Source organism: Epinephelus fuscoguttatus, linkage group LG1 (assembly GCF_011397635.1).
Source record: "Epinephelus fuscoguttatus linkage group LG1, E.fuscoguttatus.final_Chr_v1".
Classification (NCBI taxonomy): domain Eukaryota; kingdom Metazoa; phylum Chordata; class Actinopteri; order Perciformes; family Serranidae; genus Epinephelus; species Epinephelus fuscoguttatus.
This window is the reverse complement of record NC_064752.1, coordinates 2,679,774-2,751,862: the sequence shown is the minus strand read 5'-3', so window position 1 is coordinate 2,751,862 and position 72,089 is coordinate 2,679,774. Positions and strand designations below refer to the sequence as shown.

Genomic DNA, 72,089 nt, shown 5'->3' with positions numbered 1-72,089 from the left:
TGTGTGTGTGTTACAGTGATTGTAAATGAAAGGGATAGAAGTGGAGGCTAATTACTGTTCACAGGTTTCATTATGTTTTATCTGATTAGATGAGATCACATGATGATAACAGTAATTGGGAGATTATGAAACTTTGATTTATTTTGATTGTGTTGGATATACGCTTTTGTATTTATGTGCAAACCGGCCCCCCCGCCTTCCCCCAAACACACACACACACACACACACACACACACACACACACTGCATGCTCTGTCAGTTGTGCTCGAGGATATAATTTTCCCTTCAGCTCAGTGACAGATTCACTGGAAACAGGCCGGTTCACTACAGCTTCAGTCTTTAACAATGACAGTGGTGTTTCCTTGGATTGTGCACTTGAACGTCACATCTTGACCTCAGGAGCAGACTGAGAAATGAGCTCACTGGCTGCAAGCGCCGGGACTGAAGCATGAAACCAAAAACTGCACTTCGCCTAATGTCCACTTGAGGCTGGCTCCAAGAGTGAATCAATCCCCCCAGACCCCCATGTTAACATGTCCAAGGTTACGGCAGAAAAAAACTGTTAAAACTGCGTTACATGCTGCCATGTAAGGTTGTTTGTGGCGTCAGGTTTCTGACTCCACAATCCTTGCTGAAGTGGTGGTATATGAGGACTTGGGATGAGAACACTGGGAAGGGAGATCATCATCACTGATAAAGCTGTTCTTGTCATGATCTGTTCTGATTTGTTAATGTTATTTTTGTTGTCTGCCCCTTATACCCCGGGGAGGGGTCAAAAGGAATAAATGAAATGAAAATGTTTGCATAAGTTCAGCATATGAATTCAACGCCTGGCTGGTTAACGACCTGTCTCCCCCTCAGAGTCTATATCTGACCCATCGCTACCACAGTCACTGAAGACAACATCTTTTTTATTTTGAGGAACAACTGTAAGGTTGTATGCTTTGTCCGGGCCGTCACAGAGACCCCACATGTCCAAAACTAGAAGGTTTGGTAGAATAAGAACCACGCATGTGTAGAAGTACATGCACATGTGAATACACGGTGCTATCCCACCAGTTAATACACTGATACATCATTCGCTAATATTTTTAGAGCCTTACAACTGAAAACTTTTTTTGCGGTCACTATTGTGACCGGTGGGTTTAAAGGGTTTTAAGGGCGGGGCTGTCAGCTGACAGGCTGTCTGCTGACAGTGTCTTCAGCTTCTCAGTCAGCCCCACCCCTCGTTCCTCCATAACTCCACCCTCATGCCCAAACATGGTCACGTCTGGATCCAAGGTCTTAAGGCTGCTGTGGAACTGCGCCTACTCAGGGCAACAAAAAAGTTGATCTTGGGTGCATCTGTACACTGGACAATCAAGAGAGGATGACAGAAGAAATACCTGCACACCAAATCAACTGAGCTGAACAGACACAAAAAAGATTCACAGGCTGATGTCAGTGCCACAAAATGTCAATTTAGTCAAAACATCCGTGCACAAAAAGAAGAGTGCTCAAAGTGCAAAAAGTAATAATAAAACGTAAAAAAAAAAACCCAGCAGCAAACGTTTAAGTCCTCGACTATCACCAGTGTGACTGACGTGTGCTGCACAGAACAGATACAGACACAGATTACTACCATTACCTATATATATATATATATATATATGTATATGTACACATATTTATGTACACACATGCATATATATAAAATAATTAAATAATGAATAAATAACTTAGAAATTAATATGATGCAAAAGGACTCCCGCACAATGTCTAACTTGCAATAAATAATTTATTTACGACTTGTCGGTGAAGATTCTCAGTCGTCCAGGTCATGGTAATCGTAAGTGCTATATCGTAGGCAACTTCAAGAAACGCAAGCAAGTCCAGTTGCCTACGATATAGCACATACTTTTATTTACGACGTTTCGGTCGGCAAAATCAGGGTTTGCCTGATGAAGGTCTCGTACCAAAACGTCGTAAATGAATTATTTATTGCAAGTTAGACAGTGTGCGGGAGTCCTTTTGCAACTGTTTGGTCTTCTCTCTCCAACGCACCTGTCTTCTTTAATAGATGTGTGAAGTGGTTCCTTTGCCCCAGAAATCAACATGAAAAAAGAGCAAATACAAAATATGACAAAGGATATCCAAGAGTGCTGATACAGGCAGATATCTACATATAAAAAGCAGTACAAGTTAAGTGTTTTAATTCAGGCCTTAGAAGAAAGATCCGTCTGCTTTCACACTGCAGCAGTTTAGTTTCCAGATCTGTGTGTCTGCGGTGAGAGTTAACTGTATCAACGCCTTCAAAGAACCAAGATGGCGACGGCCAAAATGCCAAACTCCAGGCTTCAAAACTGGAGTCCACAACCCAGTGGGTGACGTCACCATATCCACATCCATTACTACACTTACATTACACCCTCTCACTGGCTGCAACAGTCACTGAAATAATGAAGGATTCAGTGCAAAAATAAATGCTAATAAATGTTCAGTTATTCTGGAGTTTAAATGGAATAATTTTTTGACAAGATCTGAACCCACAATCTGCTCTTGAACCACAAGAGGTGTCAGAGGTTTCTGAGACACATCAGCTCTCACACAGACAATAAATACTAAATACAGCGACAACCATGATGTGAAACATGAAGCTAATACATTTAATTTTCTCAGTCATAACTTCGATGAGCATTGATACCACCATGGACTTCTTCTTTGTTGAGTTTTTTCTCCGTCTGCTGTGGAGCATTTAGATGTTGGCCTGACCTGCAGGGCGTCACAGTAACTGTGGTAGTGACACACTGAAATTCTTTAAACATATATCTTCCTCTCTTTCGTATCCCTCACTCCTCTTTCTCTCTCTCTCTCTCTGTGGAAACCTCATTGCTTTCACCGGCAGGCAGATGGTTCATGTTCCCGTAGTTTCTCTTAATACCACACCAATAATCAGCTCTACGGCTCCAACGAGACAATCGCTCCCCGCGTTCTCAGAGGTAAACAACTCTTCCAGGATTATGGACCAGAGTACATGTCACGTCCCAGTGGTTCTCTTGTAAAGGCTTATTTGGATTATTAAAAAAAAAAAGAATAAAAATCCCTGACACAGTTGGCAAACACACAGAGGTAATTAGACGCTGCTAAGCAGTTTAGTGGAGATGCCAACACAAAGACAGTAAATTACAACTTTACTTATCGTGTCAGAGCAGGTGAGGGAGTGGGGGGGGCAGGAACAGGATCAAACACATGTACACTGTCCCAAAACCAGAATACAGTACATACTAATTCTATACAGCACATGCATTGTGCACACACCATGAAAAATATGACTGTGATAATGTTAAAACACATAACATAAACAAAGACATAAACCCAGAAATGATTCAGCATTTTAGCACCGCTGGTTCCATCGTCTTGAAGTCAACAAGTTTTTTGGTGTGTTTTTGGTTCGATGTCTGAAATAATGTGTGTGTTTAACACACTCTGAGGAGACTTTCACGTTTTGTTCTATGACATAAAATATGTCAGTAAGTATCTCACTTTGAATTTAGACGCTTGTATGTATCTTGAAAAAAGACAGTTGCTAACAAATGGCCAAATGAGATGACAGAGCGTCATCACGCCAAACACGACTTTACAGCCTTACTGTGGAGGCAACATGAAGTCATGTTGTGTAATCTGACTATATAATGACAACAACTCTGTGTGTGTGTGTGTGTGTGTGTGTGTGTGTGTGTGTGTGTGTTCCATGTTTTTCTCCTCACTGACTTGGTCAATCCATGTGAAATTTGGCACAGTGGTAGAGGGTCATGGGAGGATGCCAATGAAGCAATATTACATCAATTGGCCAAATGGGGGCGCTATAGCAACCCATTGAAATGTCAAACTTTGAATGGGCATATCTCATGCCCCGTATGTGGTAGAGACATGAAACTTTGCACAGAGATGCCTCTCCTCATGAGGAACACATTTGTCTCAAGAACCCATAACTTCCGCTTATATAGATTTTCCACCATTTTGAATTTTTTGAAAAACACTTCAAATGGATCTCTTCCTAGGAAGTTTGAGTGATCTGCATGAAACTGGGTGAACATAATCTAGGGAGCAATATCTAAAGTTCCCTCTTGGCAAAAGTTGGAAAACTTACTAAAACTGAGCTTCTATAAGGCAATGAATATTGCGGAGGGCGTGGCTCATCACATAAAGGTGTAGAACATCTCAAGGGTTTCACCCATCACCACGCAACTTTGTAGGCATATGACCACACATAATCTGAGGGGACCCCTCCATTATTGAGCCCATCAAACAAAATGGGGGCGCTAGAGAGCTCATTTCTTATCTAGGCCTAACCGCCATATGGATTTTTACTAAACTTGGTAGATATGTAGAACAGGACGCCTCAAGGTGACTGGAGAAATTTAACTCTAATTGGCAACTGGGTGGCACTATAACAACAGAAAAATGCTTCAAAATGGCTAAAATGTGACCAATCGCTGTGGCTCCCCCTGTGGACCAATGTCTAATGTTTGCTATGACTAAGTCATGGTATGGTATGCTGCTGCAACAAGGGCTAGCTGCACCTTTCCCATGTGAACTACCAGTGCGCCCCACTGTTAAGTCAATGCAACATATAAACACTTTAACTATCTGCCTTTCAACGTGCCGCCTCAACTACTAATGTGCAGTTTTAGCCCACTAACTATCCCACTATTGGCAATGGTACTACTGTACTTTCAATAAAGCAATCGTACTATCAACTTCACAAACACTCTGTCTGAATACATTGCTCTTCTTCATGGGTTCAGTTGACTATTTAATCTGCAATTTCCTATGACCTGTATCCCAAACACACACCATGTGAAACTGTACATGGGCAACTGTGCACTCAGTGGGTATGGACTAGTTTTTTAATCGCCTAACGTCACCTTTTCACGTCCAATAGAAAATTCACACTGACTTTCTGTTGAGGGAACCAGGGTGATGTTAAGCTCAAACGTCATCGTGTGAGCAGCTCCTTTGTTTCCTTTGTGCAATGCATTGTGGACATTAGAAACACCCAAATATGCAACATTCATGTGCTCACTATCTCCATTACATGCTGTTGTTTTCATACTCTTTCCTGAGACCAGCCCAATCATCACCCGTCTGTAACTCTGCTCTCCACCTGCTTTCAAAACATCATATTTAACGAGGCAGTCCAGCTCTTGAGCTCTGATTAGCTGCGTTGGTTAATGACTGCTGCCTCACTCTGAGCTCAGGGGAGTTCTGAGGGGTTCACAAAGAATGATCAATGAAGGCACGGCAAGTTATTTTCTCAGGTCATAAGTAAGACTGATAATATTAAGCTTTGTCAAAAGTCTCGGGAGCTCTTACACTCGTGGTTCACTGGAGTTTAAGCAAACAAATCAAATGGATTCACACATCAGAACTCATCAGAGATAAACGGACACTGAAATTTAATTCAGTGAGATCGATCTTTAATCTTTAGCACGAATGAAATCACAGTATAATCATGGTATGTACTGATTTAAAAAAGGAAAGCATTTGACACTATAAGTCAGCACATCACACGTGGCATCAGATCAACAGGTCACAAATGTTTATAGTAGTTATTAACATATTAGACGACAATACATTCAGTCAGCTGGTAAAAATCTGAATGCTTTATGGGTAAATGTGGCGTCCCTCAAGAGTCACTACTGGACTCTAAACTCTTCAATTCATGCTGAGTTCACACTACATGATATCAGCCCGATTAAAGCCTGATGCAGCGTTGTACAGTGTCGGACGGGATCGTGAATGACAATCTCACGTACTGTCATAGTAGACGACAACTGATGCCACAACAGAAAGTCTAGCATGTTTGATTTTCTTTTTGTCCTCCACGACTGCTCCCGTCACAGCCGTCACTTTGACCAATAGGAACACAGAGCGACCTGTTGCCGTGGAAACTGCATGACAACAACAGCCCAGCCTTTTAGATATTTCCTGTAGGGACACAGAGTAAAAAGGAAACAGCAGAGGCACTTTATCAACCCGCTGAGTACTGCCATTAGCATCAAGCTAACAAAGAATGTTCTTTCTTCATAATGGAGGATATAAAGGAATCAGACTCACAGATAGTGTCTGGGCCTTTACTCAGCACAGCTGCAGAGGCTACCAGCTGCATCTCAAACACACCACACTCTGTTGTCACTCTGTTTTTAGTTTGAATCCGCTCCCGTTTGTCTTGTTAAAGTTAATGCATCACGCCATCATTTCAAACTCAACACTTCCTGTTTCAAATTAAAAGCCCCTTTTTCAGCTGAGAGAAACTCTTCACTTTATAAAAAAGGCTTTTATTGTGAAACATTTGCAGGAACGTCCTGTGGAGGATTCAGTGACTGTGCTTCAAATGTAGCTCCGCCCATCTGGTGACACTTTTTACGCTCCTACAATAACAGTTCAGCTGGAATATGAACAGACACAGTGACTGAAAAAAAATAGTTATAATAATAAACATAGGACAAGAATAATTGGATAACATCACGCATGTCGCAAATGACGACCAGCGAAGATCGTGGTCTTGGACCAACATGTAGTGTGTCATGTGTGTCGGCTGAGTCACGGCACGATTTTATGACTCCACAATCACCTGATCTGACGTAGTGACTGTAGGAACAGACAAAAATGTTGTGTAGTCTGAAGCTGGCGTTACACTTTTTGGATTCAGCTCTGTTTCTTCCTCCACAGCCGGTTTAAAGTGCAACAACAATGCCCTCCTCCATTTTATGTTCGTACCTTTCATACAGGCTGTGTCAAAGGGTGAATGAGCTGAAACTCACTGTAAAGCTCCGTAAAGCTGAGAGGAGCTTCACAGTCAGCTGATCATTCTGGTTCATCACCAACACACACACACACACACACACACACACACACACACACACACACACACACTGTCACATTGAATTCACATTGTCACTTCATACACTGTTATAATAAGAATATTGATTATAGCTGCTGTAAGGCAGAGCTTCCTCCCAGGCTGCACGAGATAACTCTATTGTATAGGATTATTCAGGTGTGTGTGCATGTGTGTGTGCGTGTGTGTCTCAATTATGGAGATGCCCTTCAGAGCAGACGACACATTTATTCAGTTTCCATGCCTTTAATCCTGACGATGTCGGAGGGATTTAAAAGGCTGACCCCAGATCAGCGTTCATATGACACCTGAGCTTTTACAAAAATACCCATAATACTCTGAACCTGCAGTCTAATCCGTCTTCACAATGACCTGATCGTGCCTTGACGGAGACGCTGAGACGCTCCTCAGATGCACCACACAGGGCATGGGTTAATGGTATTTTAATGCTAAATTTGAACTGTGTCTCAAAAGCATTAGTTTTCATGTTCATCTCTTTAACATGTCGTTCATGGAAACTCCTGTGATTAGTGTGTGATGCTACTGTACATCATTTCACTGCTGCTTTTGCACAAATGATCATTTGAGCCTGACAGTTCTGCTGTTACACAGATCATTTGAAATATTAGGATTTATGAGAATATTTGCAGAGAATCTGTGAAAATGTTTCACATCCAAAAGTGGTGAAAGAAACAAAGTACAGTACTAAAGTATTTACTCCAGTACTGTACTTCCGTACTAGTTTTAGGTACTTGCACTAGAACCTAACACCAGTACGACCCTGTTCTTGCCTCCCTACGCTGGCTGCCTGTCAGCTACAGGATAGATTTTAGGATTCTGTTGTTTGTCTACGAGGGGTTAAACGGCCTCGCCCCTCTGACATCACAGAACTCCTCTCTCCGTATCACACTGTGAGAGAAGTGGATCTTTAAAACACGTTTTACCTCACTTGTGTTTGTTCCCTTCCTTTTGTTTTTCTCTGCGTGTGCCACAGAGCACTTTGGATCAACTGTGTTTGTGCGCAAAGTGCTATTTAAATAAAGTTGACGAGCCTTTAGTATTTCTGTTCAGTGCAACTTTACCTTCGTACTCCACTACATTTATCAGACAGCTTGAATTACCAGTTACAGATTGATGTTGTACAACAAACATAATGTATACATCCCACTTAAAGGGATAGTGCACCCAAAAATGAAAATTCAGCCATTATCTACTCACCCATATGCCGAGGGAGGCTCAGGTGAAGTTTTAGAGTCCTCACATCACTTGCAGAGATCCAAGGGGAGAGGAGGTAGCAACACAACTCCACCTAATGGAGGCTGACGGCGCCCCAGATTCAAACGTCCAAAAACACATCATTGAAACCACAAAGTATCTGAATAAGAGTTTCATTTGTAAAACATGGAGGAGACAGATTGACCAGCCCTTTGAGTTGGACTGACTTTCACTGCACTGAAGTTGTTTTACGTCATGATACTGGTAGTCTTAAGACACTGCTGACCGAGAGAGTGACCAAAAAACATCATCATCTTCTGGTCCTGTCTCCAGTGTGGCTGCACATTTCATTTACACGTCTTCACTGACTAAAGCTGATAAATGATCAACGCTCTATAGCCTCTTTCACGCTGCATAAAAACCCACTAACATCTGCTAAAATTTGGATTTTGTATGTAATGGGAAAGTTTACAATCTGCATTCACACCAAGTGATTCTGCAGTAGTCACAGGTCATGTGTCAGCTCTGGCTCTGATCAGGGTTGACGGAAACACAGACAGAGTAAGTAAAGAAAACACACCGGCACTGCGCATCACTAGCACACACCGAACACATCACACTGCCGACCTCACAAAGATATTACTACTTCTTCACCTCTGCATTAGCTTAAAATCTTGTGCAAACAGCCTCTAACTACAGAGAGCCTGGAGAGCCGATCTCCAGAGCTGTGACTCACCAGGAAGTATCTTTTAGACATATCAGTGATGGGACAGTGGATCATTTAGCTCGGGACATGTCTCGACCTCAACAGCCAGTCTCTCCTCACCCAGTCTTTGTCACTAATAAGACACAACAACAGCTGCAGAGATCTCTTCATACGTCCATGATGAGGAGAGGAGTCGAGCTGCTGCGGGAGCTGGTCTGTACAAGCAGAGAGCGAGAGGGGGAAAATGCATTTGTCTGGAAACAGGATAGTGCTGCGGGATGCTGCAGGGCGGCACTTCCTGGAGCGCCACTGAGGAGTATTTTTTGACGTGCTGCGTTCACTGCCGGTGTGTTTTGGCCTTCAGAGACATATAAAAAGAAGTAACCAGCGTAATATTTTCACAGGCCTCCATGCTGCTTTCTGCTGTTGACTAACCTGCCTGCTAAAGAGCTGTGTGCACAGCTCTGACCTACTGGCAGTGGGAGAGGAGGCTAAATCCTACTTTTAGCAGGATTTCCTGTGTTTAAAAAAAACCCCTGCATACCTGCGCTAATTGTGGTGGCAAAGGGATACAACACTATAACCACAGCTGTGAGAAATGCATCCGATTCTTTCTCAAATGGTTAAAATGTGAAACTAACGTCATTGCTCTGAAGATGTAATGGTGTTAACAAGTAAAGCATTTCTGTCTCAGGAGCAGGGGAGCGACAGTGAGTCAGCAGCACGGTGCGCTACATGTTGTGGAAACAGTTACACATAATAAGATTTCCGACTCCAGGTTAGGGGCCGAGGCAAAACTAAACTGTGATGTCGGGAGATCTGCAAGTCAAGGTGCTTCATAGCTGCCACGACTAAATGTTTAGTCATGCTGTTTTGTGTACAGGACGGAGAACGCTGTGTCACACTGATGGTTCAAAGCTTCTTGTAACAGATGAAGTTCTGTGAGAGCTCAGTCTGAGAGTCATGGCGTGTTACTGTGGGTCGTTTTACATGACATGCATGAGACGGGCTTGATGTTACTGTTGTTGTTAAGTGTATTGTCTTCCACACACAAATGTATCCACACCCAAACAAGCGTGTGTAGCTGTACAGGGAGGTGCTCAGGGCCTTAAACACACGAACAGTCATGCATGCATATAGACTTATAACATGACACGCACACATATATACATTTGTTCTGAAGAACAGTCCTCTGTAGCATGTTTACATTTTGATGCAATCAGGTTAATGATATTAATCCTGTGTTTCAGTCAATTGCAGGAGCGACCATATGACCCCGAGCAGAGCTCTAACTGAGGCACAAAGCATTATTATTATTATTATTATGGTATACAGTGAGATCCCCTTGTCAGATTACATTGTAATTAAAATGCATGAATCTCCATGTGAGATCCGGATTGCGACTGCAGCATAAAAATGGGGACGAACTGTTCCAAAACATCACGTCTTCTGGGGATGAAAAGCAAATACGTGTCCAACCGAGACACAACTGTGTAAACAAGAACGTTCTTTTTATTATTAAAGTTATAATCCTGCAGATTTGTATGAAATCAAACCCTGTTTCCGAAGCCAAGCCAGTCAAAGCATTTACATTCAGTAATTCTCTCCCTATATAACCAGCCACTGTTTGCTGCAGTATTAAACTGCACTTGATGTTACCATAGTAACCACAGGTGCCACCAAAACAACCAGGACTGAGGTCTGAACTCTGACACTTAGTCAAGGTTTTAACATGTCTAATGGAGTCATGTGTTGGTCAGTCCTGCTCAAGCTGTTGATAACTGAGCTCTTCATCGTATAACAAGAACTACCAACCTGCTCTCATCCCGACTCATCACATATCCTCACGTGGTCTGAGACGCTCACACCTACATATGATATCCTATGAATTAACGCCCATGAATGATTGGCTGGCAGGTTAGAGTGACAAAGAGGCGTGGTGAGTGGTGAGAGGATGAACACTGTGACAAAGCCAAAAGTTGCTTTTTTGACGACTGCATTTGTTGTACTTCAGCCGCAGTGTGCCATTCTGCTGTTATTGTACATAACGTCTAGGCTCCATACCGTGTGATCACGGTCTCCAGTCACATAAATAAGAATAAGAAACTTCAATAAGAAATGTGTTGTACTTGTTGTCTCACTTCTCTTTGTTTCCTTTCTTTCTACTCTGTCTGTCCTTCCACTGACGATGTGAGGAGATGCTCCTCACTCTGCCATCTTTTTAATCTTCTCTCTGGTGTTTCCAGCTAGTTCCTGTCCTCCCAGTTGATGACTGGCTTGTCCCTCTGACTGAATTATTTGTCTGTTCTATTCAGCGACTGCCAAGAACAAGAATTTCACAAAGAAAATCTGGTCTCTCAGTTTGAATAGCAACAAAGGAAACAGGGGGGAAAACAGGAGAGCTCCAGGGGAAACAGACCCGATCTGATTTTAAGAGTTTTCTCAGTTTGAAAGGTGGAGAAACTTCACATGTAGCACTGCGACCTGAGATTACAGCTTACAGTTTCTTGTTTTCAATTCATCACAACACAAAACAAATGCAAATACTGCAGAATGAGATTAAGAAAAACTAAATCTGTCTCACTACACCCGAAAGTGGGAAAAAACACAAATCAAAGGAAGTAAAATAATTGAAGATCGGCTGAAACTAATCGAGGCAGAACACACAGCCCCAACTTATCTTATTTTTGCAAAGAAAACAGGTGTTCTGATTTAACTGTACAGAAGTGTTGATATTGGAATTACAGTGGGATTACAGAGCTGCAAATGGAAACATGACACAAGGAATTACATCCATATTGGGCCAACTTCCTGTGTCCTTTACTCAACAAATTAAAGGTTACGTTTCACCTATCACAATCTGCCCTGTCTCATTCTTCACTGCTGTTCCCTGTGCTCATGCGGTACAATCTAACTTTTTAGACTGGCTTATAATGCACTGTCTTGTTACTTAATCACACAATTGATTAGTGCTCAGAGGGAGAAGTACTGGCAGCGAGTCAGAACCAGTAAATCTGGGACTTTTTAAGTGAAGGGATACATCATCCACAGAGAGCAGCGTTTCCATTATAAACAAGTTTCAGCAGTGTTTGTGCCAGAAGGCAAACAGCATACATTGCCAGAACTGGAGTATTTGCTATACAGTTAATTATTGGATGCCGTGTTGAGTATTGTTGGGATTCAGTCTTCCTGTCCAACAGTGTTGAGGTAAAGTTTTGTGTAGGCGGTGTGGTTGATTTAAATGTAGCTTCAGTAATGAGAGACAGACACGTGTATTTGCTGACACGTTATTGAAGTCTGAAATAAGTTCACGTTTTTAACAAGTAACCTTCATCATCATCATCATCATCATCATAATCATAATTATCATCATCATCATCATCATCATCATCATAATCATCATCCCAGATGTCAAATATTTTTTGGCATCTTTTTGTAATCCTGAATTTTCACCTTTTATAGCTGCCCTAGTGCCATGACAGTGGAAATGTTCATCAGTCCAGACTGAAATATCTCAACAGTTATTTGATGGATTGCTCTGACATACTGTACACATACAGAAAGTTAAAAACTGCGGCCCCCTTTTTATTCTGAATGGCGTCAGTCTGTCGAGTGCAGTAGGAGTGCCGACGCAGGGAGCTCTGGAAAACAAAAAAAGCTGAACCAACTTCTGCAACACATTGTCATCCAGCAAGGTGCCACATCGGCCAATCACATACGTGCAAGCACACATTCCTGGGACGAAACGTACATACATGCACTAACATCCGGCTTTCGCCTTCAGTGGGAAAGGTTAAGATTGGCATTAATTCGTAGGACAAATGTCTCTGCAGTGGTCACAGGTTTTCATCAGCTCAAGCTCTGATTTGCAGTGATGGATACCTGGGTGGACACACAAATGCTGCCCCTTTTCCAGCATAGTGCAACACAAAATTTTTCTGTTTCTGTCGAAGCAGTGTGCAAACATCATTCCAAATTAGTTGGCACCAAGTTTGACAGAGAGATTGAATAAGTAGGAGATATAAAAAAGAAGTAACCATTGTCACATTTTCACTGACCTCCATTGTTACTGTCCAGTGTTTACGAAACACATTCTCACTCCCAACCCGTCAAATATGGTTGCTGTTAACCATCCGGGATGCCATGTTAATTTATCCTTTCATATACATTGTGTCTTTTCAAACTACATGTCTCCTTTCACAGGATATGCACAGTTTCTGCTCATTAGCTGCAGTCTCTTTCATAATGAACTTGCATCGGTAAAACACCTCATGTTTAGATTTATTTTCTTGTGCAACAAAAGCATGTGGTTATATTTTGAAAAAAACATCATGGTTTGGCTCTACATTCATGCAGGAAACAAAGAGCAGGCTCCAGGGTAAGAGTCCAGTGTTTTTTGACCCATCCACCCCCTTTCCCACACGCTTTCAGCTCTTTAAATTACATTGTTATACGGCTGCGTTTCAAACCGATGCCATCTGACGTGTTATACGCTGGCGTTGTATCATACCGCCACGAAAGGATGCCTTTTTGAGTCAGTGTCTGGCGCCAACATCACGGACCAAGCCGAGGTATGTGACAACTTTGGAACCTGTTTTCTGGCCTGTCGGTGACACTGAACGTAACAGACCAGTAAAAACAAACAGAGGCAAACTCGTCCACTGCAGAGTCGTATGCAACCTCCTGAGACCTGAGCTTTTGTTTGATTTGCATTTTTAATTTCTAGTAGGACCTGATAAGTATAAAAAGTCAGCATTGTCTTTGAGGAGTAAGAAACTTTTTTAAAAAATGATGTCCATATGAGGACGATGGGTTTATTTTTAATAGTCACACGTTTTTAATAAAGTGTAAACTGTTTATTTTAATGTCTGAACATTGTCGTGCAAAAACAAAATTACAAACAATGCAACATTTGTTAGAGGTCACTAAAACTGTTCAAAACTGTTCAATGCCTGAACATGGCTGGGCAAAAACTAAATTATAGATAAAGCACCTCCTAATTAACAGCTTCTTAGCTTGTTACTTTTGCTAACATTAGTCAGATATGTCAAACTGTCAAACTACAAACATTATTAAGCACAAATAAACCATGATAATTTAATAGGTTATGCACCTTGTCCACTGCTGTGTGTCAGGATCAGCTGCAGACTGACTTGGCAGAGATGGCCGCCATCTTGTTTTTACAGGGATTAGTGTATTGTGCTTTTACTGCCACTAGATGGCACAAAAAGGATCCATGTACGAGGACAACAGATTAAGCAGAATGAAGTCTAAGTTGCAGCAAACCTAAAAATGTGTCCTCATATGAGGACGCAGGGTAGGAGGCTACTGACAGAGGGAAAGGAGCTTGTCTACTATTTTAGAGTGGCTTTCATTTAAAAAAAGACATTCATGGTCTCAACAATGAACTGATAAGAACTTCATGGCTGAAGTTCAAAGGTCAAGGTCACTTTGACCCTGTGTCTCATTCTTGTGAATGTGATATCTCTAGAACAGTTTGAGGGGATTTTTTGTGATGACACTGTGGTTACATGATCACCAGGACGCCCCTATTGGAGCGATACTCTGTTATTCTGCTCAGCTCATGTGATGTAACCAAATTGCATCAGTGCTGCTCTCTGTGGAGGTAATTGTGCCGCCTTTACAAAGTTTTAGTCTGCATTGTGTTTTGTTATTCTGAGATGATATTGTTTCTGCACACAGTACGGTGCAGTGCTATCATCATGATTATGAATATGCATGATTATCCATGCGTGTACGTCAGTGAGTTCTTTGCCTCTAGTTTCTCGCAGCAGCTCTGCGCTCTCTCTGCCCAGCTGGATTCTCTTGTAAAGACATATGAAATTAATTTCAAGCCTCAATGAATTGCAATGACTTCTCCAACAGGGAATCTGTGTCTCTGTATTGTAGATTTTGGAAGCAGAGTAAGGGATATGCATCTAACGAGGTGCCTGCCGGATCACTGCCTTTACCCCTCTGGCAGGGCAGGAAGTGAGGGAGAGAAAGCAAGAAGCTCCAGAGTCACTACAACAGAGGATGCAAATGTGGATGTGGCACACTGATTACACATTCACTGCTGTCAAAACATCGGTCTCTATCATCATCGTCTCTATCACAGCTAACTGGCTACAGCAAAGTAGCCACTGCAGGAGAGAGGGGAAAGGCGAAGGAAGGAAGGAAGGAAGGAAGGAAGGAAGGAAGGAGACTTTGAGAGAAGATGAAATTTTTAAAAATGATTAGAGTTACTGTGTGGATGAAGGAAAGAAAGATTCAGGCCCAGATTTACACAAAAATGGCATCCTGAAAATGTGCACTGCAGGTTGAAGTGAATTATCAGCAGGAATCTGCATCTATTGAATGGAATTAATCTGCAGATGCTCTGGTTAACAGTGAGCCCAAACTTTTCTAGAGATGTCAGTTTTTGAGCCACAAGGACAGACAATATGTTGCCGGCAACAGATGATAAAGCTCACTGTTTGTAGCTGTGATGAATTCCAAAAAAATTCGCCCCCACCGTCCTGTTAAGAGGAGTGAGGAGTCAGCGATGGTATAATACTGTCAATAAAACAGGTTTTTCAACAACTGTTAATCACCACAACCAAAAAGAAGTCCTGGAGCACACAGTCCTACATGTGCACAGAAAATATTATGCTGATTGGTCCAGTAGTTTGTGAGATTAGATGCGGAAAGACAGATACACTTGACCAAATGCATGATAAGGAGAGACACACCCTTTAAACACATTTACTGCCTCCAGCCTGCTGTGGCTGTTTGATAGATCCACATGTTACAGTAAGTTTCATATGCAATGAATCTGGAGAGTGAGAGGTAAAAAAATGGAGAGCAACAAAATGGTGTAATTCCTGAGAGACATGTTTCCAATCCTGGGAATGAGGCACAGAGGGGGCCGAGAGACAGACAGTAATCTGAGGGCGAGATAAAGGTTGCAAAGAAGGAAGGCAAAGTGATGATATATGTCAGGTTCTGGACTTGTAATGGAAGAGACTACTTGCCTTTGTACCCGAGGGACCCGGTCCTATCTAAAAGCAGGCGAGGTCAGGAGCAGAGTGGGTGGCAGGCAGAGAGAGAAAGAGAAATGAAAAAGCAAAACAATTGAGAAAGTGAGACAGCATGAGGAAGAGGAAGAGGAAGAGGCAGAGAGAGGGGTCATGTGGAAAACAATAGTTTTCCTGGATTACTTTCTGTACTCACAGCTGTCAGCTACAGACCTACGGGTCCCTGACAGTTTCATGTCTGATAAAACATTTCATCTTTATTGACTGCAACGAGATGAGAAAAGTGAGAGCAAAGAGAGTTAAAATGTTATCATAAAACAGATGGGAAGATGGAGGGAAAGGGGAAGTGATAGGAATCTCATAACTCCTTGAGAGAGAAAGAGCACGAGAGCAAAAGAAGACACCAGTGAGCAAGTGAAGGGGAGATCCAGAGAAAGACTGGGGATGAAGTTGAGGGCAGTGGAACTGAAAGGAGTTTCTGAATCCTACAGAGAGACACAAGGCAAAAGAGTTATTGAGAAGCGTTCCAGTACCATGCTTTTAGAATAAAGCTACCAACCACAGACCATTTAAAAAATTTCCCCAATGTTCTTTATTCCGGTCATCATAGACGAATCTGGAGCATCCAACACCTTCTCATCCCAACTCGTTAAATATTGACATATTGTCAGTGGACTTTCACGTCTACATATACACGCTAGGTATCCTCCTACATCTGTTGGTAACATTATGGGACCAGAACATGAACAAAACATGAACAAAAGCATATGACTTGGTTAAGGCAAAAAAGCATGTGGTTAGGTCTAGAGAAAACATCATGGTTTGGCTTTAAGATTAAACAGGAACTGAACAGCGGGATCCCGGCTGAAAGTCCAGAATTTGTAAGACCCATCCACCTCCACTCCCGCCTGCCCTACAGGGAATTACCAGCTACTTATATTACGTTGTTACTGGCAGCATTTCAAGCTGACGCCATCTGGTGGCATTATAAACTGACATTACCTAGCAGCATATCATACAGCTGTTATTACCTGCAGTATTTCTAGCTGACACCACCTGGTGGCGTATTGTACCAACATTGTTACTGGAGGCGTTTCTATCTAATGCCATCCAGCAACGTCATACACTGACACTGTGTGGTGCTGTATTGTTCCGTGGTGTATTATCCTGCCCTGACAAGTGCCCTTGTGCAGCGGTATCTGATGCCAAAACCACTGACAAAACGACAATATCTGATCACTTGGGAATGAGGCTGAAACATCATACCATACACCTTAAACTTATCCTAAATGAGTGTTATCTCATTAAAGTAGAAGCACTCATCCGACAGAAGCTTAGTGGCAAGAATACTCAAACACACGGTCACCTTTAGTGAAAATATATTTGAAGATTTTAGTCCCATCATCTGTCAACAGAGGAAGGACAATCTATCTTGAAGTCCATCTAAACCTGGGTCATGTAATTACAGTCAAAAGGTAATGTTGCTCAATCGTGTAGGCAAGTGTTCATGACTCAATTCCAGTTCTTTAAAGGTGCTGGGATTGCCTGCACATGGCTTTCACTTCTGATATCACAAGCAAACATGGACATGGCTGAGCCAAAATGGCCAAAGGTGCTGACAGCACTTACACCGTCACCAATGGCAGCAGCTGCTGACAGAGCTAACGGTGTTAACGTGGGGAGAACCAGAGGGTGTGCACATGACTGCCGTGATGACACTGTCCCACCACTGTAGGGTTATCTGCCTCTTTCACATTAAAAAATGAGCTAACGTTATAAAAAGAGTATGAAGAAGTGACAGTTTTTGTTGTTATGTCAAAGACGTCTCTGAACTGTCTTGCAGAGGTACCTACTGAGATTAGCATGCTAACCAGCTAGCGCCAGCCATCCTGTCATGTAATACCACTTGTACCTTGAGAGGTGATAGTGAGTCACTGCAGCGCCCAGTCTGTCCTCAGTCCAACATGAGAGGGCAAAGAAGTACCAACAGCTTCTGTTAGTAGCACATGAAACACGAAGGCTACATCCAAAATAAAATGTTTTAATCTTCAAAAACATAATTTTTTTATAAACCAAAAGATGGTTGAGGCTCTCAGCAAGTAACCTTCATCACCGTCCCGACCACCTGCTGCCTGCAGGACACCACGTTCAGTGGCTGAGAAATGAAGTTATATAAAAGAAGCAAGACAAGAGTCGGGTTAAACACTGGTGTTACTTTCTACTGCTGGAGACAGCTCCTGGTGAGGAAAGAGATTAGGTTTGATGCTGAACTCACAACATTTCCTGTAGACTGTAAGTTACATCTAACATTGACTATTTAGTATAACAAATCTTTAGTGTGACTATTGACAACACAGACCAAAAGATATGTTTCAAACATGTTCAGTAAGAAAAGTTAAGAAAGAAAGAACACAATATTTAGACTCAACTGTAGATCCATTGTGGGGGTTACATGTGAAGGTTATGAGTGACAGATGGGAAAAGCCTATATTAATGTTATTATATGACCAACATTATATAAAGTCTGAACCCAGACTGAGACATTTTAAATAGAGCGACTCCTCAGACTAAATGACCAAGAGCAGAATTCAACTGATGGAAACTGAATGAAAACACTTTTACAGACAGAATCATCGAGACTTTATTATATCAAACAGGAAACTGGTCACATGATTAAAACAAATTAAAATATATGTTTAACATTTAAAACATTTAATGTAATTAAACACTGATTTTTGAAGCAAAGAATTGGACTAGTTCTGATTGAAACAAAAAAAGCAGATTGTTAAAATAAACAACAACAAAGTAGAGACAATGACAGAAACAAAGTAAACAGCAGGAGGACAGGTGCAGCCTAACGAGATCAATTCAGTGACTTTTCCTGTAAAGAAATAAACAACATCAAAATTATAATCGTCCTCTTCATCTTTAACTGCTGTGTTCCACTGTCACACAGACCTTCAGTTTATCAGTGGTGTAAATGTATGGAAACAGTCTCTCAGTGAAAGTGTGTGTGAAGGTGTGTATGTGTGTGTTAGTATCAGGATCAGAGAACGACAGCTTTCCTCTGTTCCAGTCCAGATTCACTCTGATCCTCTGGAGCTTGTTCTGCACGATGAGATCAGTGTGTGGAGCTGGTAGTGAGCGTGCTGAGTATTCACCTTTATAGAACATTATTCTCCACAATCCAGACTGTATGCGTCCCTTCCTCTGGACAGACTCTGCTAACACACCCAGTATCCACTGTGTACTGTCTCCAACCTCGACATCCCAGCTGTGAGTCCCTGAGTTAAAGCCCTCAGAGCCCAGGACAGAGCAGTAATTATCAAACCTCTCTGGATTATCAGGAAGCTGCTGCTCCTCCTCTGCTCCTCTCACACTGGTCAGATCTTCAGACAGGATGAGTTTTGGACCAGCAGTGTTTGGGTCCAGGATCACAGGAGTGTAGGAGACCATGTCCTTCATCTTGTTCCAGATGTTGAAGGTCAAGTTGCCCAGGTGTTTGGCCTCGTCTATCAGAGCTCCTGAGAGCAGCTGTGGATCATCCAGCAGGGGGCGCTGCTGGACTCTGTCCACTGCAGCCTTGTAGTTGAGCAGGAATGAGACGTCTTCAGCTCTCAGCTCGTCCTCTGTGGCTCTGACTGTGTCTGAAAGAGCTGCTATCTCTCTGCTCACAGCCTCCATCTTCTCCTTCATCATCTGACTCTTCTGCTCCTCTTCCTCCCTCAGTGCAGCCATCCTGGCCTCCTCTTCCTCTTCTAGAAACTGGTGAAGCTTCTTAAACTGCTCCTTAATCTGCCTCTCTGTGCGTCGGGCCTGGACCTTCATGTGTTCTGCTGTTTGTTCACACTTCACTTTAACTTGTTCACAAACCTTTAACTTCTCCTTTATGGGCTCCAGAGTTTCCTCAACTTCCTTCTTGTGTTGTCGTGCAGCTTCATCGATGGGTCTGAATCTGTGCTTGGTGTGTTTTTCTGAATCTCTGCAGACGACACACACTGGCTGCTGATGGTCCAGACAGAAGAGTTTGAGTTTCTCAGAGTGCAGACTGCAGAGAGCCTCTGAAGCTCTCTGATCTCTCTCCTGTAAGAAGGCCTCACACAGGTTCTTTAACACCAGGTTTAAAGGTGGTTCAGCCCTTGAAGATCTTCTGTTACAAACTGGACACTCCTGTGTTTGTTTCTCTGTCCACCAGCTCTTCAGACAGTCTTTACAGAAGCTGTGGCTACATGACAGAACAACAGGATGTCTAAAGACGTCCTGACAGACCGGACAGCAGAGATCCTCCTCTGATCTGGAAGCCATTTAGTCTCTGAGTGAAGCTGAAAACACAGCAGACAGAAAGTACAGTCAGTCATGGCTCCCCTCCCTCCTCTACTAACTTCACTGAAATGTACTTTGACTTTGAGTGGTGTTTTTAGTCAAACTCACCTTCAGTGTGTGGAGTGTCAGCAGGTTGAAGCAGCAGTGTTGGAGTTTCAGCTGAACTCACTCACAGGAAGTTGTTAGTTTGGTCTGAAGGTGAATCTGATCGTCTGTCCTTCGGTCTGCGTCTCTCTTCAGTGAGGAAGAATCACAAACTGTTTTCTATTTTGCGTCAGGTGAGGGGTTGAGCTTTGTCACACCCCTTCTTCTAAAAGGTGTTGCTGAACCTGTAACACAGGTGTGTCTCATACCAAAGTACTGATTCACTGCTGGGTATGTAGACTGAAAGCTTGCAGCAGGTTGTTGCAGAAGCATGTTTATGTTCAAAAGTAATTTGTTCATAGGTTGAATGTAGTGGAGGAGTTAAAATATAATTTAGTGGAGCAGTATGTATCAAAAGGGTTGCAACAGAATTGGCTGCATGTAATAATGAGTAAAAAAGTAACCTGGAACATTATAGGAAAGGGTACCATGGCATATTATGGAAAAGCAGTTACCATGGAATGGTGAAGATGGTGGGTAACAAACTTTTAAATGAAAGAGGTGCCCAACATGTACCATGGAACATTTCAAGTACCATAACAGGTATCATGAAATAGGCAGCACTGAATACGGAGGTGAAGGGGTCCCATGAAGCTTTTTAAGAAAGGAGCACAAAGGACTTTAGCACGTCAAGTGTCCATAGAATGGGTAGCATGTGATAATGTAAGTAAGGGGTACCATAGGCTACTGTATGTAAAGGTACTATGTTATATGAGTGGGACCATGCAATCTTACGAGGGTACCATGGAATATTTTAGTGTTCTATTTCATGTTTTAGCTAAGGGGTAAAATGGGGTATTTTAGGGTAAGCGGTATTGTAGAGTATTTTAGGTAAGGGCTACCATGAACATCTTGAGAAAGTACCCCTCACTGAAAACACCCCATTTACCCCCATGTTACTCCTTACCTAAAACATTCCATCGTACCCCTTACCTACCACACTCAATTTACCTTTTGCATAATATATTCCATAGTAACCCTTCCTAGAAATACCCTGTGAAACCCCTTCCCTAAAGTACTCCATTGTACCTCTTACTGAAAATTACCCACAATACCCCTAACATAACATGTCCCATTAACCCCTTGCCAAAATTACATCATACTACCCCTTACCTGAAATACCCCATGGGACCCCTTACCTGAAATATTCAACAAAACCCTTTACCTAAAATAACAAATGGTACCCATTACCTACAATATTCTACAGTACCCCTTTCTGAAGATGTCAATGGTAGCCCTTACCTAAAATACTCTACACTACCTCTTACCCTAAAATACCCCATGGTACGCCTTACCTGAAATATTCAAGGCAATAGGTACCCCTTACCTACTTATTGAGTGACTAGGTAAAGGATTTTATTGAATTTTTCAGGTAAGGGGTACCATGGGTAATTTTCAGTAAGAGGTACAATGGGGTATTTTAGGGAAGGGGTTTCACGGGGTATTTCTAGGAAGGGTTACCATGGGATATTTTATGCAAAAGGTAAATTCAGTATTTTAGGTAAGGGGTACCATGGGATATTTTAATAAGGATTACCATGGGGTAATGTTGTCTATTTAAGGTAAGGGGTAACATGGGTTATTTTAGGTAAGGGGTAAATGAGTTGTTTTCAGTGAGGGGTACTAAGGGATTTTTTTTGGCAAGGGGTAAATTGAGTATTTTAAGGTAAGGGGTAAATGGGGTATTTTTGCTAAGGGATTCCATTGGGTGTGTAAGTTAAGGGGTACGATGGCATGTTTTAGGTAACATGTACCATGGAGTGTTTTAAATAAGGTGGTACGGGGAACAGTTGAATGGAAATCATCAGATGGTACATGCACATCCATTTTTTTGGTGCTCAGCAGGTGCTGAGTAACAACAATCTGTACAGGATAACAGCAGCTATCTCAGTACATAACTTTGTTGCTCTCAGACCTTAGGAAGGAAAACTTCTTGTGACTGAAATGTCACATCATTGAAAAATGAAAGTGAAAACTGGAACAAGAAAACAGTGTGCCATATTTATTTGAGCATCTGAATAGGAACCATAGAATACATCCCGAAAGAGACAGCCTGGATTATTATGGGAATGATGGTCTTTGGTCTTTCTGTAATCAAGAAGTACCTTGGAGTATCACAGGAAAGGGGGACATATGATGCAGTATCATAGGTAATGGGTACCAAGGGATTTGGGGAATGGGCCATCTTGAAGGTAACAGCTTCCATGACATATAGTGTGAAAGTGGTATCAGTAGTTTACATCAGAAAAACACTGTTTCACTCTCCCAGCATAGATTGCCAAATGACCACAAGAGATTTCTACTGGAATAATGTGTTCATGTTAATCATTAATTTTACTGTCATTATTTCATAAATGCAATTATAACAAGTATTTCCTCTGTCTTTTTTTCCCACATTTGTTTCCTTTCATTCTCACACATTCACACTCACACAATGATGGCAGCAGGTCAACATTTGGGAGCAATGTGGGATACATGGTCTCGCCATTTTAATATGCAGATTGGTGAAGCTGGGGACTGAACCTCCAACCATGTTATCACTGGAAAACCTGCCTGATCTCCTGAGCCACAGCCACCCACATTTGTGATGTTCTTATAAACAAGTTTTCACCATATAAATTATGTTTATGTGGAATGCTTTTGGCATAAGATTAAAGAACCTTTTAAGTAAGAATTAGATTAACAAGATTTTTTGTCAATTTTTTATACTGCCATATTTAGGGGTTCAAGACCACAGGGCTAAAATTCTATTGTTTTTGCTTTGACTTCTTTTTTCTCTTCTTTCCTTCAGAAATGTTTTCACAAATTTCCATGAGGTGATGCATTGTAAACACATGAAATTTTCACCAACGATTGGAAGAAATATGATGCCAACTGATAAGATGGGGGTGCTACAATTAAGGCAAAAATAAATCAGTTTTTCAAAAGGTCATGTCCCTCACACCGTAAGTCTGAATGACTTGATATTTGACACACAAGTCCAACCAAACAAGGTCCACGAAAAACACACAACCATCATTAAGGTCCCACTGTAACATTTTCTGCCATTTTGAAATTTTTGAAAAACACATTTTTGACTTCTCCTCCTAAATCATAGTTCCAATTTGTAAAAAAACTTTCTGTGGATCATTATCGGATCTATCTTAACAAAAGGTATCAAAAGCTTCTTGATTTATTGAATTGCCCGCTCAAGACATTGAACAATGAATTTTGGAGGGGGAGTGGTCCTTTACATAAACAGACCTAACTCTATAACCATTAGGCCAATTATTACAAATTGCAGGAAATGTCTGAAGACGTACCAGCAACACACCCTGAAAGTTTCAATCAAATCAACCACTAGGGGGTGCCAAAAATGTAAAGAAATGGACATGGGACATCACAAATCAGACTGAAAATCAGAAAATGTTTGTTTAATTTTCCAAAAACTTGCAGGATGTAACATAGTGAATCATAATTTCCCCCCGGCGATCAGTAAAGTATTTCTGATTCTGTTTCTGATAGTAAACAATAATGTTGAACCACTTGAGCAAAGTAATTTTGAAATTGCTCCGTGGGGGGCGCCACAGATCCAAACAGGTGCATCAGCCTTTCTCAAAATTTGGCCATAAATAAATGATGTCCAAACAGCATTAAACTTGAATTTAAAGAGTTAAATTCAGTGACTTTTCCTTAAACATCATCAGTATAATCATCCTCTTCATCTCTAACTGCCCAGTTTACCTGTCACACTGATCTTCAGTGGTAATATCTTCAGCTCATCTTTAGCGCCAATGTATGGAAACAGTCTCTCAGTGAAACTGCGTGTGAAGGTGTGTATGAGTGTGTTAGTATCAGTATCATAGAATGACAGCTTTCCTCTGTTCCAGTCCAGATTCACTCTGATCCTCTTGAGCTTCTTCTGCACTTCAAGAACAGTGAGTGGAGCTGGTGGTGACGATGCAAAGTATTTACTTTTAAAGAACATTATTCTCCACAATCCAGACTGTATGCGTCCCTTCCTCTGGACCGACTCTGCTAACACACCCAGGGAACACTCTATACTGTCTCCAATCTCAACATCCCAGCTGTGAGTCCCTGAGTTAAAGCCCTCAGAGCCCAGGACAGACCAGTGGTGATCAAACCTCTCTGGATTATCAGGAAGTTGCTGTCTCTCCTCTGCTCCTCTCACACTGGTCAGATCTTCAGACAGGATGAGATGTGGACTAGCAGTGTTTGGATCCAGGATCACAGGAGTGTAGGAGACCATGTCCTTCATCTTGTTCCAGATGCTGAAGGTCAGGTTGCCCAGGTGTTTGGCCTCGTCTATCAGAGCTCCTGAGAGCAGCTGTGGATCATCCAGCAGGGGGCACTGCTGGACTCTGTCCACTGCAGCCTTGTAGTTGAGCAGGAATGAGACGTCTTCAGCTCTCAGCTCGTCCTCTGTGGTTCTGACTGTGTCTGAAAGAGCTGCTATCTCTCTGCTCAGAGCCTCCATCTTCTCCTTCATCATCTGACTCTTCTGCTCCTCTTCCTCCCTCAGTGCAGCCATCCTGGCCTCCTCTTCCTCTTCTAGAAACTGGTGAAGCTTCTTAAACTGCTCCTTAATCTGCCTCTCTGTGCGTCGGGCCTGGACCTTCATGTGTTCTGCTGTTTGTTCACACTTCACTTTAACTTGTTCACAAACCTTTAACTTCTCCTTTAAGGGCTCCAGAGTTTCCTCAACTTCCTTCTTGTGTTGTCGTGCAACTTCATCGACGGGTCTGAATCTGTGCTTGGTGTTTTTCTGAATCTCTGCAGACGAGACACACTGGCTGCTGATGGTCCAGACAGAAGAGTTTGAGTTTCTCAGAGTGCAGACTGCAGAGAGCCTCTGAAGCTCTCTGATCTCTCTTCTGTAAGAAGGCCTCACACAGGTTCTTTAACGCCAGGTTTAAAGGTGGTTCTTTTGAAGATCTTCTCTTACAAAGTGGACACTCCTTTGTGTGTTTGTCTTTCCACCAGCTCTTCAGACAGTCTTTACAGAAGCTGTGGCTACATGACAGAAGAACAGGATGTCTAAAGACGTCCTTACAGACCGGACAGCAGAGATCCTCCTCTGATCTGGAAGCCATTTAGTCTCTGAGTGAAGCTGAAAACACAGCAGACAGAAAGTACAGTCAGTCATGGCTCCCCTCCCTCCTCTACTAACTTCACTGAAATGTACTTTGACTTTGAGTGGTGTTTTTAGTCAAACTCACCTTCAGTGTGTGGAGTGTCAGCAGGTTGAAGCAGCAGTGTTGGAGTTTTAGCTGAACCCACTCAGAGGAAGTTGTTAGTTTGGTCTGAAGGTGAATCTGATCGTCTGTTCTTCAGTCTGTGTCTCTCTGCAGTGACGAAGGACAACATACTGTTTCCTGCATTCTCTCTTAAGAGTCAGGTGAGGAGTGGAGCTTTGTCACACCCCTTCTTCTAAAAGGTGTTGCTCAACCTGTAACACAGGTGTGTCTCATACCAAAGTACTGATTCACTGCTGGGTATGTAGACTGATAGTTTGCAGCAGGTTGTTGCAGAAGCATGTTAATGTTAAAAAGCAGTTTATTCGTAGGTTGAATGTAGTGGAGGAGTTAAAATATAATTTAGTGGAGCAGTATGTATCAAAAGGGTTGCAACAGAACTGGCTGCATGTAATAATGAGGTATCACTACATACTGCAGTGAAGGGGTAAACCGGAACATTGTAGGAAAGGGTACCATGGCATATTATGGAAAAGCAGTTTCCATGGAATGGTGAAGATGGTGGGTAACAAACTATTTCATGAAAGAGGTGCCCAACATGTACCATGGAACATTTCAAGTACCATAACAGGTATCATGAAATAGGCAGCACTGAATACGGAGGTGAAGGGGTCCCATGAAGCTTTTTAAGAAAGGAGCACAAAGGACTTTAGCACGTCAAGTGTCCATAGAATGGGTAGCATGTGATAATGTAAGTAAGAGGTACCATGGGCTACTGTATGTAAAGGTACTATGTTATATGAGTGGGGCCATGCAATCTTTTTAGGGTACCATGGAATATTTTAGTTAGTGTTCTATGATTTTTTTTTGGCAGGGGTACCATTCAATGATTGAGCCAATAGGTATTATAATATTTTGCTTAGTGTGTACTATGATATTTTTTCTAAGGGTTAACATGGGGTATTTTAGGTAATGGATAAGATAATAATAATAATAATAATAATAATAATAATAATAATAATAATAAATTTTATTTGTATTTGTATTTAACGAAAAATCTCAAAGTGCTACAACAGCAAGAAGAGTGGTCAGTATTGCTCAAGACTTAAAACTTAAAACTAAAAAACTTGAAGCTTGAGGGGAGAAGCAGCGAACAGACAGCGCCAGCGTCCTCTCCCCTAGGTGCCGCCATCAAGATGAAATATTTTAACTAAGGGGTACCATGGGGTGTCTTAGGTAAGGGATGCTGGAGAATATTTTAGGTAAGGAGCATCATAAAATATATTAGATTAGGGGTAACATAGGGTATTTTAAGTGAGTGGCACTGTAGATTTTTTTTTAGGTTAGGGGTACCATGAGTATTTTAGGGAAGGGGTACTGTAGAATACTTTAGGTAAGGGGCATCATAGAATATTTTGGATTAGGGATACCATGGGGTGTTTTAGGTATACTGTAGAATATTTCATGTTAGGGGAACAATGGGGTATTTTTGGCAAGGGTTACTGTAGAATATTTTAGGAAGGGGTACCGTGGTGTATTTTGAGTAAGGGGTACTGCAGAGTATCTCATGTAAAGGGTACCATGAGGTTTTTTAATCAAGGTGTATTGGAGAATATTACAGGTAAGGGCATCATAAAATATTTTAGATAAGGGGTATCATGGGGTATTTTAGGTAAGGAGCACTGGAGAATTTTTCAGGTAAGGGGTAAAATCGGGTAACACTGACATACAGCACAAGTCATTATTAATTTATTTTGAAGTCCACCTTAAAAACTGAGACATCCACCTAAAGTAGAGTGACTCTTCACACTCAATGACCAACAGCAGGATTCATTAGACAGAATCATCTTTTCCTCGTCACATCAAACATCCAACTCGTTACTGTTGCATAATGTGAAACATATATTTAACATTTAGATGGAGTTAATTGTTTAACTTAGGTTCAGGAGCAGGACCACGCCTCATCCACTCCTCTAATCACCTGACTAACATATATATACCAGCACAGCTCTACCACAGGCCTCTCAGATCTCTCGAACATTGGCGACCCTACGTAGATTATCTCAGCAAGCGTGTTTTTTGTGCGTACTCACCGATGGATCATGTGTTGCAAGTCAACCTGTCCGGGTCTGACTCCGACGACTTGTACGACTCTCTGTTCGAGCCAGGTGATCCTCTGACCCTGTCTCAGCAGTCTGACGGTAGCCGAAACTCCCAGGGGAGCCGGCTGCGCTCTGTGGTCCACATCCCTCCGTCTCGCCGTGGTTCTCCGTCGGGCTCCATCAACGAGATCGCCCCAACTCCTCGTGGATCTCAGGCCTCCTCTCCTCCGTCCTCGCGGGTGGGAAATCGACGCCGCGTCCACAACCGTGGGAGCCAGCGGCGGTCTTCTCCTCCTCCTTCCCGAAGCGGTGCAGCATCTAGTCGACCTCGCCGCTCCCGCAGCGCTCCGTCACGCTCCACTCGGCCATCTCCACCATGTCCACGTCCACAGCAAGAGCCCGACATCAGAGATTGGATCATCGCCCGGCTCCAGCGGTTCCTGAGGGCAAAAAACATCCCCTTCCACCGCAGCTCTATTCAGCCGCCGTCCGGGCTCCCGAGGCCACAGCTCCTTCTCCCAAGCCGGCCACACTTCCGGGTCGCCCTCCGAGGCCTACTCCCGCCAGCGTCACCGTCGGTGACGTAACGGCGCCTCCACCACTCCAGCCGGAGCAGCCTCTCTCATTCATTCCCCCAGCCGGGGGTCAGGTCGTATCACCCCCTGTGCCTGCTCCCTCAGACGCAGATATGTCACGCGCAGTATCTGCCTTCTTCTCCTCCCTGTCTCGCAGACCTCCACTCTCACCCCGTGCACACACATCCTCCATCCCCACATCCCTTTCCTCTACCCTTCCTTCCAACTATCCTGTTCCGGCTGGCATCGCAGCCCAGGAGCCCCGTCCTGCAACACAACAGGCTCCTCCGGCGGGTGTTTCACTGCCTTCCACTCTCTTTCCGACGTGTCTCTCCTCATCCCTCCCCCCCCCCCCTTCCCCAACACCCTAATGTTTTTTCCTCTGCTGCCGTCTACACTCTGGCCACAGCCACACCACCAGCTCTGCCAGCCTCTGCCATTCACCGTCCCTCACCCGTCTCGCACTCACTGCGCCAGCAAATACTGTCCGGTAATTACGTAGACCTAGCCCAGGTCATTCAGCCATCTTTTTTTGACAGTTGTCAACCCAGGGAACTGCAGACCGTCCTCGGTCCAGTTCTGTTAAAGCAGTCACTGCCAACCAGGTCCAAAGACTTGACTCCTGTCGAGTTTGCTCTAGCTTTCTCCCTATTTTGCGATGTCATCTGCTCTGCTTTTCCTCACTGTCGATCAGAGCTGGACGACTATCTGTCCATCGTGTTGGACATGGCTTTGCGTTTCGGGGGGGACGGGATTTTATACCTACCATGTCCAATTTGCCGCACAAGCAGCCGGCCGGTTGCAGCAGCTAAACCAGGGGACATACTGGGGGGCCCTCGATTCAGAAATATACTGCCGCATTTTCGCAGCTCGTTCCTCCCTCTCCTGCGACTTATGTGGCGCCCCTTCTCATCCGGCCTCTGCATGCACTATCATGGCTCCTCCACCGCACTCCCGCCCCACCACTCCACGCAATGCCCCGATCTTCGACCGTCTGTCTTCCGCTGCACTCCCCCCTCCTGTCATCCCCAGAGCCAAGGACGCACATCCCACTGTCAACGTGCCAGTGCCAAAGGGCGTCGACAAGCGAGGACGGCCGATCCTCTATCAGGGCGGCAGGATGGTGTGCAATAATTTCAATCAGTGGGGTTGCAACTCGTCCGGCTGCCGTCTCCTGCACGTCTGCTCCTTCTGCGGGGGCACTCACGCCAGGACCACCTGCCCCCACAATCCCACCAACACAGCAGCATGACTAGAACGTCACCTCGGCACGCCCATAAAGGTACGTGCACTCGCTGCTGCTCTCAGTGACCACCCTGATAAGCAGTTTGTTGATTTTCTCATCTCTGGCTTCACTCACGGTTTTCACCCCGGCACGGAGGTGCTTCCTGATTCTTCCCACACATGTCACAATCTTCAATCCGCTCTCACGGAGCCCGACACTGTTGACACATTACTGGCAAAAGAAGTCATGGAGGGATTTATGATAGGCCCTTTCGATCATCCTCCTTTCCCCGTATTCCGTATCAGTCCCATAGGTGTCGCCACATGCAAATACTTGGGGAAAAAGAGGCTGATCATTGACCTGTCGTCCCCACACGGCTCCGACATCCCAAGCATCAACAGCCTTATTCCTAGCCTGGATTTCTCCATGCAGTACGCCACCATTGACCACGCCATGGCACTGATTCGTCTGGTGGGACACGGAGCATGGCTGTCTAAGGCTGATATCACTAGCGCATTCAAGGTCTTGCCCATTCACCCCGACTTCTGGTGTTATTTCGGTGTCTGCTGGAAGGGGGCTTACTACTTCTCCGTGCGTCTCACTTTCGGCTGCAAGAGCAGTCCCAAAATCTTTGACTCTTTATCCGAGGCTCTATGCTGGATCCTCTCCAACAATTACAGGCTCCCCTACGTCCTTCATCTCCTTGACAATTTTCTTATCGTGACTCCCCCGTCCTCACCTCCTCGCCACGGTCTCACTACACTTACGTCTGCATTTTCCGACCTCGGTGTCCCTCTGTCCGAAGAAAAAACTTCAGGACCTGGCACATCCATCGAGTTTCTGGGCATCACTCTGGACTCAATGTCATTCCAGGCTTCACTGCCCTTGGAGAAAGTGCAGCGCACTCGCTGCTCTTGTCTAATTATCTTCTGACAGACAGGTGCACCAAACGCCAGCTGCTCGCTCTCCTCGGGCACCTCAATTATGCCATCCGCATAATTCCACAGGCAAAATCTTTTCTTTCTCAACTGCTGACCAAAGCTGCATCCATTCCCTCTCTCCATGACCACGTGGTTCTGGACGACACTTGTAAAACAGAAATGCTCATGTGGCAGCAATTTCTGTCATCCTGGAACGGCATCTCATTCTTCTATGACGACTTCATCACCCATCCCGAGGACATTCAACTCTACACAGACGCGGCTCCCTCCGTGGGTTTCGGCGGGTATTACGGGGGGAGGTGGTTTGCTGCCGCTTGGCCCTCTGAGTTCAAGTCCCTCGACACAGAGTCACGCTCTCCCTCGTCTGCTCTGTACGAGCTGTACCCCGTGATCATCGCCACTCTAATCTGGGGGCACGAATGGTCAAAAAAAATGCATTAATATTCACTCTGACAACACAGCAGTAGTAGATATAATCAATAAAGGCTGTTCCCGTTCCCCAGCCATCATGCCATTCACCCGCAGACTAACTCTCATCTCCGCTCAGCATCAATTCATCCTCCGCGCGTCTCACATTCCCGGTCACCACAATGCCATCGCTGACTCACTCTCCCGCTTCTGTCCATCCCACACCGATCCCACCGTTTTCAGCAACCATATTCAGCTAAATCCTCATCTGGCAAATCTCACTCACATCTCCCAAGAAACCATCCTTAACAGTTTAGCACCAAGCACGCTATCTGCCTACCTCACCGGCTGGAACTCTTTCAAGAATTACCACGCCACTTTTCTTCTACCGTTTCCCTCTCTGGACGCCATGTCCATGTGCAACTTCATCACACACTGTCATACCGTAACAAAGATCCGGGCCTCCAGCATACAAACATATCTAGCTGGTATCAACTTATTTCATAAATTATCCACCGGCCTTCCTTGTCAATCAATCTCGCACGCTCATGTCACCATGCTAATCAAAGGCTTACGAAAGCACGAACCAGCGCTGACAGCCAGACGCCTCCCTCTCACCTCCAATCTGCTCTGCCGCTGTATACACACTCTGTGCTCCGGTTACATCTCTCCCACAGTCGACTTAACACTGGAATCAATGTTTCTACTCGCTTTCTTCGGATTCCTGAGGTGCTCTGAATTCGCTCCAACATCATCTGTCTACGATCCTTCCCGTCATCCCAGTCTATCCGACATCACCACCCACACTTCAGACTCGCTCATATTCACGCTCCGCAGGAGTAAAACTGATCAGTTAGGAGTAACCTTTCCCATCTACATCTTCTGCCTCAACTCCTTTCTCAGCCCTCATGAGCCACTGACCAGATACATCCATGCCCGGTATTCCGCCCGCGCTTCACCACAAGATCTCCTCTTCCTCACCGAAACAGGGAGGATGGCCACCCGTTTCTGGTTCCAGAAACACTTCCATAACATCCTCCATCTCTCCGGAATTTCATCTGATCATTACTCTTGCCATTTCTTCCGCATCGGCGCCGCCTCCTCAGCCGCCAGATCAGGTATTTCAGACCAAGTCATTCAGGTCCTCGGGCGCTGGTCCGCACAAGCATATCAAACCTACATCCACAATAACCTCAATGATCTCCGTCTAGCGCACGACAGACTAAGCCTCACTTAATCAGACTCTTTTGGGGGCTTCCTAAACAGCATGGGCTCATCAGAACTCGAGACGGAACCCCCACACTGAGTCTCTCCGCCCACATCTACACCTCACCCAGTCCGACCCTCCGATGACGTCATCTCCATCCCGTTCATTCACCTGCAATCTGCACTCCCCCATTCATCACCACCCCATTCATAACCATTTTCTGACAATCACATCCTTATTAAATCTTTAAACGGCATATCGTTGTGGTGTGGTCCTTGCTAGTGAATTAACATTTAATGTAATTAAACATTAATTCTAATTTTTGGAAACTTTATTATCTGGACTAGTAAAAGAATAAAATGTGCAGGAGGGCGCTTTCAGGCAGTGGAGGAGTAACACCCGCTTCCTTTTAGCTCCAACAAATTAACACTTTAATACATATAAAAACACAACTATGTCCACCCGCAAGCTCCATAATTTGACATGGTAAAGCCTAGAAATAAAAAAAATGAGCAAGGCAAACAGGGCCCAGACCAAGCACCATGCTCGCCCAACCAAAAGATGCTGGGCGAGGCTAATGAAGAAGAGGACCCACCCAACAGAGCAGTGCCAGCTGCCATCACAGCACTACGGAATGAGGTGACCCAAATTAAAAAATGCCATCGACCGCCATTTTAAGAATGTATACCTGGTTTTAAGAGGAGAAATAGCTACGACTAAAGGAGAGTTGCTAACATCTATCTCAAAACATTGGCAACTAATAGCAACACTAATAGCAAGAAATGGAAAGATCAGCCACTTTTCATTTGGACACTGTTAGCACATTACAGCGCCAGGTGAGCAGTGGAAGTTCTTTGCCTACTTTTAGCAGCGGGGATCAAAGGCGAAGTTCCTCTTGGGGCCCCGGACTGTTGCTTCGCGGCTCCCGGACTTTCCAGCAGGATGAAGCCAGCTGTCATACAGCAGTATGGGAGTGGTTGAGTCTGCAGTGTCCTGCAGTTGGCCCTGAACGTCATTTCCCTTACGCTGCGCAGTCTTTGGGGTTTGGCACAAGAACCCCAGTGATGAGTGGTTGGCAGCCACTGGTTCTGATGAATCTGGGGCAAAGAGGTCGATCAGCAGGTGCTGGTCTGCTTTGTTATGATTACTCGCTTATAATTATGGTGAAAACAATATCGTTGGCCTTTTGATATTGTTGTCAAATTTATTATTAATGCGCAAAAATGTTGAATACTGGAGATAAAAGAAAACCGAGTAAGCAAAATTTAAAAGTTTAAAATAACTTTGACCGTGAGCACAAAAGAGTTACGCATGAACAAGTAGATAAAGTAAAAACAAAAGAGTGTACGCAAACATTAAAGCAAGAGACTAAAGTAAAGAAGAGCGCAACAAAAGAGCAAGAATACAAAAAGCAGAAATTACAAGAGGATGGAAAATACAAGAAGCAAGAGAGTAACAAGAGAGCGAGCCGCGCCTAGTGCTCTCGTAATTATCTGGCCAAAGAGGGTGGATTTGATAAGGTGGACTCTCTCAAGTTATAAAATAGTCTCATTATGTTATTTTGGAGGAAACTTAATGCTTTTCTTATACGAGGTCTTATACGTTGATATGTTAAGCGCAATTGACACATACTCTTCTCATTATGGTCAAAATTGATTCTTAACATCCAATTAAAAATACAAATTAACATTAAATCAAAATACCATTATTATGCCTTGTACATAAGCGGAGTACCATTTCAACTAGGCTACTTCAAATACACACACTCTAGACTAACCTATAGTTGCAATATAAATCAAGGCGTGTTGCCTCAGGGCAGAGGAGGGGACCCTTTTTTAAGTTAATGACTTAAAAAGCATTTGAAGTACCTCAAATGAACCCTTTACATCACTTATTACTCAATATCTGAAGCAACTCCCTGAGTTTGATTTTATGTTTACAGGTAATATTACATGTCACTCAATATCTGATGCAAGCACCTTTTTATCTCCAAACTTGACTTACACAGGAAAATAACAGTTTTGAAATATCAATACAATCAAATACATTCAACAAAAATAAGCAAAGCATTTCTATTCACCAAACAAAAATACTTTGAAAAAAAAATACTACACAAATTACTAGCACGGCAACTTAGGAAAGTAGAGAGTGATAGAATGATAAATAAGATTAAAAGTAACAATGGAACTATATTGACCAAACCCAAGGACATAAATGATAGGTAATCTGTATACATCTAAGTGCACCATAGAACCTTCAGTTATGAATAAATTTCTAGATAAATGTAATCATGCTAAAATAAGTGAAGAAGAATGTAAAGACCTCACTTCTGAACTCAGTATTATAGAGATTCAAAAACCCATTATGTATTTGAAAAGTGAAAAAAACAAACAAAAAAAACCCACCAGGCCTACATGGGATTTCGAATGAACTGTACAAGAAATTCAATAAAACTCTATTGCCATACTTACATAGAATGTAAACAAAAGCCCAGTTAGAGGGCACTGTCCCACCAACCTTAACAGAAGCAGTAATTACCGTGTTTTCCAAAAAAGGTAAAGATGTGCAAGAGATAGGCTCATATCGCCTGATCTCTCCACTGAATGTAGACAGAAAGTTGTTTGCTAAAACCTTAGCCAATAGAACAAACCCTTTATTAAACCAATTGGTGCATATGGATCAAACAGGCTTCATACCCAACAGAAATTCTTTACTCGAAGACACCTTTTTTAATATTATATAGACAAAAAGGAAAGGAAATAAAGACCTGCTCATACTTGGGCTTGATGCTGAAAAAACAGTCGATCAGATTGAATGGTCATATTTATTTGAGGTCCTACTGAGAGTCAATCTTGGACTTCACTTTCTAGCATGGATCAAACTTCTCTATAAGAATCCAAAAACACATAATCTTACAAATCTGACACTTTTCCTCCCTTTACACTTAGGGGAACAAGACAAGGCTGCCCTCTATCAAAGAGCCACCTGCCCAGAGTATTCGATGAGACCTGCACATCTGTGGCTATGATACAAAAGAAAAAACAAACAACATATCATGATATGCAGATGATGTTCTTCTGTATATAACAAAACTGCAAACTACTATATCAGCTGTTTTAGAGAAAATTTATTTTTTGGTACATTTTCAGGATACAGTATTAATTGGAATTAAAGTATATTGTTGCCAGTCAATTTGACCTTTCTAAAAGCTTTTGAACAATTTCCATTTAAGATAGCAACAAAAAATTCCAACTGCAGGCCAACTTCTACTCCCTAATAGACACATTAAAAAGTAAAACTCTTCCCATCTCCCTAGTTGGCAGAGTGATCTCAAAGATCTCTAAGATGATCTTTTTTTATCTCAAATATTATATCTAAGGCAAACTATCCCTATTTCTAACAAAGTCATTCTTTAAGAGATGAGACTCCACAATAATTCCTTTCTTGTGGTATTACAAATCACATAGGATAGGTAAGAAACATCTACACCCTTCTCTATTGGTGCTATACTCATAGCTCCCACTTCAGTTGATAAATCAATCTACTACCGTAATGCTGTCATACATAATTTACGAAATATATAGAAATACTTTTTTACAATGCCAAAAAAGTCTTGAACACATACACAAATGCTACAACGCCAGACACTGTCTTATACAATTTAAAACACTACTGAGACTCCACTATTCCAAGGCCAAAATACACAACATATATCCAAATACGTCACCAGCTTGTGATAAATGTCAGACCTCAGAGCCAATCCTTTCTCACAGCTTTGTCTTCTGCCCTAAGGTTTCATCTTTTTGGTCCAATGTCTTTAACAGCATCTCAGAAATTATTAATGTTTCACTGGAACAAGAACCCATACTAATCATTCAGGGTGTATCTGAAGCATTAAAAAACTCCATTGCCCAACAAAAATTCCTCCCCTACTGTATCATTACAACAAATAAAGCTGTTACTAATGTCATGGATAGGAACAACAGGTCCAACCTATAGTGTGTGACTACATGACCTAACCAGCACACTACACCTGGAAAGGATAAGAGCCTCTTAGAGGGTAGTCTCGCCACCAGACAATCAGAGATCTCCGCCTTCTGATAGTCTGGGGACACTCCTTTCTAAAGTGTGTTTAACACACCGGAGAAAACGGCCGGCAACAAAGCAACATCTCTTGCATTTTTGAAAAGGACACGCCCTCCCAGAAATGTGTGCTCCCCCTTTTCTCGTCCGTGAGGACACAAACACACAGAGAGCTTGAAAATGGATGCCGAGAGATGTAACTCCATTTTATCAAATGTGTGCTCAGTCCACAAGATTGTGGAAATGAAGGACTTACATTGAATTGTATCCGCCCATCTAAACACAAAATCAGGGAGAAAGTCATCAGTCTTTAGATAAGCAAAACATCTCAAGACTGACTTGTGAGTCAGACTCCCATGAAAATCACAATCTGACAGCCTCTCATATCACAGGTTGCACAAAGTACAGTTCCTGAGTTGTACTATGTACCTAACTCATAAACTCATACTTACTGTGTGAGTTTATGAGTGAGACAAGGGTAATGGAGAAGGGAATAGAAGGGGTTAAGGAAGTCCTGTATGTAGACTAAGGTTTTTTCTAATTATCATTATTATCATTAATGTTTCTTCCCTTTATTTACGTAATGCATATTTAATACACCTTTATTTTGTCTTGTTTACATGCTCATGTTCATGTTCTTCTGCATCAGTGAACATCTCATTTCAAAACTCTTGAAATGAGAGACGAGCAGTGACAATCAGTTATGAAATGACATAATTTTACATTTGAAATTTCAAAATACAGAAACAAAATCAGATTGTTGAACTTAATAACAACAAAAATAAAATAAAAACAATGACTGAAACAAAATAAACATATCTTTGGAATAATGAGACAGCAGGGAGACAGGTGCAGCTCACTGGATTCAATTCAGTGACTTTTCCTTTAAAGGAATAAACAACATCATGGATATAATCATCCTCTTCATCTCTAACTGCTCAGTTTACCTGTCACAGAGATCTTCAGTGGTAATATCTTCACTTTATCCAAACAGCTAATGTATGGAAACATCCTATCAGTGAAAGTGTGTGTGAAGGTGTGTATGTGTGTGTTAGTATCAGGATCAGAGAACGACAGCTTTCCTCTGTTCCAGTCCAGATTCACTCTGATCCTCTGGAGCTTCTTCTGATGATGAAGATCAGTTGATAAATCCGGTGGTGACCATGCTGAGTATTCACCGTTAAACATCCGTATTCCCCATAATTTAGACCGCATGTGTCCCCTCCCCTTGACAGACTCTGCTAACACACCCAGGCCCCACCCTGTACTGTCTCCAACCTCGACATCCCAGCTGTGAGTCCCTGAGTTAAAGCCCTCAGAGGCGCGAGAAGACCAGTGTTGATCAAATCTCTCTGGATTATCAGGAAGCTGCTGCTCCTCCTCTGCTCCTCTCACACTGGTCAGATCTTCAGACAGGATGAGATATGGACTAGCAGTGTTTGGATCCAGGATCACAGGAGTGTAGGAGACCATGTCCTTCATCTTGTTCCAGATTTTGAAGGTCAGGTTGCCCAGGTGTTTGGCCTCGTCTATCAGAGCTCCTGAGAGCAGCTGTGGATCATCCAGCAGGGGGCGCTGCTGGACTCTGTCCACTGCAGCCTTGTAGTTGAGCAGGAATGAGACGTCTTCAGCTCTCAGCTCGTCCTCTGTGGCTCTGACTGTGTCTGCAAGAGCTGCTATCTCTCTGCTCACAGCCTCCATCTTCTCCTTCATCATCTGACTCTTCTGCTCCTTTTCCTCCCTCAGTGCAGCCATCCTGGCCTCCTCTTCCTCTTCTAGAAACTGGTGAAGCTTCTTAAACTGCTCCTTAATCTGCCTCTCTGTGCGTCGGGCCTGGACCTTCATGTGTTGTGCTGTTTGTTCACACTTCACTTTAACTTGTTCACAAACCTTTAACTTCTCCTTTAAGGGCTCCAGAGTTTCCTCAACTTCCTTCTTGTGTTGTCGTGCAGCTTCATCAACGGGTCTGAATCTGTGGTTGGTGTGTTTGTCTGAATCTCTGCAGACGAGACACACTGGCTGCTGATGGTCCAGACAGAAGAGTTTGAGTTTCTCAGAGTGCAGACTGCAGAGAGCCTCTGAAGCTCTCTGATCTCTCTCCTGTAAGAAGGCCTCACACAGGTTCTTTAACGCCAGGTTTAAAGGTGGTTCTTTTGAAGATCTTCTCTTACAAACTGGACACTCCTTTGTTTGTTTGTCTTTCCACCAGCTCTTCAGACAGTCTTTACAGAAGCTGTGGCTACATGACAGAAGAACAGGATGTCTAAAGACGTCCTGACAGACCGGACAGCAGAGATCCTCCTCTGATCTGGAAGCCATTTAGTCTTTAGAGTGAAGCTGAAAACACAGCAGACAGAAAGTACAGTCAGTCATGGCTCCCCTCCCTCCTCTACTAACTTCACTGAAATTTACTTTGAGTGGTGTTTTTAGTCAAACTCACCTTCAGTGTGTGGAGTGTCAGCAGGTTGAAGCAGCAGTGTTGGAGTTTTAGCTGAACTCACTCACAGGAAGTTGTTAGTTTGGTGTGAAGGTGAATCTGATCGTCAGTCTGTGTCTCTCTTCAGTGAGGAAGTATCACAAACTGTTTTCTGCTTTGTCTATTGCTGTTGCTTCACCTGTAACACAGGCGTGTGTCTCATTCCAAAGTTCAAAAGAACAACTATCAATATCTCTAAAAGTTACTGATTAACAGGTTTGATGTTATTTCGTCTGTAGAGTACAGAAGAATATAACTCCAATTCAGCTGATAAAATATCATGCGGGTGTTCAGCTATGATGAAGCTTTAATCTGTAAAGTGTTCCATTTTGATTGGGGTCAGCAGTGTAGATAGGATTGCTCCGGAGGAATGCCCAGAAGTCAGCAATGCAGAGGGAACACTTCCGGTGGATAAAGGGGATAAAGATGGGAACCGTCTTGAGGATGGCCATGAAGATAAGACCCGAATGAGGGGCAACCATGGAAGCAGGACCCTACCAAAGAATGATTATGGAGGCAAGATGCTACTGAAACAAGACATCACTGGAACACGGTCATGGAGACAAAACTCCATGGACAACGACCCTGTGACTTTATGAATAGCAGCCGGCAACCGACGTTCTGGCAGCAAGCTGGACCTGACTTGGGAGTTTGGGAGCTGGCACTCTGGAGTAACTTGAGTGTGTACACCTCCTACTTCTTGTTTGCTGGCATCTGTATCAAGTATGAACTTCCTCCGGGGATCCTCTGAGGAACCTTACTAACCGTGGGGTAGAGGAGAAGGCTGTTTTCAGTGCCTAAAACTCAGTCTGTTCTGGCCCCCACCTGCAGGCATCACCTCTCTGCAGGAGAGAGTTTAGGGTAGGACTGTAATGTTTTGTGTATTGGTGCCAAGTCATTATGGTATAGGGATCACAGTCCGCTGCATGCAACTGTAAAATCCTCACTTTGTCCTGGAAATGTAAAATTTGAACCAGGGTGGGTCGAGGAGCAGATCGGTGCTGGAGCTGAAGACTGGAGTGTGTTCGATGACAAGCACAGTGAGGAAGTTCACCTTACCAAGAAGAAGTAGGATAATCTGATTCAAGAAGGCGATCATGTCTCTTCCTTCACCTTGTTCAAAAACATTAAGAAAACAAAGGTTGGAGGACCAACTTCTGTTCTCAGTGTCATTAATTTTATCCTTCAGGTAGGCATTTTCCTTTTCAGGTATTTGCACATGTTTTGCCAAGTCACCAGTATTATCTTCGTTAGAGTTCATCCTGTGTTGGAGCTCCAAACCTTGCTCAACCAGTGAAGACAAGGATCCTTGAAATGTTGTTAAGACCAGTTTGAAATGTCTCAATTTTTGCGTTTAAAAATGAGCCATCATTTTAACTTTGATCCATTAAATAGTGTCCCAAATTGTGTGTAGGGAAACAGGGGCCCACTCCATAGCAGAAAGCAAACAGTTAGTTTTGTAAAGGAAATAGCAACCTTGAGCAAAGTTTGAAATAGATCAGACAATAAAAGTAGTTGTGACAGACCAATTTAAAGGAATCTGTTGCAGATGCTTACAACATGATTGAGCTAACTGAAGAGTTTCATGTCGTATCCGACAACGGGAGGCTTTTAACAGATGACGTCCTGATGTTAGCTTTGCTGCTAGTGTTAACGTTAGCTGTCCCTGTCAGCTGCAGCCACTGATGCTTTCTAGACATCGTGATTTCCCAAAACTGAATAAATACCACACAGCAACACAAAACTGCTTTGCTAGCTCAATCATGTTGTAACAGCTGGATGGTTGATGCGTACATGCTGATTCGGGTGCTATCAGAGCCGATCCGCGCATCACTATGGCTTAATAATAAACTCAGTCAATAAAAACAACCCGTCCTGTGTTAGGAGTGTATGTCGCTGACAGAAAGAAAGAAAGAAAGAAAAGAAAAAAAAAAGATAGAAAAGCAGCGTACACCATTTATTTCTCACAGTTGAGCACACGTGTAGCTGGCATGCAGAAGCACTGTCTGTGTGTGTGTGTGTGTCGAGGGTGCGAGCCGCAGCTTCAGCTGCTCAGGTAGGGAGGCTGTGTAGCCCGGTGTGTTTTTCGCTGATTCGGTTCTGCAGGTTCTCTGCTGGTACACATCAAGCAGTTTGTCTCACTTGGGATAGATTGTGCTTTTTTGGTTCATAGTTTTCGACTGACGTGCAATTTATTCGTGTTTAGAGGGAATTATTTTTACCGGCAATTACTGGATAACGGAAACGTGGGCACAGTTATCTATATAAAATACACAGACTAACTAACTAAGTAACTGATTGACTAACAAAAACAACTGAAAACTGAAAAAAATTAGCTTGCACCGTTAGCTCCGGTAAGGGAAAGCATGAGGGAAAGCGACTGACCGGAAGTCACGCACAAAAACACGGAAGCTGATCACTATTTACTTACGTGTTTGAAAATGAAGTGGATATGGCGCCACTGAGTGGAGGAGTTAAAATATAATTTAGTGGGGCAGTATGTATCAAAACTGCAACTGAATTGACCTATGGCTAAGCCACGCCCCCTCCACTCACTCAGACAAATTATCAACATTCAGTGCCCGGCGCTATGGCAGGTGTCACAGTACACAGATGTCATTGAGAAGTAACCAAAAGGGCCTAAACTACGCATTGGAGGGATATATTCATCATTTTATTGTTGAGAAGGTCGATGAAAAGCTTAAATTACAAGCCAAAATTTACAGGTCACAGTGTACGCTTGTGAACTGCATCTGGTTGCCGTCACCATCAAAGACAACAAGTTAAAGTGCCACTGAAGTTAAGGTTTTTGGCTCAGAATATGAGAAAAGGATAACGGCCTTTTTACCATCTTTACCAAGAGTGTCTCTCCGTTAGTTTGGTGCTACAGTATTTACACTGAATCATTCAGCATAACGTTTGCCAACCTTTGTTATCTCTGCCATTACAGATAAGTTAATGAAGCTAAGCTCCAGAAGTTAACGTTAGCTTAACTAGAGCCCTTTGGACAACAGCTAACAATGATGTACCATCACCAAAGTACAAAACTAGAACAAAATAGGCTAATGAACTCCCAGCAAACAAGGTGACATGATGAACAACGCAGCTAGGAGCTAACGTTAGGCTAACTTTAGCTAACGTTAGCTAGAGATGTTAAAGATAACTTTATATTTCTTTGCAGCAAAGTGACAATATGTTGCCTCAAACACAATGTTGACTTACCTTAGAACAGATGTAGACATCATTGTTAATCTTATTCACGTTGAGTTGATGTTGTGGTCTAACGTTACCACACAACTTTATCCAAAGGAGACACTTTTCTCGCTTGAGATGTGGTTTAAAGTGTAAAAATACACCTGGTCGCCCAGCCTCTCAGGATACCTTGTGTCAGAGTTGCATGTACCCCATGCACACCGTTTGACCATTTTTAAACTTCAAATCTCAGAAAAAGCTCATAAAACCCAACAAACTGACTTTCTGTAATGCATTTCAATGGACGTCCAGGCAGAGAATGTCCCAGTGTATGGGAATGGCTATACGCACTGTGATTGGCTCATCGCGTCTGAGGGCGGGGCTTAGCCATAGGTCAGTTGTTGCATGGAATAATTAGGTATCACTACATATTACAGCTACAGGGTGGTCTGGAATACTGCAGGAAAGGGTACTGTGGCATATTATGGAAAAACACGGAATGGCGTAGTTAGTTGGTAATCAACTATTACATGAAAGGGGTGCCCTGAAATATTACAAGTGTACCAGGGGACATTTTAGGTACTGTAAGGGGTAAAACTGATTCTAGGAAAGGGGTACAGAGGAATTTGGTATGTCAGGGAAACCATAGAATGGTTACCATGGTACACTGTAAATAAGGAGTACTGTGGACTACTGTCATGTTAATGTAATGTAAATTGGATTGCACAGTTTTGTCAGTAAATGGTACAGTGGAATAATCTGAAAAGGGTACCATGGAATATTTTAGTTCAGGTGTACTATTAAATGTTTAAGGGGCACCATGGGTTTTTAAAGCCGTGTTTCCAACAAGATCATTTGGTGTGGTACCTTTAGACCTGAACCCAACCTGTCCAGATAGGCACCTACTGTAAACCCTGGATCTGTTTAGCGTCTACATCAGAAATGTAGGCCGGCTGTTGTCACCTGCTGCTCTGTCCAGCTTTAGCTGTATTTCCTCTTCACCAGTGATGCAGAGAAATGTGCGCACCTCGTTTGTCATCCTCAGAAAAGGGTTGTACACTGACAATTTTTAGGGAAAAAGAAAAAACAGGCTGGATTGAGTCTCTCTCCATGGGATATTTAAAAATATAATAAAAAACACTGAAACAACGCTCCGACATGTTTTTTTCTCCATATACATGTTGTAAACACTTGAAGATCCAATCATCAGTACAGCGTATGTCATCCAAGAGCGTTCATAAAGACAAATTAAGGGCCCTATTTAGATGGTCTAAAACGCAAAGTTGTTTTCACATGTTTCCTAGAGCTGTGTTCTGCCTCTTATTTGCATGTGTGTCCTCTCTACACTCACATAACAATATAATAATATAATATAATGTTGTCTAGTATAAAAAATAATAAAATGTGTGGGCTTTGGTTTTCAATCAAAAAAATGATTGATTGGTCAAAATATTTCACAATTTCATTTGTCATTATTACAAATTATGATGATCATTATTACTGCGATTAGATCATTCTGATTAATGACTGATCATTAAGACGTGTTTCTGATAAATATTTTAATGTGCACAATAATAACCTTTCACATTGTAATCATATTTTTATTTGTTATCTTTTGCATATGTGTGGCTGCTCTGTGTGTGTCTGAGCAGAGTGCCCGCGCGTTGTGCACCCGCCTAGAGACGCATATTACTAACTTGTTTAACAGTGAAATACTGCACTGTTGACCAGGTTTTTGTTGGTCACTGGCGCATTTGCTTTTTACGTCATCTAACTAGCAACGTGCCATGACTGCGCCTGACCACTCCTCATTTTTAGACCAACACACCCAGAGAAGCGCAAGTTCATTTGCTAGTTAGATGATGGGGGCGCAGGGTGTGAAAATGACAACTGCACCTGCATCTAAATAGCAATGACACTTGCAACATGGATTATATGCCCTCCACCGTCCGCTTTAGACCATTTAAATAGGGCCCTAAATGGTCAAAGTCATATTGCCAGTGGTTACATCACCTTCAAAACCAGCCCGAACGGTAGCGTATCTAGCGCCACCTTTTAGTTTTGGATCAGTATTGCTGAATAAAATTTGGTTATTAAAAATAAAAAATTAAGAAAAATAATAAATGGATGACAGTTCTATTGGTACCATCAACAGCTGAATTGAACTGGACTGCTTGGTGGACACGAGGCTTTTGATTACAGAAACAACACAATGAAATATTGGGGTTGAAGAGTACAGTGAGTGGGTATTATGTACTGTTTTACAACAGGAGTGCCAGGGGACATTGTGCTCTGAAATGACCTGAAATCACAACAGACCTTGTTGATGGTGTGGTGCAGCTTCATGTAGAAACTACTTTCTTTCTACCGAACTACACCCTCCAACCACACCACTGCACAAAAGGAAGTGTGCAGCTACCCATGGATGAGAGGCTTGTGTTTGTGACAGCGCGGGATGAAATGGCGTCCTCTTCGGCTCAGCTGAAAGAGACATTCACGTTGAGCTTTTAAATTTTTTTATTTTTTTTGGCACTTTGAGGTCCACAAGCCGAGTGCCATCTAATTTCATTTTACTGATCAGAAGGCAGACGTCTCTGTGGCCGATATCTCCAACACTCTGCAACTCACACCAGAATAATCTAGACTGACACAGCTCTACAGGTGAGAGGAAAAATATGTGGTTTTGACTTAGGAGTGATCTGTCACTTTAAACGATGCATTTCTTCTGATTAAGACGCAATGAAATACGGAGTTTGCTGATTTTAAATCATATCCTAGTAATGCCTGCAAGTTACATCGTAGTTTCACATCCACAGAAGTGATATGTTATTAGTTTTCTGTGTCATAATCAGTTTCACAGTTCTGACAAAGAATAACTTTCACATTCACACAGTCTGAATAACCATCTTTGTTTCCACTGTCAGTGTACATGTGTTCGGTTCCACCGCAGTGATGTCAGCGTAGCTTTAAGAGCTCAGCCGCTGAATTCTTCTCTAGCCAGAATACAGGCTGGAGGAGAAAAGGTTCATTTTATGAGTTTTGCTGCTTTTCATCTCAGTTTCTTTTTCATCTCTTTTTCTTCAATCAGAATCTATCAGACAAAAACCTCTTTGATAGGAGACGCCGTGTCTGCAGGCTATTTTGTTTTTGTGTGAAACACAAATGCGGCACATCAGACAGTCTGGAGAAGTTGCTGACATCTTTCTTGTGCTTGTTAACCTTTGTTTCAATGAAAAATTGAGATAACACATAAATGGAAATTATTTCGCAATTACTGTTATTGAAAGACAAAAAAAAAAAAACAGCCATGGATGGTGGTGGCTGTGAAGCTCAGTACGGGTCAACAGAAATCATTTCATGCTCAGCAGGAGGCTGACAAAACCAGACAATTACCAGATGAGCTTTGACTTGTAGATGAGCACACTATAATTTAGAGAATGTGCTGCAACAGTTAAATGACCGTATCAATTTCAAAGCACCATCTTATCCTTTGTTAACATGATGATTAAAGATTGCTTTTATCACAGCTGTATTTGCTTCTGTGAAACTGATCTGTAGGATAACATATGTTACATTTATTACTCTATTACAGAGTAAAGTTATTATATATGTGCTCATGTGTGGTCCATAGAATATGTAACACCTGACATACTTTCTTCTTTGGTTTATTACTGTGCTTCATGGTTATTTCCCATTCATTAGAGGTGCAGTTTCACAGCATGGCAAAGAGAAAGGTTATCACTGGAATTTTTTCTACATGTTGTGTTTAAATGAAGTCAGAAGCAAAATATATTTGAGGAAAAAATAACTGCTGAATCTTGCAATTATTATTTTTACACAGAGCCATCGGGTCAGTGGGACCCTGAACACTGAGTAACTGTGCATTCACACCAAAAGCTGCCAGAGCCTCAAAATAGCTGAATTCACTCTATCAGTGCTGCTGGTAAAATATTTGTGGCAGCGAAAGCAGCTCAAGTCGCTCATGACGTCAAATTCTGAACATTCGATTATGCTTCTCAATTTAAAGGAGCCAAAGCAGGTTACTGGCTGGAGCACAGAAATGTGACTTTGTGCATTTGTACAGAAACTTTCACGTTTGGACAATGAAAACAATAAAAAGTCTAAACAGGTCTGACATTAAACATTAAACACACACAGCCTGTGCTGCGTTCAGGCGTTGTCACGTAAATAACAAATTCCAGCACTTGAATACACCGTAGCACAACACAGCAGCATGTCAGGTGGGCCGAACCCAAACCGAATATGAGCAACATTTTTATTTGTTATTCCCCACAAAGCTGTGAACCCAGGGGAAACACTGTCAGTGGTTTGGGTTCGAGTGCCTACAGTGCGATTAGTTAAACTGGTTGTACGGAGAGCAAATGAATTGCATTCCCGCTGATAACAAGTGTTCCAGAACACAAAGAAATTGTGTAAGTACGTGCGCTTCTCCACACATGTATCGATTCAACATGGAAGAAGACACTCTTGTAATTTGTGCTGCCGTGTGGTGCCTGCGCCACCGTTGGGTCTGGGTTCACGATATCCTCCGGGGCCGTGAACAGCACGGGGAATATCATCGGCTGGTGCGGGAGCTGTGGCTGGATGGGGAGAGGTTCCAGCGCTACTTCAGACTGAACATATCAGTTTGACAGCTTGCTGCTTGTTTTGAAGCAGGAACGAATGTGTGGTAGGAACTTAAAGTTTCCGAGGATGTTCTCTGGGTTCAACACAAGCGATGGACATCTACTTTTCGATTGGTGCCTGATCATTTGCAGCTCAATTTGCCGAACGCCGCTGCTCATCGCTTTTGCAGCTCAAAACGCCTCTGGTCGCCACTATCCATTGAAAATGAATTAGACCTGACGCCTTTGCAGCTCTGGCAGCTTCTGGTGTGAACGTACAGTAAAGCCCCTTTGCCACTGCACAAAATAACTCACCAATAACTGCTAACATCTGTCTTTTTAAAGTGATGGGTAGGGTTACAATCAGCATTCACACCTGAGTCAAATGACTCTGCAGCACTCACAGGTATTTATCACCTCCGGCTCTGATTGGCATCAATGGCAAGATGCAGTGACGCGCCACCTAAAAGCACCGTCTGTCTCCACCCAAACATCCATCCAAATTAGTCTGCACTGAGTTTGAAAGAGAAACTGAATAGGTAAGAGATATATAAAGAGAGGTAACCACTGCAAAGGTTTTTTACAGGTCTTTATGCTGCTTTCTACAGTTTACTATCCTGTTTTCTGGCCTGTCTATGACGTTGAACGTTGAACTCACCAAAAACAACCACACACACACAGGACATTACACTCATCTGCTGCAGAGCCGTGTTCACAGCTATGATCTACTGGAAAGCAGTCTATCGCCTGTTTTAAGCGGGTTTAACCGTGATCAATAAGATTTCAAAGCCACTCCTAAAATAGACAGGGAGTCAATGTAAAGACGCTAAAACTAGTGTGATGTGATCGTACGTCATGGTTCTGGTTAAAAGCCGAGCGGCTGAGTTGTGTACAATCTGCAGTCGCTGAAACATTTTTAGATTAAGACACAAATAAAGGCTGTTGCAATAACGAGAGATGAAGAGGAGTGTGTTTGCATTTTCTCACTCAGGCCTTTATCATTTGTGTGGACGTATGGTCTGAGGCTGTTTTAAATTTGTTCACAGAGTAGGAACACAGTCAGGTGAGGTAATATTGATGAATCCCAGATTCCTACTGAAACATTTGTCTGCACAGTTTAAGCTCGGGTTTGTGTGTTTATGGCTGAGGCCCAGTGTCTCCTAATGCTCCTCCATCATTAACAACTCTACAGCCCCTCCCCTCTCCCCAAACACATTTCTCACTCTGTCCACAATCATCACGACGCTTTATTTGTTGTGTTTGTTTTATTTATCCAGCTGCACTGTGTGCCATTGTTTACCCTGCTGGCGTTGTCTTGGACATCCATACGTCTCGGAAATGGATAATACCTGCCAAAATCTAATTTGTCCCTCCTCCACCCCCCTTCCCTCTCTTCCTTGTCAGACCTTGTAGGCAGATCCTTTTGGGTCCGCAGATAATAAATATCTGATCTGTGCTGCTGCAGAAGAGATGGATTAGGTGGAGGGAAAGTCCTGGGAAAAAGCAAACAGAATGAGAGGAGGAAGACAGGAGGTGTTATATAAAGTGTGTAATGAGGAGCGACGGAGAACCTGCGGTCTAACAGGAACCACAGCAGGAACACACACTGTGTGTTTGTTTGATGTTCCAACAAGGACTTATAGGACTCTGTGTTCGTGTGTGTGTGTGTGTGTGTGTGTGTGTGTGTGTGTGTGTGTGTGTTTTATTGCTGGCTTTAAGTTACATAACTTTTTCTTACTGAATTAATGAAGATCAATTTGAGCATGCTGGTGCATCTTTGAAGATACATATATGAACGTGTGCTAGTGGAGGAGTCAGTGTTTGACTGCATGTAACTATGTTGTATTGTGTGTGTGTGTGTGTGTGTGTGTGTGTGTGTGTGTGCAGCAGCTTGTCTGATATTAGGGCTGTACCCGGCTGTCAGTTGGATCAGATTTGGCTGTTCAATAGGAATATTTGATCATTTTTCTTTTTTCTCTCCATATAAAGTTTTAGAGTTTGAGTGGGGCTCAGCGAGACGTTCAGTGTGACGGCAACATTCGTGTAATAACATTTGTGTAATAAGTAAACAAGCTAACTGCGCTATAGATCAGAAATGTGCAACAACATTTTTTTCCGACACTAGACATCAAACAAAAGCCAGAGACCGAGTCGTATACGTTGCTGTGAGCTGCATAGCGCAGATTTCGGGCTGTCCCAGAGAAAAGATGACCGAGGGTAAAGAAACGTGGCGATATCTTTGGTGGCGGCTCTAAAGCGATGGTCCTACGTCACACAGTCAGACAGGTTCAAGGATGGCCGTTGTCACGGTTTGTGATCAAAGGCAGCCTGGGATTAAAATTCTGACAGTGTGATGCTGTCACCACCTACGTCCACTAACCAACCAATAGAAATGCAGCATGAAATGAGCCAATCAAACAGACAGATTGCAGCTCGCCATGGAGGCAAAACTAAAGCACTAAATGAACCGCGAGGAAAACCTTGTGATGTGTCCTCCAGCTCTGACCATGATCGCAGAAAGAAGGACGAAGCGCCCACAGCACTTAAAGTTATTTTCACACACCTTCATAATATTTTTCATTTTTAAAAAATTTAATTAACAGTTTTTCAGCTATTTTAGTATTTTTTTCCCCCACAATTTATCATCATTTATTATAAATTATATCAACATTTTTTGGACATTTTATCACCATTTTTAAAATATACTTTTCAACATTTGTCCTGAAGAAAGCAGGAAAAGCTCGCACACTGATCAGAAAAATGGATTGTCCACTCCAGAGGTTGATGGATGTTGAGGTAGCATGTTTAACAAGTGCTACCATAGTGTGAGTCTGCCTAAAGGGCAAATCACACACCTGTGCTCTATTTGTAGATTGGGGACAAAGTCAATCAGTGCATGGATCCATACATGTTCCAGGGCCACAAGTACAACTACACACAGAACGATATCTAAAGCTATTATAGCATATTAAAGCATCATCAGATCACTAAGAGAAGAAGCCTGATTTTAGATCAACACTAACTGTTTTAAAACTAGCAATTACAAAATATATAGAAGGATAGAAAGACACATTTCTCTTCCCTGATCATGGCAGACAGCATACACACACTACCCCAAGGGTTCTAAATGAAACAGTTTAATACCATTTCTTCGTTTAAACCTTTTGGATGGAGATAAAATATGTGTCTGACCAGGAAATCCCTGATGTTTCTGGGTCTGTCATGACAAAACAGAGGTGGTTGAGCAAAGAGTTTTTCACATACATGATCCAAAGTTAACACATGCCAGTGTTTTTTGATAATTCCCTTGATTTCCTGACTCATGGAGGAATATGTTGTAACACACTTAACTGAATGCTGTTTTTGTTATCTCTGTTGTGTGCTGGTGGATTGTCATCAACATGGCGTACCTTATTAAGGGCTGTATCCAACCATGACTTAGGATATGAAGGAGGAAACTGTCATACATTTCCTTGGCCCTCTGTTCAAAATCAGAATTGTTAGAACAAATGCGTTTCAATCTTAGGAACTGTGAATATGGAACGCCCCTCTTTAGAGGAATAGGATGTGCACTAGATGCATGTAGAAGGCTATTACAGTCAGTTTGTTTAGTGTATAGAGTAGAAAATATGCAACCTGCATTTAGTGTTATTCTGGTGTCAAGAAATGCCACATCAGTTTTGCTCACCTCTGCACTGAATTTGATAGAGGGTACCAGTGCATTAATATTCTCTCGAAAAAGATTGAATGTTTCCAGTGGGGCCTTCCATATTAAAAATATGTCGTCAAGATAACGGCGCCAGAACACAACATGATCAGAGAATGGATTATCATTCCAAATGTGCTTTTCTTCTAGAAAACCCATAAATGAGTTGATGTAGTCAGGAAAAAAAATCGAACCCATAGCTGCACCATGTTTCTGAAGGTAGTAATCAGACTCAAATAGGAAATAGTTCTTCTTCAATAATATAGTTACAAGATCTACCAGAAAAGAAGTACATGGGATGTCTTCAGATCTCTTGTCTAGAAAATGTTGTAATGCTTCCAGGCCCTCCTCATATGGTACATTAGTATATAGAGAGGTGATATCTAATGTAATCAAATGATAGTCAGGGTCAAAAGGTTGCAGTTGGACCTCAGACAGTTGTTTTAGAAAATCCATAGAGTCTCTCAGATACGAAGGTAATTGAACAACTAAAGGCCTTAAACTGTTGTCAACAACAGTATCGGTAAGGCTATCATTGCATGCAACGATAGGACGACCTGGGGGATGGTCAAGGGATTTATGTACTTTAGGAACAACAACATTTGTCCTGACACTTTATTAGTGCTATTAATCTGCTCTATATTGTTGGAGAAGTAATAACCCATGCAGCATCCTTGTGCACTCAGTGTGTGAAGCTGTTACATCATAGCCTGTGATTCAGTAGGCGCCGTCATCGTACAGTCTGCAGACATCACGCTGGATGTTGTAGTTTATTAGATCCATGTGACACAGTGTAGCTGCACTGAACTTAGAAGACTGATAAAATCTGACAGCCTGCAGGAGGATTATTAAATGCTAAGCATCCTCCTGCGTCTGCTGTTGACGTGCCAGGACACCGCAACCAACACAGAGACGTCAACAAAAGCACGTGGTTCGATTTAGGCGACAACCAAACCGCCACAAAAGGTGGTTTCTGGCATTGAAATCACTGACAGAGAGGCAGTATTTGATGACTTCAGAATGAGAACAGGTTGGATTATCTTTTAGTAGGAAAATGTACGTGTGTGTGTGTGTGTGTGTGTGTGTGTGTGTGTGTGTGTGAGACTTCCCACAAGCAACAGCGTTTTCTAATATATTTGTAGATGAGTTGGTGTGTATGTGCACATCTTTTGATGTTTATTTATGCCTGTGGACTGTAAATTATTGTGTTTATGTGTGTGTGTGTGTGCAGAGGGTAAAAACAGTTTTTACTAGTGTGTGTACATGTATGTCTGTGTGTGTGCTCACATGTATGTGTGTGTGTGTTTCTGTGTAAATACTGCACAACACAATGCATGCTTAATTAATTGGCAATCAATGCACAGACAATCTGTGAATCTCTGCCCCCCAGCAGTGTTTGGATGAGTTTGTGTGTTTCAACCCGTGTGTGTAGTGTGTGTGTTCTATATGTATATGTGCGTGTGTGTGTGTGTGTGTGTGTGTGTGTGTGTATATATATATGTATACACACACTCTGCATGAAACATTTCAGGGTTTGCCTGTTGAATAATGCAGGAGTGTGTTTGGCAAACATATTAGCTATTCAATCATGTGCTGCAATGTGCTGTTCTTTCATAATCATACTCACTTACGGATACTCAGTGTGCAGTTATTGTTTATGGCCTGGGTCAGTGTGTTTGTCTTCATACCAGACAGACAGACAGACAGACAGACAGAGTGTTGTCTCTACTCTTATATGGAAAACCAACTCTCTGTCCTCTTCATCATCTTTCTTTTCTTTTTCCTTCCTATATCTTACAAAGCCCCGCCTCCTTTTCTACATCTGAAAGAGCTTAACCCCAACCATGACCCGAGCTGTCATGTCAGCCATCTTTATTAACATCAATAGAGACGTTTTTGCATGGCTACAAATCACTTATCAATAAATCAATGTGGCATACTCTGAGAAAACCAGTCAGATGTCACAACGGCTCCATTCTTGTCAATATGGACCTGCTACACATCGTGAGCTCAGTTAGATTCTCCACAATTCAGTCACTTGGTTCAACTTAAGGAAACTAGCATGGCAAACAAGAGAAGTCAAAGTGGTGACTCTCAACCTGTATCCTGATGTCTTTGTCAAACAAACCACAGATCTTACAAAATAACATTTTCACTTCTTCCTGCACCGTGTTGTTGGGTATGCTTGTTTTTGTTACCCTGCTGGCTACAAAATAAACATTTCCTGTAGCTTTAACACATATTTTTAACCTGGGAGCAGCGCTCAGAGTGCAACAAGCGCTCCCACTTTGAATGAACGAATGAATAGTTTATTTCGGTTACAATATACAATACTTAAATCAACTGACAAAACATTTACATACATGTTTGCACTACACATTTTCTCACAACAAAATTTAACAAACTCTGTAACTGAAAAAGGAATAGGCTGAAGCCGAGGCTTATTTTTGCCTATCCTGTACAATCCATAAGATAACCCAGAATATCAGTAATACAAAGAAAAAAACACAACAAAATTCTTCTTCTTAATCATTTCACAATTCAATCATTTTACATTGTAATCCTTAATTATTTTACCTTGCAATGTTTTTTTGAAACTCAACAGAGATCTGCACAATTTCAACTCATCACTAACCCCATTCCATAATTTAGCTCCCAAAAATGAAACACATCTGTATTCAACATTAGTTCTCACATTCCTAATTTCAAAGACACTCACCTCTCTTAAATTATATTTTTCTTCTCTTAATTTAAAAAATTGTTGAATACAGGTGGGAAGACTTTTATTCTTTACTCGAAATAGCAGGTCAGTAGGCTTGGTCATGTCCATGGAACTGCAAACTCTGAAGGCCTTTTTCTCAGGGTGCTTTGACACCTGCCCTGTTTGATTCGTCACCAATCTTTGGTCTGAACTGTGTTTTAAAATGATCTTGAAGATGGGGGAGAATCAGATGGCGGAAGGAAGAGGATTCCAGAGTTTTGATGCAGCGATAGAAAAAAATGCCTGTTCCCCATAACGCTTAGGGTGCTTTGACACCTGCCCTGTTTGGTTCAGTTCAATCGAACTCAAGTTCATTTGTGCAGGTGTGAACACACCAAAACAACCAGACTGAGACCTTCTTGAAGAGGTGGTCTCAGTCCGGTTCCAAAGGAACTCTGGTGCGGTTGGTTTGTGGTGAGAAGGTGTTGCGACCTGGATGTGAAGCAACTGCAGTCACATGACACATTGTTTGGGTTAAACATGAGCATGTTACAGTCCTGGAGGATTATTAATGTGCACCTCCTCCTGTACTGCCTTAATATGCACATTCAGCACATCCAATGCATCAAAACATTGTTTTCTAGTTGGAGCCGCGTTTGCCTCGTTTTCAAACTGTATGCTTTGACTAAAATGAACAATGACAGCAATATAGTCCACGATGAGCAGCGCTAAAATCAACCTGCGTAGTTGTCCCTCCATTGTGACATTAGAAAGTGTCACATTTATCTTGCAAGTGTACTCTTCTTCAACGTTTGCTTTACTTCCTGGATTTTTCCCACATGGAAATTCTGACCAATCAAGAGCAGCTTTCTCACACAAGGCATTTGATCTGGTCTTCTTGTAAATGCTGCCGTGAGAACACCAACCAACTCTAGGCAATGATACAACTTTGGAACAACATGAGTCCCTGATTCAGACCAGAGGAGACCACTCTAGGGCTGACAGCAGCCTTAAAGTCATGACTCAGTGACTTGTGATGTCATGTGATGTATTTTAGATCATATTTGGACCAAAACAAAACTGAAGACACTAAAAAGCAGTGAATTAAATTCAAATAATGTTTCAGAGTCAGTGTAACTGAAATGTGTTCGTCTTGCTCCAGTTCATTTGAGATGATTTCAGTGTCTGTGTGCGCAGAGCTGTTTGACCAGCGGGTACTGAGCAGATACAAAAGTCTTCAGGAGAGAAGAATTAAAAAAAAAAAAAATTGAATGAAAGTACTCGTTGGATACAACTCCACCTGGAAAGCGAAGTTCTTGGCTGAAATCTCCAAAGTGTCTTTTTGTGTGTTTTTCCAACGTCATGTTCATCCACACTCTGACATTATCGTGGTGCTGTCCTCACACAGGTGGAGACTCTGTCATTTAGGTTGTGGTGATGATGAAGGTGCAGATGATGACCTCTGTTCCACTTTCAGCATCTCTTTCCTCAGACGTCTGCACCAGGCCCTGATCTACAAGCTGCTGAAATATTCAGCACGCCTTTGAACATTCTCACTTCTGTTTTGGTTCAAAGAAACTTGGTCTCAAACTTACACATTTGGTTCATTTAATGTTTCTCAGATTTTCTCCCTTGTTCTGCGTCTCAGTCTCCAAATGTTTTCATTCCTTTACTCCTGCTGTGATGTTACCCGGCGTCATCCTCCCACTGACGTCACGCTTCAAACAGAATTCGGGATGATTTGCGTACTCTTCCTCCATTTCATGTGTGCAGGCGGCTGCATCAGGAGAGACGCGGGCTGAAAGGAAGTTGTGTGAGGGAGTTTCACAGCCACAGGCAGGGTAACATGAGGAGAGGTGATATCTATTTTTGTTGCTCTCTGTTAGTGGAGGTTAGCTGTTTTGTCTCTGTTTGAGTATCTGTGTCGTTTATATTCCTAGTCGTGACGAGGTGTATTCCCTTCTTACATGTCAAAACATTTCCACTTTTCACAGCAGTTTTTGCCTCCCTGTGTTTCATGTTGACCCAAAAACAGTCGGTTGACCTGAATTATTCGAGCTCAGCGATCGAGAAGGTTCATATGGAGAAAACATGTCAGCTCATTCAAACCTGCCCTTCTATACAGACTTACAGTTATGTGAGGGACACAACTAAGAGGACAGCTGACTCCATTTTGTGATTCTCCATTTTCTTAAATGGCTGGAATATGATCTTATTAAAAACATGACATCCTCACTGTGACCTCGTCACATGTCCTCGTTTGGTCATGGACTTTCCACGTCCACATATGGCGTCCAAGGTACCCTGGGTGTGTTGGTTGTTGACGTTCTGGGACGCCGTGTCAACTTCAGCCTGTTACATGCATTGTCTGTTTTCAAAATACACTTCTGTTTTCACAGGAAATGTACAGTTTGCATACAGTCTCTTTCAAAATAAAAGCACTACGTCTTTACAACACCACAGGTTGACTTTTTTTCCCTTCACACACGTAGTTACGTTTAGAAAAAAGAACAGGGTTTGGCTTTACAATCTTACAGGAAGTGAACACCAGCCTCCTGGGTGAAAGTCGTTGGTTGCTGGACCCATCCACCCCTCACACCCACGCTACTCAGACTTCCACCCATCTTAAATTTTTTGTTGTCCCGCCACGTTTCCCTAACATCACTTGGCACCGTTAAACAATAACAACAACCAGCTGTGTGTCATGCTGACGGGAAAGAACCTCTTTTTTCGTTGGTGTCTGACGCTGGAAGTCACCGTCCATATGCAGTCATTAACATCTCCAGTTCAGCCGGGGGATGAAATAAGTAGCTCTGCTTTCTGCCACTGAGAATCACGTCATCTGCACTCCGCTGGCTTTTGGTGCTCACCGTGAACGCGCTTCCCTCAGGCTGAACATGCTCAGAGTTGATTGAGCTAATTCTGATCAGCTGCTCTGGAACCGAAAACTCAGAGCTTCCCAGCTCAGGCACAGGCTCAGAGTTTGTTGAGCCTGCTCTCTGAAATAGGGCCCTGGACACTTTGACGGAACGCCGGAGACTTTACTTGGACATCCAACAGAATCGATCACAGATTTACTTTATGATCCAGCTCAGAAACATGTCAGGCGACTAAAAACAAATGACTACAAAGAGAATCAGGCTCTCTCAGTCTGGGGATCCTGCTCCTCTGGTGCAGACAAGGGGCCCATTGTGTCCATCTGTCCATGATAAAGGGACTGTGTTTTGCTGTCAGTCTGTCTGAATGTGGACTAAATGCTGACAGATGCCTGACGTTTTCATTGGTGTTAACAAGAATCAGGAAGCAGCGTTGGGATTATCCAGCCTTTGTGTGGTTTGTTACTTTCTTTGTGGCATCAAACAATAGTCCATTAAATCAAATGAAAAAGCATTTCTTCCTGACACTCTGTCAGGTTTTGTAAAGTAGCTCTAATATTGCTGTCCTACATGCTGTAAACCGGCTAAGTACTTTGAAACTGTGACAGCTTTAAACAAGGTTCAAACCACTCATTTTCCTGCGTCTCCTTTTCTTTGAGACACAGACCTGGTTTGTATTATTCACACGCCACAGTTGAACCTTAATCTCTATTAGGAGATTCTTTTCTTGACATTATCCTCGGGTTGACATGGTCCTTTGCTCATTCATAATAACGCAGGGTTTCAGATTTTCCACTTAAAATTCACCCCAATTTAGTTCAATCGCTAAAGTAGCTTTTAGGAAAAGGATTTTCATTTTGGTTGGATTTGCATTCATTTGGAGAGGGAAGATTAGTGGAGCTGACACGCGGCTGTAAAACACAGGGATGACAGACATCAGGAAACTGTATTAAAGGCAAATTAACAACATTCTGCAGCACTGCCTCTGCACTGTGAACACTTTCCATTAGTTCTCTGCAAGCCTGAAATTTCAGCTGCAGCCCGACCACAGTCCCCAAAAGCTAATCGAATCCTCAGTCTCTCACACAAACACATCGACATGAGCAGAATGTTACAGCTCTCAACTAAACTCTGTCAGCCAGCTTCTCTCTGAACAACTGGCCTGATGAATCCAAACTTTGCTCTGATGTGAGCAGCACAGCAACGACAAAAGATGAAATCAGACACTGAAATCAGACAACATGACAACAAAAACGGGATTTTGTTCATCCTGTCAGTGAATGATTCTGATTTTAGTTTGGGAAGTCAAACTGCACTTAATGTTCAAAGGAATCAGAAACCTGAATGTGAACCAAGCCCTCAGCATGGAGGCGAGGACGTGGCTGAAGCTGACCTGAATATGTCACTGTAATGAAGGATCACTGCGCTCACACTTATTTATCTGCTGCATTTTAACCATCAAAGTCAGAAAAGTAGAGGCAAACTGTTTCACAGTCAAACTTAGAAGAAGTCAGATCTTTCATCACTGGCTGTGTAATTATATATTTGACGTCACATCACAAGATGATCCCTGTCCAACAATTCAAACACATCAACATATGGTGCATATGATATCCTACAAATGTGAACCCCATGAATGATGGTACATACTTTACTTCTTCAACGTCAAACACGCACACACGCTCCCTAGCGCCTTTTTTTTTTGTTTGTTTTTTTAGGTCACAACGGCTGCACCCTGAGATAAACTGAGCAGCGTGCACAACATCATGTGACGAGGACCGACCAATCACAGCTGACAGATATCTTTCATTCTTCAGTAAATATCAGCGTGTGATAAATATGGAGGAGAAGCTGATCGTGTTAGTGCAGAGCTGTCAGAGTGTCACATCTGTCCCACAGAGAAACAGGAAGTAGATCAGCTCTGACCTCAGGACTTCAGGTAAACAGGCTGTGATAGGGTGCTTGTTTTCCAGGTGGTTAAAGATGCAGATGTGCGTGCCCTCAAAGGACGAGTGCCTTGTTACTCCATCAGCACACTGTGATTGAGGGTTATACACGAATAAATGCCGCATCATAACACGGGGTATGTACTCATACCCTACGTAATGATAATGTAATGCTCATTCAGAGGTGTGAAGTGACTGAATGACTTTCAACTGTTCATTCATTTTTTATAGTGTAGACTTCTGTGGCACAGAAGCAGAATAAAAACCAAACCAAAAGAAACAAAAAAATATAAAAAACATCGGCTGTTGGAGAGATTATTGTGAACACTGGTATCAGTATCAGAATTTCAAAATCGTTGCATCTCTACTTCAATTATAAAGTTAATTTGTACAATTTATTAATATTTTACAACATCATATGTTATTTTATTGTTTATTATTCTGATCTAGTTAATCTGTGTTTTTTTTATGTGTGTGATTTTTATGATTATTCCAACATGCATGATACCAAAGCAAACGTAAGAGCCACCATGTATTTATATTTAGTAAAGACTTCTGTGTTGTTTAAGTTCACACAACAGTTTCTGTATATTCTGAGTGGTGTATGTTAGCGGACTGTGCTGAGGTTATGTTTACATTCACTTTATTTATGTGTTAGAATACAGGCACAAGTTATTTACACCAGGTGTGGTGACGTGAGGCAGTTCAGCACACATGACAGTCGGAGATTGTGGACAAAGTTGTGCCTAAAAGACGACGTGAAGTTTGTTGATTTGGATTGTAATAAGTTTCTGTCCGTGTTCTGCAGTGTTGAAATATAATAACAGGTAATACAATGAGAATATATAGAAATAGGACACTGAGTCAGTAGTGGACTGTACAACATGTAATATTGGAAGGTCTGTGGTTTTGCTTTTTTTTGGGATTCTCAGTAAACTCTTTCCCTGCCTCACGCGAGCACTGCTGATCTCCAGATACTGTAACTGTTTCCAAGGGTGTACCACAGGGCTCTGTATTAGGCCTACTTTTATTTACTATTTATATAAATAATCTGGGTCAGAGTGTGTCAGAACCAGGTGCAAATCTTCATTTGTATGCTGATGACACAGTGATTTATTGTTGTGTGGCCACTGAATCTTTGCAAAATGTTTTTAATGTGGTTCAACATACCTTACTTGAGTTGAAACTTGTTCTCAGCGCAGACAAGTCGAAACTCATACTGTTCAGCAATGCCAGAAATGGGCCAATAAATGTTCCTTCAGTGGTCACTCTTGATGGTAACATCATAGAGGTTGTAAATTCATATAAATACCTTGATCGATGACTCCCTCACTTTTAAGTTACATGTGATGTGCTTGGTGAAGAAGCTGAGGTTAAAGTTGGGGGTTTATTTTCATAATAAAATGTGTTTTTCTTTAATGTGAAAAAGCGTCTTGTTGCTGCCACCTTTTTACCTGTACTGGACTATGGTGATCTTTTATATATGCATGCCCCTGCACAATGTCTTCAGCAGGTTGATGCAGCCTACCCTGCCTCCTTGAGGTTCATTACAAACTGCAAACCCCTCACTCACCACTGTGAGTTGTACTCTAGGGTAGGATGGTGTGCGCTGGCCACGCGTAGGATGTGCCATTGGTACACGTTCATTTATAAGGCTATTCTTGGTCTGCTCCCACATTATCTGTGTATACTTATTGTGCAGAAAGTGGGGCAGTACTTTTTGCGTTCTCAAGACCTCTTCCTGCTTAATGTGCCATTTGCACGCACCGATCATGGTAAAAGAGCTTTCAAGCATTCTGCTCCTTCGTCATGGAACACACTGCAGAATGTGTTAAAACTTGATAATCTTATTACTTTGACTGCTTTTTGAATCCTTACAGTATCAGTGTTTTGATGCATCAGTGCTTGATGATGTGTATCCTTGAGATTGTTTTTTATGTTTACTTCCCTGTATTGTTGTTTTTGTTGTTCTGTCTGGAACTGCTTTTATTGTTTATTGTTGCTGCCTGTCTTGGCCAGGTCTCCCTCACAATCAAGATTTTTAATCTCAGTGGACTTCACCTGGTTAAATAAAGGTTAAATATAAAGAAAATAGAAAAGGAACAGAAACATGAGTCCAAACTGAGACGTCTCACAAACTCAGTGGCAGAGGAGCTGTGGTAGGCTGAAACGACCACTGCAGCAAATGAGCACATATTTTTTATCTTCTTTTTTTTTTGGTAGCTCAGTTGTTTATTTGCATTTTGGTAATAAACATGCACTTTGACTGCTGAGCTGCAGAAAACGAGGCTCGCTCTGGGCACCATATGTGCAAGGACCATCGCTGCATGTGTGGATGGGTAAACTTTCACACCACATGTCCTCCTCACTCTGGTCTTAACTGTATTTGTATTCCATTATTAGTGCGAGAGCTGACGTGATCCATCAGCCGGCTCCTCCACACCATCTTACATTTGGTACACTCATTCAGAGAAACGCACACCCACACACACACACACACACACACACACTAGGATTATGTGAAAGTGTGTTTTAAAGCTTGTGGTGGACGGAGAGAGAAAGATGAAGAACAAACCCTCAACTGCTCCGTCTGATTAATAGCTGTAATATACACACTCATAGCACCACAGCTGTACGTGACATGCCCGTGTGCACTCCACCATAACTATACATAACCAGAGACATTTTCACACAGCTACACACAGATGTGTGGGGACACACCTCGGAGGCATAACTTCACATACACTACTGCATACACACCGTAAATCTCTCTGTGTCACAAACACACACAGACACACACAGACACACACAAAGCTGACACCACCTTCATTTTTGTTTTTACAACCGGCAGCAAAGAAACGTGATTTGTTCCCTCTCCTCATTTACAAGCTTCACACAAACTGTCGTGGAAATATTATTCCATATCAAAGTATTTGGAAGTCATCATATGTAACAACAGTAACTGTGTGAAAGTCTGATTCATCCATGGTCATGGTTCAGGTGCTTCTGCCCTCAGAGTCCTTCAGTGTCTGCCTGCAGGGGTGAGAGGAGGCTCCAGGTGTCTGAAGGTTAGGGTACTACCTTGGAGATGTTCAGGCTTTAATGTTAGACACATCTGTACAACGTGCTGCACAGAGAGCGTCTCACATCAGTTTGTATTGGACATGTGAACATGAAAAATCAACTGTGGCTCATCAAGTTTGTTTTATTATTTATCAAAATAAAGACTGACTGAGGTTTTTGTTTCACATAAATTTGGCACTGGCAGCAGGAACCTGTGCAAGGCAAACTTTATTTATTTGCTCTCAGCTGCATCATCACATCCTCATTAGACCAACATTTGTGTCTGTTCCTTGCTTTATGATAAAGCTGACAATTATATATATATGTATATATAAACTCACTGGGTGGACCCCCTTTTTAGTTCTTGGTGTCACAGATTCAACAAGGTGCTGAAACATTCCTCAGAGATGTTGGTCCATATTGACATGATGACATCACACAGTTGATCCATGATGAGAATCTCCCGTTCCAGCACATCCCAAAGGTGCTCTATTGGACTGAGGTCTGGTGACTGTGGAGGCCATTGGAGTACAGTGAACTCATTGTCATGTTTGAGATGATGTGAGCTTTGTGACATGGTGCGTTATCCTGCTGGAAGTAGCCATCAGAAGATGGGTACACTGTGGTCATAAAGGGATGGACACGCTCAGCAACAATACTCAGGTAGGCTGTGGTGTTTAAACCATGCTCAGTTGGTACTAAGAAAATCTCCCCCACACCATTACACCACCAGCAGCAGCAGCAGCCTGAAGCGTTGATACAAGGCAGGATGGATCCATGCTTCCATCTGAATGTGGTTTTTCCAATCTTCTATTGTCCAGTTTTGGTGAGAAAACCCGTGTGAATTGTAGCCTCAGTTTCCTGTTGTTAGCTGACAGGAGTGGCACCTGGTGTGGTCTTCTGCTGCTGTAGCCCATCTGCTTCAAGGTTGGACAAGGTGTTGTTGCTTCAGAGATGCTCTTCTGCACACCTTGGTTGGAACCAGTGCTTATTTGACTTCCTGTTGCCTTTCTATCATCTTGAACCAGTCTGGCCATTCTCCTCTGACCTCTGGCATCAACAAGGCATTTTGGCTCACTGGATATTTGCTCTTTGGTGATTTGTCTCATTGTTTTCAAGAAAAGCCTTGAAACACACACACACACACACATTTCTCTGTCAGCAGCAGAGGATGATTCTGTCTCTTCAGTGTGTGAACAAACATGTTCACATCCACTGGAAATGATGTGTGAGGTTTTTGAGAGGGAAACGCACACTGATGGTGAGGGTGATGGATTGAATAAATGTATGTCCATCAGTGTGTGTGCCCACAGTGACAGATGGAGTGTGGGGGGGGCAGTGACCTTGTGGGACGATAGCTGTGAACACGTCCTGGTTTCATGGAACTGTCACACCAGTGTGCTCGTTCTGTCTGTCGTGGTGTCTTACACACAAACATATGCCGAAAGAGACAAGTTGTCACACACATGGTGTGAAATGTCACCAGAAAAAGCTCACCCCACGGGCAAACTCTCCGCCGAGTGTCACCCGTGACATTCAGACAAATTTATTTAAACAATGTGGGGAAGCATTGGGAATAACATTTAACGACTGCATGTGCCTCCCGAGCCTCGTGTGCATGCTGCTACACGTCTTTTCCAATTTGTTTGACATTACTGAAGGAAAGAAAAGTGCAACATTTCTGCCGTGGTATGTGCACTTCAATCATGATAACCTCCAGGAGGACATAACATAGAATGAACAACTGATGAGGGTTTTAGACGCCAAACGAGCACGTTGTCTTTGAAAAGTCTCGTCCTGTTGGGGACAGAAGGAGAATTTATGGAAATAAAAATGAAGTACTTTAACTCTCTTTCCCCGACCGTCATCAAAGAGAATTCAGCATTTGGGACTGATGCTTATTCAGAGAGGAGCAAAACCTCTCATGTCTGTGGGCTACATATATGGTCTGCACATTAGCTTAGCTTAGCATGAAGACTGGAAACAGGGAAGCAGCTGGCTCAGACCGTCCAAAGGTGACAACTGACCAAGCTCAGTAACAAACACATTATCTCCCATTGGTTCAATCTGTCCAAAAAACAAAGTGTAAACATGACAGTTCACCATTTTACTATCGTCACACACCAGACTGGCTTTTTAAAGCCACAGTGTGTAATAATGTCTCCCATCTAACGCTGATATCATATATTGCATTCAAACAGATAGAGCACTCTAGCGCCTCACTGTTTCAAACGCATACTGCAACTACAGTAGCTGCTGTGTACCAAAAAGCTATGATATCATTGATGAAACCATGTCATGGGATACTTCATGGAGTATTCATTCAGGCTGCTACACAGACACACGCGACCTCACCATGCTGGCTGTGTTTACAGCGTAGGACTGTTGGGGCGGGTGTAAATCCAAACAAACCAATCACGTCTGGTCTTTTGACGACTGACAAGTGGCTCAACCTCACACACCTCATCCCTCTCCTCGCATCACTGGCCTGTGACTGCATTACCTTTCTCCTTCAGCAGCTCTCTCCACCTGGGAAAGGCTGCCCCGATGCTGACCCTCGTTTTTTGAATTTGCCGTTCACGTTGCCTTTTTGATTCCCTTTGTGCTTTCTTGGTGACGAGGATTCCGTCTCCCGTGATGCTGCATGTGCATGACCCTGCATTATGCTCAGAGAGTGGGGCTGTGTTATGCTGCAGTAGTGCCGGGGTCGTAGCGAAGTGCCTCTTGATCCTCTCCTTCGGCTCCTCAGTCACGCAGCGCTTAACAAACACAGAAGGCGGGGCTGTATGTCCCTCGCTGGCGGATGTATTCTCAAGATATCACGTTATGGAACCCCCCAGACGACTTACCCGCACTATGTACAAACAAATCTGAAATTCTCCTTTTACCAGAATAAGTCAGATTATTGGTGGAGGTAATGATGCACCAGTGATGACATGTTTATGAATGCAGACATCGACTTTTGCCAATAAACAACTGAAAATGTTTCACACTGTCCCTTTAAGAGATGTTTTTGAGCTGTGTGGAGACGTCATGATGTCAGCATCACAAAGGAACTGGAAGAAACCCGGAGAACCTCCTTTTCAGGAATGGGTGACTGAATTAGGCAAAGTAGCAGCATATGAATGAGTGTTGTGTAGTGATGCAGGACAGAACAAATGAATGCGTCTGGCTGTTTCAACACGGCTCACCCCTTACGGGATTATTCAGCTTACTTGCAGAACTGTATATATTCTGCCCTGTCAGGTCTCTTGGTTAATAATTTGTGTAGTATATTCATCATTTGCGAGCCACTCTGTGGGCAGGTCGATCCTGTTTTGTTGTTGTGATGGACTGTGTTATTTAGACCATCTAATGCGACTGACTTATATAAATATATAAAATAAAAATTGCAAGTCATAAAATAAAAAAAAAAATCCGCAGATTGCCCTGTGATAGTCTGGTGACGTGTCCAGGGTGAACCCAGTGTCAGCTGGGATAGGCTCCACCCCCACTGTGACCTAACAGGATAAGCAGTTTCGAAAAATAAAATGAAATGAGATTCTGTCTGGGTCTGTGTTTCACAAAGGCTTTAACCAAGACAGAACAGTTGGAGGAAGGTAGACCAGCTTCCTGTGGGCAGAGTTTTCCTGCAACAATGAACTCTGACGGCTTCAATAAATTATTACTGAGAGTAAAACCTCAGAGTTTACACACCAAAAGCAGAAAAACACCCAGCTCATTTCACCAGCTCATTTCTTGGCTGATGTGTTCCAGTGAACAGGTGTTGTTATTAATTAACGTGTTTGACTAAAAGCCGTCTTAAGAGCCGTCATCATTCATCCACAGACACCCATAAATAGTCACACACTGTTGATATGATGTCACTAACACTTTAAAAAGATGTTTCACACAGTCAGTAGTTACTGCACAGACATATTGGACTGCATTACAGTGCGCTGTGTTTTCCTTGTGTGTGTGTGTCCAGCTTTAACTGTGACGGACTGCAGTTAAGACAGAAATAAGAAGATTGGCTGATACGAGCCAGGAGACTGTGAATCTGCCAGACTGCCTTCCTTTCCAACTCTCCATCAACTAACTGGAGGTTTCAGAAGTGAGAGTAGTTAATAGGCAGCGGCTGCACGTTTGTCCTTCTTCATTTCATTAACTGTCGGAGAGGAGACGGGGTTGACGTGAGGTCTCTCTGTTGGTACACTGACTAATTGTTTTTGAGGAAATCCTGAATGCAGTACTTTTCTTTACATAATTATTTATTCCTTCAGTGCAGCAAATCGTCTCTTTGAGGGAAGTTCAGCATCAGCCAGCCGCTGCGTCTCACACAGAGCTGAAAGGGTTCATTTAATCCAGATCCTGAAACACGTACTGAACATGTCACACAGCGGGAGTGATGGTCTCAGTGTTTATGACGTTATGCTTGCTGTTTGCTGTGGTTATCTTGTATTTCATGGTTTTACATATTGTTTGAAATAATTCCAGTGTTTGGTCTTAATTGCATGCTTTTATTGTGGAATTGCATTTGCTTGTGTTTAATGTGTTTTTACTTTCTGTCGGCAGAAGTGACTTGATTAGCATAAATACCTGCACCTGTGAGCTTCTACCTGTTGGTATAGACCCTTAGTTTTAACCAGTGAGGCACAAGGAGGCACGAGGAGCAGTGAGTGGTGCGCTGGGGACGAGAAGACAAGATGGCAGCTATAGAGAGCCGAGAAGAGACGCCAGAGACATCAGGCTGGGAGAAGCAGAAGGAGAACAATCATACAGAGGTATCATACAGAGACAGAGACCCCGTGGTGACATTGGTCACCGACGTGGAGGACTCCAGCCATGACACTTTGCAGCCCGAGGATGAGGTGGCAGCCTACATGGAGTCTGGATCCTTTGGAGGTTTGATGGTGGTGGAAGGAGCATGCTAACATGTTTCCTAACCTGGCAGTGATTGAATGTTTTCACCATCCAGTCAAAGAGACGTCCAATTCAAGAACGGAGAACCAGCTTCATGTGAGGGACTGGAGCCTGGGGGGGTTTGATCATGGGGGAGGGTCACAGGACTTTTATTAACGGGTGTGACTTTGACTCAGACACAATGACAGGTAACAGGTCAACAGTCCAAGACGTACAAAATAAGGCTCTTACCTTAAACCCAACAGGAAGTCAGCCATTTTGAATTTCCTGTGAATTTTTTGTACATTTTGGACATTTCCAGGCGTCAAACTTTAACAAACTCCTCCCACAGATTTAGAAGGTCTGTTAGACTTCGAATTTTGTCTAAAGACCTTCAACATGAAAAGTTACACAAAGCTTGAGTTTTTTTGTCGAACTGTGTGACCATGGACAGGTGTCAAACTTCCATGTTTCACCACCAAACAGGAAGTGTTCAGTAACTCCAGTATACATGATCCAATCTGACCCAAACTTCACATGTTTGATGACAGTTCCTCCCTGAACACATCTACATGCCAATAGTCAGTCATACTTATAGTGCCTCCTACCGGCAACAGGAAATGCCATGTTCCATACTTTGCTTTATTTCTCCTCACAGCTTGACCAGATCCACTTCAAATTTGGTCAGCATAGTTGCAAGACCTTGATGATGCTAACTTGTTGAGATTGTAAGTTCATATCTAATGACCTCGCCATGGCGACGCCTTATTCGCCACAAAACAGAAAGTTGTTTTAACTTCCGAGTCCCTTCACTGATCTCTCTCAGAGTTCATTTGTTTTATAAAGCCACAGGCCTGAAGGTGACAACATGGTATTAGGTAGGGCATTAACGACTTTGATTTTTTTTCAGGTCAACTTATCCGTCAATAAAGTCGAGTCGACAAGTCATTTGATGATGTCATCACATTGACACGGCGGGGGAAAGTGAAGTATCTCCACACGTGATGTGTGTCTGTCAAGGCCCAAACATACTCGGGTGGAAAGTACGCGGGACGGACTCTGCAAGCCCTGTGCATGCAAAGCTCAGATTTTACGACCGCGCGGACTCCGCTCCGTGCACCAGTGACTGCTCAGCATGTATTTTTCACATCACGGGGATTTTTCACGAACATTTTTACAAGAAACTACAACGCGGAAGTGTGCTCGACTATGAAAAGCCCGAATGACTGCGGACATTCCTCACAGAGTCCGTTCCGCTTATAGTACACCCGAGTAGTCAAGGATAAAGTATCAGCGTAACGGTCAATTTCCACCAGATGCGTGTTGGTTGCGTCTGCGCTCCGGCACGGCAGCGGAGCCGATAGGATTCAATTCTAGTCAATGTGTGTGTTTCCACCGGCTGCGGCTGTGCTGCGTTCTGGCTCCGTCTCAATTGCGGCGCTCCGGAGCCCTCCGCAACAGATACGCAGGACTTCTATTTTTGCCGGACGCTGGAGCACAATGCAGCGATTCAGCACAGAGCAGATCGTGTGGGACAGGAAGTCGTGCACAGAAACACGATAAAACATCCAGTTAATTTTCAAAATAAAATACACAGTGTTCACGGCGGATCATATTTCCCGGCACTACACCTTGAAAATGTCATAATGGGCGGAGGCAGGCCTGAAGTCAACAGGTCAGAGGTTTTCAGACATCATTTCACCCCGTTGACACCATGGACGAGGAGATGTTAATCATGGAGGTGCACCCAGATGTCTTCCGGCGGAGCTGCATGACCCTAACCCTGCATGACGTCGACACATCGACAGATTGACTTTTCTGTTAATGCCCTAGTATTAGGTGTCATGGTGAGCATTGTCTGGCAATTGTCATTTGATTTACATGAAAGTAACGTGTTGGAGCCTACAAATGAAGTACAGCAGCAGGATGTATAAGTGTGTTCTTCAGCGCCACATAGTGGACACAGGAAGTGGTACAAAATGTGAAATAGGTCATTCCAGTGCCCACACTGATATACCATCTCACTCCTGCGTGCAGCGTCTGACTTTCACAGAAATGAACAATGGGTCAGCTGACGTCCTGTTACGACCCCCGATGCACGCAGAGGTGCGAGGGCCCATTTATCACTGACTGCAGCCTTATTTCCTCAGCTTTCTTTTAGCCTTAGTTTCATTGTCATTTATCCATAAATTGATGTACACTTAAGTGATTTTAAGTCATCATCATTCCTCCTTTGATCATCCACTTTGCTCTTCACCTGGTGAATGAATCCTGTTTATTCAATAGTGTTTAACCCCTTCACAAACCCCCATTACAAATGTGGACGTTGAGATGTAACAACCTGCTCATTAGCAGCTGCAGAGCTGTTTAAGCACAATCAAATGTCCCTTTTACTTTTTTTAGTTTATTGGATTTCTTTATGTTTTACAGAAGAAAACAAAATCAAGAGGAGAGGAGCAGCAGAGATGTCAGTCTCACTGACGGTGAAATCTTATAAGGCGGCGTGAACTGTCGTATAATGAAACTTTGGAAGATGAACTGCTGAGCCTCGGGCCAATAACACTCCGCTGACAGAGCGAGGTGAGCCACCACTGGTGAGCAGCAGCTCTTGCTGGGCCAAGGAAAGAGAATCCCCTGTGGACACTGCATCTCTCCAACTGCATGGGAGTTATAGAAGTAATACTAAGTGACCCTGCAGGTTTGTGATTAATCAGTGTGATAGCAGAGGACTGCACAGGAGAATCACTGGGGGCGAATGATCAGCAGCTGACAGGGCTGTTTCTCTGCTGCTTTGTCTGACGGGATAATAAGCCAAGGGGTTCCCAGGATCAGAGTGAAGGTGAGGGAATATGTTCCATCCTGGTGCCTGATGCCCTGTTTGCACTCAGTATTTCTTTGGGACCTAAACCTTCAAAGTGGGTCAATGACCCGGGGCCTCTGACTCTGAGGCCAGGCTCCCCCTGTGGCAATTAGTCTGTGATCGTTTAATCAACTGTTAATTTGTCTGTAAAAGAAAAAAAAATAAGACAGCAGCTTTGAGGGTCCAGCGTGCTCGTCGAATGGTCGACCGTGCTGAACAGCATTCAGACGTTTTATTTCAGTCATTTCAACAAATGTAGTAAATTTAAACACAGAAACTCAACCGTCATCATCCTCACTGTGACCTCGTCACATGTCCACGTTTGGTCATGGACTTTCCACGTCCACATATGACGTCCAAGGTACCCTGGGTGTGTTGGTTGTTGACGTTCTGGGACGCCATGTCAACTTCAGCCTGTTACATGCATTGTCTGTTTTCAAAATACACTTCTGTTTTCACAGGAAATGTACAGTTTGATACAGTCTCTTTCAGAATAAAAGCACTACGTCGGTACAACACCACCAACTGATGTTTGTTTTCCTTCTTTCCACATGCACATGGTTAAGTTTATCCAACATACACACTTGGTTACACATGGCTAACAAACACACACATTGTTGGGTTTAAGAAAAAAGAACAGGGTTTGGCTTTACAGTGTTACAGGAAGTGAACACCGGCCTCCTGGGTGAAAGTCCATGGTTGTTGGACCCATCTACCACCCCTCCTGCCTGCCCTACTCAGACTTCCACGCCCTTAACTTCCATTGTTGTCCCGCCATGTTTTCCCCGATGCTGCCGCGTGCTGTTAAACGATAACGACAACTGGCTGCGTATCACACTGTCGTGAGAGGATGGCTTTTTACATCTTTGTCTGATGACAGAAGTCACTGACCAAGTCCCAGTACTCAACGACTTCAGAGCGAGACTGGGTTGGTTAAAACACGTTCAGACAATTTGCAGCTCATTTTAAAAAACTTAACTTAACATCAGCAGCTATCTTAAATATGTGTAACTTTAAGCCAGCTGAGCGATATAAAGATTCAGCCCTGTACAGCTGTCATGAATGTTGACATTAGCTACAGAGAACAAAACATGGAGGGGCTGTGGGGGTTGACTTGCTCTTGGATCCAGCCTCAACATTAGAGGAACTGCAGGTTTTGGCATTTCATTTTTCAGCCCTGCAGGTTGGTGCTTGCTCCGCCCCACCTCTTTATAACAGCCAGCTTTTTACTTCCCCTCCCAGTGTGCACACTGGAAACAGCTATACATGTAAACTCTGCACAGGCTTAAAACTGAGATCCAAACTTCCAGCTGAAAATGTATTATTTCTTCTTCAAACACCAAGTTATAGGCACGCTGCAGAGAGACTTTCTCCCCAATAAAACCAACAACAGTCAACAGACCAGCTCAGAATGTGGCGCGGCGGCCCACCAGCACAAAGCACAACACAGAACGTCTACTGGCTGATAAGCTTCGGTGACAAACTGCAGTCAGCTCCCAGCATGTAACACCACTGCATCTCAGAATACTAAACCACTGGCCTCACCTGTTTGTAGATCATCTTCACTTTCTCTTAACTTTGGCTGGATGAATGTAGCAGGTAAACTCAACGGTCCCGACAGTCAGAATCCAGAACAGGACTTTGTTCAGGTCCCATCAGCTGGCTCTCCAACAAGGGCCATCCTCCGCTGGTAGACTGCGTAGGCTAAACTGTCTCTCTTCCTGCTTCCGAGTGGATCTGTGTGCAGGCGGTTGTCAGAGTCAAAGACACGTTACATGTGAAAATAACAAACACGTTCTCATCCCAAGTCGTCACATATCAGCATGTTGTCAGCGGCCGTTCACATCAACCTATTACATGCTAGATATCCTCCTGCATCTGCTGCTGATGTTCCAGGGAACCACTGCCAAAGGCTGGATGGATGCATGTGGTGAAGTTTATAAAAAACATCATGGAGCAAAGCAGGGAAAGACTGAAGGTGCTGTGGCAGCTTCTTATTTTTGATATCATAATAACATATAACCTCCTACTGCTGTGTACATTTTTATACATTTTCCCCGAGCATCTTGGCTTCATGATCTAAGAATCTGTTGATGACTTCTTTTCAGTGTGGCTCATCTACTTCAGCCTGAGAATCTGCCAAAATACCTAAGAAAACACCTGTGTGGGTGGACGGCTGCTGGTTATTCATATATATATATATATATACATAAGTTTTACTCAGATATTTGCACCTGCTTCATTCTACAATCAAGGAGCACGAGGTCAAGGAAAGTTCCTTCATATTCTGTTTTATTCACACAACCTGTGACAGGAAGAAATAAGAGTCAGAGAGAAAGAGGAAGATTTCTGCTGAGTGACAGTAAGAAATAAAGTCAGAGAGAGTGCGAAGGTGAGAAAGACAAAAAGAGCCAAAAAGAGTTTTGCTTCAGGCGAATGAAATATATAAATATATAAATTTACAGTATATCGGAAAAATGGACTTGAAGGGTGAAGGCAAGAGTGGCAGTCCTTTTCCAGAGTGCCAGGCTGCAAGTTCAGTCTGCAAAATCTCCTGAGAGCGAGCAGAAAGAGAAAGAGGGATGAAAAAGGACAGGACCATGCAGCCATCACATCAAACCCTGACACACTAACTGCTCAGTCAGGACTATATAAAAGGAGCAGGAGGAGGAATCTTTACATGGTGGCTGTGACCTGAGAAAGCCTCAACTTCATCCATGTCAAGCAACATCTCTGTCCCGAGTAACTTTCACATTTTAAAAAGTCAACTTTCTGGGTGTTGAGAAAAGTTTGACAGGCATGAAGCCACAGCAGTTTGTGCAGGGATGATGTCAGCTGTCCATAACATTTTCTAAGAGACTCTAAAATCAGTTCGTACTGAGCCAGACGAAAGCAAAAAGGAGCACAGAATAAAAAGGGCAGAGAACAGGCTTTGTTTCATAAGTCAACATGTAGTTAAGATTGGCCCACGCTACGGGATTCTTCAACTCTTAACAGATGTGAGACCCCAGACATAATGACATGCACGGATACATCTCACAGTTTCAATCCTATTGTGTCAGTGGATGTGATGATTTGGCCCAAACAGAACACTACACGTTACCAGATTCTACAAACAACCCTGAGCACCACCGATGTATAAAGAGAACTCTGTGCTGAGGCTGAGACATATCCCGAGCTAAACGACCCACAGTCTCGTCAGACGATGGCCAAAAAGATACTTCCTGTCGAGTCAGAGCTCAGCTTTAAGTAGTGGCTGTCTACACGATTTTAAGCTAACGCAGAGGTGAAGGAAGTACAGATCTATCAGTAAAGGAAGTAGTAACTTTGCGTGGTTGTCTGTTGAGGAGCTGCAGCGTGACACATCCAGTCTGGCAAGGGGTGGCACTGACGGTGGCGCCAGTGTGTTTTCAGCTTTAGACTCCTCAGGAAGGGAAAGCAGGGCTCATCTCAGGCAGTGTTCAGCTGGGGGAAAAACACTGCTGATCCCAACTGGGAATATTGTCAAGCACTTTGAGGAACCACATCCATCACCATCATGTCCTCCTTGGAGGAGGCAGAGCCTGAGGACTTGGGGGAACTTTTGTCCACATCCCTGGCAGAGGTCACTGAGGTAGTCAAAAAGCTCCCCAGTGAAAAGACACCAGGTGTGGATGAGCTTGGCCCTGAGATGACGGCTCTGGACACCGTCCGGCTGTCCTGGCTACATCATCAAGTCATTTTTGTGTGGAGGAAACGTA

The 72,089-nt window shown here is 42.9% G+C and overlaps 2 protein-coding genes and 2 pseudogenes across 3 annotated transcripts; 1 reads left to right on the top strand and 3 right to left on the bottom strand.

The window, feature by feature from the left end:
- Positions 1–18,436: 18,436 nt before the first annotated feature.
- LOC125894859 (nuclear factor 7, brain-like) lies at positions 18,437–38,626 on the bottom strand. Of its 2 annotated transcripts, none has more exons than XM_049586503.1 (2): positions 38,464–38,626; positions 18,437–20,142 (listed from the first exon to the last, which is right to left on the bottom strand). In XM_049586503.1, the coding sequence occupies exon 2, from the start codon at positions 20,123–20,125 to the stop codon at positions 18,749–18,751; it is 1,377 nt and encodes a 458-aa protein (XP_049442460.1). In that variant the 5' UTR covers positions 20,126–20,142; positions 38,464–38,626; the 3' UTR covers positions 18,437–18,748. The 2 variants fall into 2 exon arrangements, with proteins under 2 accessions (XP_049442460.1, XP_049442471.1); XM_049586514.1 differs by lacking the exon at positions 38,464–38,626 and adding an exon at positions 20,252–20,539.
- LOC125894788 (nuclear factor 7, brain-like) lies at positions 22,345–25,660 on the bottom strand (annotated as a pseudogene).
- LOC125887384 (uncharacterized) lies at positions 29,631–31,970 on the top strand (annotated as a pseudogene).
- LOC125894810 (nuclear factor 7, brain-like) lies at positions 34,333–38,342 on the bottom strand. Its single transcript, XM_049586447.1, has one exon. The coding sequence runs from the start codon at positions 38,340–38,342 to the stop codon at positions 36,954–36,956; it is 1,389 nt and encodes a 462-aa protein (XP_049442404.1). The 3' UTR covers positions 34,333–36,953.
- Positions 38,627–72,089: the final 33,463 nt, after the last annotated feature.

Coding starts and splice junctions, on each gene's coding strand:
- LOC125894859 (XM_049586503.1), bottom strand. CDS start 20,125: ATGGCTTCCAGATCAGAGGAGGATCTCTGCTGTCCGGTCTGTCAGGAC.
- LOC125894810 (XM_049586447.1), bottom strand. CDS start 38,342: ATGGCTTCCAGATCAGAGGAGGATCTCTGCTGTCCGGTCTGTCAGGAC.